Raw genomic sequence first — 60,948 nt, forward strand, 5'->3', positions numbered from 1 at the left:
ACTAGTGTATCAAACATTTTTTGCATAATCTCCCAAATATATGAAACAACATTATACAAGAACAAGTGGTGCGTTATTTGTGTTGTTGAGCATACAATTTCTATTAGATACGATATTTATAAATTCAATAAGTAAAAGATGGTTTTTATGCGGAAATAAGAAAATAATCTGATAGATATTGGCTTAAAATGGTTTTACGGAAGACTAACAGAAAAATAAATAATAAAGTTATACTGTTTTTATTTGATACGAATAACAAGATAACCTTTATTTAGTTCATGACCGATGTTTGATACCATTTATTGATAAGGAATGCATCTTGAAACTTCTTTATTAAAGGTTGGTTGTTGTTGTAAAATATTAAAAAGGAGATGTGGTATGATTGACAATAAGACAACTATCTACCAATCTGAAAGTTCAAATCGAGTGGATGGAAGCAATTGTAGGCAACCGTACGATCTTCAATAATGAGAAAAACCCATACCGTATGGTCAGCTATTCAAGACACCGATTGACAAATTATGAAACAATTCAAATGACAAAAACTTAAGATCATTTTCAAAATAAAACGATTTACAAAAAACAAATAAGACAGATATCAACAGTTAAACGACAACCACTGAACTACTGAACTACTGACTCCTGACTTGGGGCAGGCACATAAAGAATGTGGCGGGGTTAAACACGTTTCCAATCGCTCGTCCCCCTAACCTGGGACAGTGATGTAATAGTACAACTTAAGAACAAACAATGAAAGAAAACTGTTGAAAAAGTGTTAACACATCAGATGTTAACAAACGCCACTTTAAGCAGTGTTGGCTATATCGTGGCTGTCAGGCTATTTTATGGAAGAAGCCAGCATTTCCAGAGAGAAACACCGACCTTCTGTAGGCAAACTGATAACACTAGTAAATAGCAATATTTTTAAACGCACCTAGCTGTCTGGTACATGCTTCTTACTAAAAACACCAGTGTGCATAGGGAAGTGATAAAGTAAGTGAAATACATAGACTCTCTGTAAACTTAAATATTATCCTTAGAATATAAGTTCCCAAGGGACAATATATTAAGTAAAAACTATCCCTACAGATGAAATATTAGTAAATAATGGATATTTTTTACCTTTAAAAGTTGTCCCACTCTAAAAAAGATTATCCGCTACGAAGGATAAAATCAATGTAGATATAATATCCTACGAATAAAAGTGAGTAGTAAAATAATTTCCCATGGGATAATATTACCAAGAAATTTATCATTTCTAGGGATAACATTTCTACAAAATTATATCCATTTGGGATAATATTTCAGTAAAATTATATCCGATGGGATACAATGTCATGTAAATACTATCCTACTGCATCTTGATCAATGAAGCGTTTTAACAAATGGCACATTGCTTTAAAGAAACAATTAAATTGATAATAGATAATCATTTGTGTCAAGATGGATGGAGAGGAGTATAACGTTTTGTACAAATATCTGCTGAATAAAGAATACCCCAAAAACAGCTCTTTAAATGAGAAACAAGCATAACGAAAACAGGCCCAAAGCTTCTTAATTAAAAAAAAATAAGCTGTACTACAGAATTAATGAAGGTAAGTTTTATATTAATATTTGTATAATCATCAATAATTAACAGTGTTTGTTTTGAAATATGTTTTGAATTAAATAAAAGAGATTTTAAACCCAAAAATAATCAAATATCGATCATGTAGATAAAAAAGAACTATCCCATAAATAATATCCACAGGTTATAATACATGTAGTATTCAGATATTCCCAAAATTTCCTACTAAGGACTGTTTTTAATTTTTTCGTAAAATGATCCGGGAGATAAAATGTCTTTGAATATTTTATCCTCTAGGATAGAAAATTGCAACATTTTATATCCCACAACACTAAAATAATATCCATCATTGTGGATATTTTTTTAGTGTTGGGGATATAATTTGTGGCAATTTTCTATCCTAGAGGATAAAATATTCAAAGACATTTTATCTCCCGGATCATTTTACAGGGGGGATCAAATTAATTGTTACATCTCGACCACCAAGGGACATGACTTTATTACACTCGGAGGTTGAGAGCTTGATATGTAATAATTGTTGAGTCACATATCTAATGCTGATGACTATTGTGAGTCGATTTGTAGATGTCTCGGTGTTTTACATTTTTTATCGTCTAATTACTGCGTGTCACATAAAATATTTGTTTTTATTAATATCTTTACAAATATGATAACACTTATCAAAAGAAATCTAACGCCTACTTTTCTTTCAAATAAATCTGTTTGCTAAATTGGTCTGCTAATTCAATTTTTGAAACTCAACAGTCATCATTCCAAAAATATCTAAAATACTATATAAGAAAATTCAAGTAATCAATAGAAAACATATCTTAAATGTCAGATATACGGCTCAATGATAGATTTTAAGGATAATTTAATACTTTCCTATATGACGAAGATTTGTTTGTGTTTCGGTCCTCTATGCTCTTCAACTTTGTACTTGATTGGCTTTTACGTGTTTTGATCTGAGCGTCACTGATAAGTCTTATGTAGACGAAACGCGCGTCTGGCGTATTAAATTATAATCCTGGTACCTTTGATAACTATTTCTTTGCAATAATAATAAACCTCAGTTCAATATACATGCAGCTACATCTATGTACCAATTGCGAAGTTTGACGTGTTTGTGAGCGCTCGACCCTAACATGGGACAGTGGTATAGCAATACCATATAAGAACGAACTATAAAAAAACATCATCAGCTAATTTAATTTTTGAAACTCAACAGTCATCATCCAAAAATATCTATAATACTATATCGGGAAAATTCAGGTACTTAAACAGTTAAAGGAAAACATATCTGAAATGTAAAATTCACGGTTCAATAATAGAGTTTCAGGATGATTTAAGACTTTTTAATATGACATGCATGATGAAGATTTGTCTGTGTTTCTTTGCATAAGTGCTTTTGATGACATATTAAAATTTTGAATTTTAAATTTTTTCCGATGCCTTTATATGCCCCACAGAGTACATTGTACCTCAACCTTGGAATTTAAATTATTATAGAAAATATTTAGCAAAATACCAATCTTTTGATATTATACACCAAACGCGCGTTTCGCCAACGAAAGACTATTAAGTAACGCTCGATTTAAAAATGTTAAATGGTCAAAGACGAAGTTGAAGAGTATTGACGGTCAAACGTTCAGAAAGGTTTTGTCAAATACTGCTAATGTTATCTATTTCTTGGTAGAAAATTGTATTTTGAACAATCTAACTTAGTATATCCCTTTCGATATACATGTACCTAGCATTAAAAAATCAAATCACAAAAGTACTGAACTCCGAGGAAAATTCAAAACGGAAAGTCCCTAATCAAATGGCAAAATCAAATTATAAAACACATGAAATGAATGGACAACAACTGTCATATTCCTGACTTTGTACAGGCATTTAACAATGTAGAAAATGGTGGATTGAACCAGGTTTTATAGCGCTAAATATCGCACTTGTATGATAGTCGCATCAAATTCCATTAAATTTAAAACGACGTGTAAACAAAACAGACATGATAGGTAAAATAGTCACAATATGGTTACAGCAGACATCATTGTGTCACAATCTCAAAACAAACAAATATTTAACAAAAAAGCACAAAAAGCGTCTATCAAATTAAAAAACCACATTCAATGCTTCGCGTGTAAGACGTCAGAAAATATAAACGTCACATAGGAAGAAATATAAAATAATTTTCCTTGATAACAAACATTTTGATTAATTTTAAGAATGCAATTAATAAGAATAAATGTCCCGCGCAATACTCAATTACATAATATATTGCTGAAGATAAGAAAAATGAACGTGTAAAGGTCCTTGGTGTACCATCATAAGTAATAAACTAACTACAGCCCTCAACATTCACGTTCAGAGGTCTTCAGTGCAACATCATAAGTTATAAGCTGACTGCAGCCGTCAACGTTAAAGTGCAAAGGTCCTTGGTTACACCTACATTGTTATGTCAAAAACTAAAACTAAATACAGCCGTCATCATTGGAACCGACGATCACATGATTTCTTATCAACAGGTTAAGTACTTTGAATTATGTTTCGATAACTTCAAACTTTCTATGACCATCTTGTATTGATTTACTTTAATTGTTCATATGCTTAAACTGTATATCATAGATTTCCGTTATTAATACTGTTTGTAAACTGATTTTTAAGCACGTTCTTTTTTACAATTATACCTGGAAATAACAAAATGAATTGTTTCTGTTAACACCAAGACTAAATACAGCCGTCAACATTAGAATATGAAACCGCTTGATTTCTTATCATCAGATTAAGAACTTTGAATTTGCTATGGTATCTTCAAGGAATCTTGGCATTTTTAATACTGATTAACTTTTCTGTTTACTGTATTATAACTACCTATTAAATATTTCCGTCATAATAAAGCATTAAGTGCTTTTATAGACCGATTTTTTTTTCAAATTTAATTGCTAATATACCATGTATACCTAAGAGAAATAGTAAAAACTGTTGCTTTCAGAACAACGATTTAATACAGACACCAATATTGGAATATGGAATGTCATGACTTTTTATCAACACTTTTTAAAGATTTGACATTTCTTTTGGTATTTTTTAGTATTCTGTGATCATGTTCTATTGATAAACTATTACTTTTTCCTGTGTTGTTGTTGTCTATCATAGATTTCCTTCATAATACAATATCAAGTGCTCTACAGACATATTTTTATTCAACGTTCTGCTGGGTGTACACCTTTTTTATCGATTGTTGTTGGTTTTAAATGCCACTTTCAGCTTTTTTGGCTATATCGTGCGGTCAGGTTGTTTTATAAACGAATTCAGAATTTCCATAGACAAGCAACGACCTTCGTCAGGAAAACTGACAATCTTAGTAAATATCATTCGAACGCATCAGCCACGTGCAAACAAACAAAAAACATCATTGGTTATACGGTAGTGATAAAGTAAATTAAATATCTAGTACTTCGGCCAGCATGGGACCTTCATGTTCAATAGTTATTGAGTCACATATATAATGTTGATGACTGCGGGTTGATTTGTAGATGACTCGGTGTTTTACATTTTGAATTGACTGGTTGCTGTCAGATATATGAAATTTTCTTTTATTGATATCTTTACAAATATGATTACACTTATCAAAAGAAATAAAACGCCGACTATTTCATCCACATAATTCAGTTTGCTAAATTGGTCTGCTAATTCAATTTTTAAAACTCAACAGTCATCATGTCAAGAATATCTATGATACTTTATCAGAAAATTCAAGTAATCAAAAGAAAACTATCTGAAATGTCAGATTTACGGTTTATTGATAGATTTTCAGGATAATTAAATAAATTTAAATCATGATGAAGATTTGTCTGTGTTTCTTTGCAAAGGGGTTTTTAATGAAATATTGAAATTCTAAGTTTAATCTGTTTCTTCCGAAGTCTCTGTGCCACAAAGAGTACACATACCTCAACCTTGTAATTAAATTCATTATATCAAATACTCAGCAAAGATACTAGTCTTATGATAGTGTACAAGTACACGCGTTTCTTCTGCGATATACTTATCAGTAACGCTCAATTAACAAAACGTGAAAAGCCTAGATGAAGTACGAAGTCGGAAAGCATTGTGTATCAAAATTTCAGAAAGGGTTTGTCAAATACAGCTAAGGTAATCTATTCCTTTTCATACAATTCAAATTAATAAACCTCTGTTCAAAATATCCGCAGCTACATCTATGTAATACATAATTTATACTTTTAACAAATATTGTGATTAGTTGTACGCATGCGATTACGAAGAATGAATGTCCCTCGGTAATCAATTACTCTGATAAATACATTGCAAAAGATAAGAAAAAAAGAATGGATAAACGTGTAAAGGTCTTTTGCGTAACACCATAAGTTATAAACTAACTACAGCCATCAACCTTAACGTTCAAAGGTCATCGGTGTAACATCATAAGTTATAAACTGACTACAGCCGTCAACATTAACGTGCAAAGGTCCTTGTTTCAACATGTAACACCATACATTTTTACGTCAAAAACTTAAACTAAATACAGCCGTCAGCGTTAGAATCTAAGATCTCATGATTTGTTATCAACAGGTTAAGTACTTTGAATTATCTCTAAGTAACTTCAAACATTCTATTATCATCTTGTTTTGATTAACTTTTTTGTTTATGTGTTTCTATCATGGGTTTCTGTTCTTCATGTTTTATTTGTAAACTGATTTTTAAGCACGTTCTCTTTTTAATATATCTGGGAGTTACATGTTGCATTGTTAACTTTATTTTCACCAAATTTCTTATTTCTATTTTAAAAATGTAATGCAACTATAAATAATTATACTTTGCACAAAGTTCCCCCTTGGCATATGTACAATATGGCCCATCTCTGTTATGCATTATCTTTTCTGTTTTGATACTATTGCAGTTTGAAAAGTTCATTATTCACAGCCCACAGAAGAACCAAGACTTAATATAGCCGTCAATATTATAATGTAAGACCTCGTGATTGTGTATCCGGAGTTTAAGGACTTTGAATTTGCCTTTGATATCTTTTAGTATTCAGTGATCATGTTGTCTTGATTAACTCTTACTTTTTCGTGAGTTTTTGTTGTCTATCATATATTTTCGTCATAAAAAAATATTAAGCGCCTTTATAGACTTATTTTTATTTAATGTTCTACTGTGTGTATACCCCTGATTAACTACTAAAGGAACGTTCTTCTGACTTTTTTTATCGGCTGTTGTTGGAAAACGCCACTTTCGGCAGTTTTGGCTACATCGAGACGTTATTTTTTTGTGGAAGAATCCATCATTTACAGAAAGAAACACCGATCTACATCAGGAAAATAATCCTAGTAATTAAAAATGTAATCGAACACACCTTTCACGTACATTTGTTCAAACTGAAAACATAAATGTTGATAGGGTAGTGATACGGTAAGTTGAATACCATCGGCTACCCAGGGATATTCACATTTATCGACCCGGAGATTAAGTGATGATATATGGTTTAAATAATGGTTTAGCCTGCCACATGTCATAATGTCGATGACTGTTGGTTGATTTGTAGATGTCTCGGTGTTCAAAATTTTGAATCGACTGGTTGCTGTCAGATATAATGATTTTTTTTTTATTAATATCTTTACAAATATGATTACAGTTATCAACAGAAATAAAACGCCGACTATTTCATCCAAATAATTCGGTTTGCTAAATTGGTCTGCTAATTCAATTTTTAAAACTCAACAGTCATCATGTCAAGAATATCTATGATACTTTATCAGAAAATTCAAGTAATCAAAAGAAAACTATCTGAAATGTCAGATTTACGGTTCATTGATAGATTTTCAGGATAATTAAATAAATTTAAATCATGATGAAGATTTGTCTGTGTTTCTTTGCAAAGGGGTTTGTAATGAAACATTGAAATTCTAAGTTTAATCTGTTTCTTCCGAAGTCTCTGTGCCAAAAAGAGTACACGTACCTCAACCTTGTAATTTAATTCGTTATATCAAATACTCAGTAAAGATACTAGTCTTATGATAGTGTATACGAACGCGCGTTTCTTCTGCGATATACTTATCAGTAACGCTCGATTAACAAAACGTGAAAAGCCTAGATGAAGTACGAAGTTGGAAAGCATTGTGTATTAAAATTTCAGAAAGGGTTTGTCAAATACAGCTAAGGTAATCTATTCCTTTTCAAACAATTCAAATTAATAAACGTCTGTTCAAAATATTCGCAGCTACATCTATGTAATACATAATTTATACTTTTTAACAAATATTATGATTAGTTGTACTTATGCGATTACGAAGAATGAAAGTCCCTCGGTAATCAGTTACTCTGATAAATATATTGCAAAAGATAAGAAAAAAATGGATTAACGTGTAAAGGTCTTTTGCGTAACACCATAAGTTATAAACTAACTATAGCCATCAACCTTAACGTTCAAAGGTCCTTGTTGCAACATATAACACCATACATTTTTACGTCAAAAACTTAAACTAAATACAGCCGTCAACGTTAGAATCTAAGACCTCATGATTTGTTATCAACAGGTTAAGTACTTTGAATTATCTCTAAGTAACTTCAAACATTCTATTATCATCTTGTTTTGATTAACTTTTTTGTTTATGTGTTTCTATCATGGGTTTCTGTTCTTCATGTTTTATTTGTAAACTGATTTTTAAGCACGTTCTCTTTTTAATATATCTGGGAGTTACATGTTGCATTGTTAATTTTATTTTCACCAAATTCTTTTTTTCTATTTTAAAAATGTAATGCAACTATAAATAATTATGCTTTGAAATAAGTTCCCCCTTGGGATATGTACAATATGGCCCATCTCTGTTATGCATTTTCTTTTCTGTTTTGATACTATTGCAGTTTGAAAAGTTCATAATTCACAGCCCACAGAAGAACCAAGACTTAATATAGCCGTCAATATTATAATGTAAGACCTCGTGATTGTGTATCCGGAGTTTAAGAATTTAATTTGCCTTTTATATCTTTAAGTATTCAGTGATCATGTTGTCTTGATTAACTCTTACTTTTTCGTGAGTTTTTTTTTGTCTATCATATATTTTCGTCATAAAAAAATATTAAGCGCCTTTATAGATTTATTTTTATTTAATGTTCTACTGTGTGTATACCTCTGATTAACTACTAAAGGAACGTTCTTCTGACTTTTTTTTTATCGGCTGTTGTTGGAAAACGCCACTTTTGGCAGTTTTGGCTACATCGAGACGTTATTTTTTTGTGGAAGAATCCATCATTTACAGAAAGAAACACCGATCTACTTCAGGAAAACAATCATAGTAATTAAAAATGTAATCGAACACACCTTTCACGTACATTGGTTCAAACTGAAAACATCAATGTTGAAGGGTAGTGGTATGGTAAGTTGAATACCCTCGGCTACCCAGGGTCTTCACATTTATCGACCCGGAGATTAAGTGCTGATATATGGTTTAAATAATGGTTTAGCCTGCCACATGTCATAATGTCGATGACTGTTGGTTGATTTGTAGATGTCTCGGTGTTTAAAATTTTGAATCGACTGGTTACTGTCAGATAAAATGATTTTTTTTTAATAATATCTTTACAAATATGATGACACTCAAACGCCTTCTACAATATTTCTTTCAAATAAATCTGCTTTGTAAATTGGTCTGCGTATTCAATTTTTGAAACTCAACCGTCATCATTCGGTATATATATTCATATATAATACTGTATCAGAAAATACAGGTAATCAAATGAAAACATATTTGAAATGTCAGATTTACGGTTCTTTGATTGATTTTCAGGATAATTTAATTCTTTCTAGTATGATAAAGGTGTGTCTATGTTTCGTTGCGAAAGTGCTTTTACTGAAATATTAAAATTCTAAATTTCGAATTTTTCCGATGTCTTCATGCCTCAGAGTACCTTAACCTTGGAATTAAAATCATGATATAAATAAAACTGTGCAAAGATACCAGTTTTATGATAGTGCGTTTAATTTCGTTTACGAAAGTTTCATCATTAACGCTCGATTCAAAAAATGGTAAACGGTCAAAGTAAGTACAAAATTGACGAGCATTGAGGGTCAAAAGTTCAGAAAGGTTTTGTAAAATACAGCTATGGTATTTTTTTTTGTGGTAGAAAATCGTGTTTCAAAAAGTTCAAATTAATATACCCCTTTTCAAAATAAATGTAGCTACATCTGATTACCAAAACTGTCTTTTCTATTTATAAAAAATATCTTTAGTTTTATACAAACGATAAATTCATAAGACATGATTCCCTCGGTTATCAACTTAATATTTTGCAAAATATAAGAATATTATATATATTGACGTGTAAAGATCCTTGGTGTAACATGATAAGTTTAGATTGGAGTCGTTCATACCTGTCATAACCTTAGAGTTGATACAGCAGTTCGACTACTTACGACCGTTATCTGGGTCTCAAGGAACTTCTACAGTTTTAGTTAAGATTGTTTTAATGAGTGTAAATTTGTAAATAATAATTAGGTCCATAATAATGTTTCATATTGGTTTACAGATATGCTACTTTTGTAATCAATGTAAACACTAGGACGATTTCAATTTGATATATTTATGCGCGAGCCGAAAGTTGACATGGACATACAAAAAAAATGTTGGTTGTATATAAAAAGGATTAAACACATATTGGTTATTACTGTTAGAACTAGGTCACTGACTCATTTACTTTATCTTAAAGTTCTTCTGACTTTTATTTTATCAACCGACTTAAAACAACAATGACCTTTAGAAAAAAAATACAAATATAATTTTCCTTATAGGCGATCTCGAAATGTATAGACGACAGATCTATGATAGATTATCAATTTTTCTAAGAACTATTTTCTCTTTCGGCGATTTATATATAAACAGTTAAGTATATAAATAAACTCATCATGCAATGTAGATACAGCCTACCGTGCAAGGGCTGTAAAGCCAGTCAAGGTCGTTGAACACTTTCATCAAGTAGATATAAGGATAGCATTTGTATACGCAAGTCGCGTATGATTTATTATATAGCCACCTGTCTATTGATGAAATGGTTAATCTCTGACAAACAAGGTGTCTTTCGGGTTTTTGTGTCGATTAGTTGCTGTCTCATGGATGTAACAAATTGAATGTCCTTTTCAAAATTAAAACAATTGCGTTATATAAATATTACAATGACATTAAGCAATACTTATTTATTCTATAATCTATTATTTTATGACTATTTTGTATTACACTTTTAAAAAAGTAAAATCACAAAAATACTGAACTCAGAGGAAAATCAAATCGGAAAGTCTTTAATCATGGCAAATTCAAATGACAACACACATCACAAACGAATAAACAACAACCGTCATATTCCTGACTTGGTACAGGCATTTTCAAATGGAGAAAATGGTGGATGAAACCTGGTTTTATAGCGTTAAGCCTTTCACTTTGTACGACAGTGTCATAAAATTCCTATATATTTACAATGATGCGTAAACTAAACAGACATAATAAATAAAATAGTCAAAATATGGATACAGCAGTCATCATCGTGTTACAATTTTAAAAGAAACAATTGAACAGAACACAAAACCATCTTTAAAATTAAAAACACATTCATTGCTGTGTCTGACATATGGGTACAGCATCATCATCGTGTAACAATTTTAGTAAAAACGCGCAGCTGGCGTACTAAATTATAATCCTGGAACCTTTGATAACTATTTTATATAATTTGTGTAGGCTCAATCTGTTTTGAATCAGTTTTGTGTACGACCTATGTTTTAAAGGTTATGAAGTTTTAAATTTTTATTGGAGTTATTGTCTCCTTTCTATCCCCCCTTTATTGTTCTTTTTTTTTTCCCGTGCTTTAGAAGATATGGAAATATATTCTACCAATACTGTTTATAAAATTGTAAAATTTCTTGAGTCGTAATAAAAAACCTTGACCAATTAGTCTCGGCAAGTATAGTTATATGTATATCTGTTTTCTGCAAAATATGTTTCCGACATTACAAACCATTTGCTTTCTTATTACTGCAAATGGGTTTGTATTAGAAAAATATAAGAACTTATCATTCAAATACATCTTGCTCTTGATTTTTTCAAATTGATTTTCGTGATCACAAGCATTGAATTTCATTTTGATTAAGATGTTTTTCGTGACAAGCAACACTGAATTTGATTGTGCTTTTTAGTTTGTGATGTTGTTTGTAGAGTCAAATATTTACATAACTGCCTTTTTCGCTGTTTTTTTTAAATTGATAGATTTTTTTTTCGTGATCACAAAATTTCGTTTCGATTAAGATTTTTTTCCCTCATGACCGGTAACAATCAATTTGATTGAATCTTTTTTTGTTGTGATGTTCAATTGAAAATTCAAATTTTACAATACCTGACAACTTCATATAAATCATCTCTTGGCATGATATAGTGTTTTAACTTAAAGAACAAAGGTTGATATGAATACATGTATCTAAATGTAGTTTCAACTCTTTTTTATGCCATAGAAAGTTAATGAATCCATAACCATACATTTTTTCTTGTTATGTTTTCTTCTTTCTCCGATTGATATTCTTTTTCAAAGTTACGGTTGGTACAAGTAGATTGAGTTTTGCTGATTTCTATGTATAATTTAATGAATTAAAAAGACCATTGTCGTTTTTTCTTTAGCGCAACAAATTTTTTCTTTGAATTCAAAAAGACCTATAGCTTTTAATTTCTGTGTCATTTGGTCTTTTGTGGAGAGTAGTCTCATTGGCAATAATACCACATCTTCTTTTTTTTTTATATCAACATAGATCTTTATAAATATCTGCTTAATGTAGTCGCGTCATACCACATCTCATTCGGCGCAATAAATACTACATACTACACACGTTTATAAAGACTTACAGAGTAATATTGTTTTGTTTATTAAAATGAGGAGATGAGGCCCGATTACCAATGAGATCACTTTTCCTTGTTGGTAGTTATGATACTATAGAGAACTGTAGTTTTTCGTTGTTTTTTATTCTCATAGCAAATAGTACAAATCATCTTTTTTTTCGTTGGAACATTTTCTTGTTTTGCACTTATATATTTAGACATCTTTCGTACGCATGTTATCTTCTGCATAACCTTACATTACCTAACAAAACGAATTACTGAACTGGATATAGTACATTATATCTATATGAAGAAAACACTGACGCATTACTCTTTTTTTTCCAAATTTGTGTTTAATACACTACTAAAAATAACTTTAAAGCTGCACGCTAGTTTCATGCTTTATCTACACTTGACTGGCATTAGAGAATAACGTATGTAATTAACACTTTTCTAACATAAATGCAATACATATATAATATGTATTCAATAATGATTCTTTTTATTTTGATCCAGAATTTATCAGCAAGAATATGAGGCGAGCTCGCGTAATAAAATATCTTAATTCTTTTTATCGGCAGTTTGTGTCTCAAATGACTTTTTTTGTTTTTAATGTTTTGTTAAGAATATTAAGTAACATGAAATTATAGTAAATATAATTGTTTTTACGCGTTTTACAATGCGATAGTTGTTCAGATGTATAAATGAAATTACGTGCATGCCATTGGTCAATTTACGCTACTAGGCATGAACAATAGACGTCATTATCTAACATTTCCGAGCAAAGTAGTCTTTAAACTCACTGCTCTCTTAAAAAAAAAATGTAAATGCTTATAAAAATAAGGTGTGTATGAGTTAACAAGGAAAAAAGTGGTGGTCTTTTTATATTTTATTTTATTTTATCAATTTTTTATGGGGTCGGATTTTATTTTTTAACGAGCACCAACACATTAAAAAAGTTTCATGGTAGTGGCAATATTTTACAGTTTGTCCGTTGTATTGTATAACTTTTACGATTATTTTCATACAAAAATTGACAAAACATGTTACCTCTTTTAGTTTAGACAAAAGTTTTAAAACTTAGAAACGTCATGGATTAAATTCTATTGAAAAGATAAAAAAAGAAGATGTGGTATGATTGACCAAATGACACAGAAATTAACAACTATGAATCACTGTACCGCCTTCAACAATGAGCAAAGCCCATATCGCAAACTCAGCTGTAAAAGACCCCGAAATGACAAATGTAAAACAATTCAAACGGGAAAATTAACGGTGTAATTTATGTACAAGATGAATTACAGGCTCCTGATCTGGTTTAGACACCCAAACATGTGAAATAGTTATATGGCCTCTTACATTTTTCAATCCAATTATCACATTTCTATACTTTAACAATACAGTTAGTGTGAACATTTGATATAAGTCACGATGGATGACCCGAACCGAGGTTGATCAAATTATCATTGTTACCGATTTTCATTCAGTTATGTTGTTCAAAGAAAGATAAGTGCGTTCAATCATCTTCTTATTTTCATATGAATCGGAGTTCCTTCAGACACTTGTCAAAAACAAGAAGATCAAAGAAGCCAGGTTATTTAATTTCACTTTCAGATATATTGATGATGTTCTTTCCATTAACAATCCGAACTTTTCTGATTGGATTCCATTCCACCAGAACTAGAAATTAAAGAGACCACAGACACGGCTTCCTCTGCCTCATTTTTAGGCTTATACCTCGAATTTGACATACACAGTCATCTCAGTACCAGAATCTATGACAAACGAGACGATTTTAATTTTGAAATTATCAATTTCCCCCACCTTAGTAGTAATATACCAACTTCACCTGCATATGGAATATACATTTCCCATCTTATTAGGTATTCAAGAGCTTGCAGCTCCTATTCAGACTTTGTAAAACGTCACCAGTGTCTGAGCAGAAAATTGATGAGCCAGGGGTATGTCAAAGAACGTCTCGTCCTTTTTCTAAAAAAGTTCATCGGAAGATACCCAGAACTTGTTGATAAATATTCCGTATCAACTTCACAAATAATACAAGATGGTCTTGAAGTATAGATTTTGCGTACTGACGTTTGTTATCATCTTAATTACGTATTATAGTATTCTTTTATATGTCTTTTTTAGATATTCATTTGAAGTGACTCTGTGGTTGCGTAAAACCACATACTTTGAACGGCAAAATTATTTCATTTATTGATATTACTTTTACTTAAGGATCTTGACATACTATGAATGACTAAACTATTTTATTCAATAAGACTACTTTTTCTGTTTTTTTATGATATACATTTGACGTGAAACTGTACTTATGTATCCCGTCATACTTTGAACCACACCATTATTTTATTTATTATTATTACTTTTACAGTTAAATCTGGTTTTTGTTATATCTACTTTACGTGAGTCTGCATTTATGTATACCGTCATACGACAAAATTATTTTTATGTCTACCTGTACGAATTTCAAACGCGCAATTTTACACCAGTAATGAATACCTTCTATCATTTATGGGTAGACTTTACATAGATAAATTCAGCCGTATTTGACGTGAAACTGTACTTATGTGTCCCGTCATACTTTGAACCACACCATTATTTTATTAATATTTTTACTGTAAGTCTGTTTTTTGTTATATCTACTTTACGTGAGTCTGCATTTATGTATGCCGTCATATGACAAAATTATTTTTAGGTCTACCTGTGCGAATTTCAAACGCGCAAATTTACATCAGTAATGAAAACCTTCTTTCATTTATGGGTAGACTTTACATAGATAAATTCAGCCGTATAAGAAAAGCAAAATGAGAATGTTAAATTTGATGTATGCCTACTTTGTTACATTTGTTGTTTATGTAGTGATATTAAGATGATAACACAATATTGACTGTTGTACCCCTATTTTTGACATTTTTACTCTTTGAGTATGTTTGTTTTGTTCATGCATCGTTGACAATGTAATGGAATTTGATGCGACTGTCATACAAGTGAGAGGTTTAGCTAGCTATAAAACCAGGTTCAATCCACCATTTTCTACATTAGAAAATGCCTGTACCAAGTCAGGAATATGACAGTTGTTATCCATTCGTTTGATGTGTTTGGACTTTTGATTTTGCCTTTTGATTTTTGATTTTCCTTTTTGAATTTTCCTCGGAGTTCAGTATTTTTGTGTTTTTACTTTTTATCATATCAAATGGGAGTTAAGCTTTTAGACAGAGAGCTTGTTGTGTAACGTTCAGTACAAAAAGAGGGACGAAAGATACCAAAGGGACAGTCAAACTCATAAATCTAAAACAAACTGACAACGCCATGGCTAAAAATGAAAAAGACAAACAGAAAAACAATAGTATACATGACACAACATAGAAAACTAAAGAATAAACAACACGAACCCCACCAAAAACTAGGGGTGATCTCAGGTGCTCCGGAAGGGTAAGCAGATCCTGCTCCACAAATATCACATATAATGGTAACAAGAATATTATATCTGCTTTGTACGTGTTGTACATTCATAGTCGGATCTTTAATGTACATGTACTATTTCACAAGATACTATTCCGCAATTGCACAATTGTGTAACGTTGGTTACAAAAAAAAAATGATATCCTCTCTTTTGGCATTCTGAAAAGTCTCAGTTTTTGTCTGGTCTTTAGTTTCAATAAAAAAAATAATTTACCACCACATTTATTTTTAAAATTCTAGTAGTAACAGGTTAATTGTCTAGTCAATAGAGTGAATAGCTTCCAACAAACTGCACCACAAATTTCTTTCTCCGGAAACATGTATGTAACTTTATCACTTTTGGAAAGGTTGTTTTTTAATCAAAATTTATCGGGAAAATACGATCATGGCATTTTATTGGTTTCAATTGCTATCCTTAAACAATTGGTTTTATTTTTAAATAAACACCGTTCTAACCTTCACATTGAAGATCACTTACTAAAACGCATATCCTAATTTTTTTAATATTGCATTTGATGCAAGGTATTAGTCAGACATGTAATCATAATGACCGATCCATGTTTTTTTTCTACATGCAAAAATTAAAAATTTGTATCGTAATTGTTTTTTGTCGATGTGGTTCATAAGTGATTTTGTTTTCTCGTTTTTTATATAGGTTATACCGTTCGTTTTCTCATTTGAATGGCTTTACACTAGTCATTTCAGAGGACCCTTTATAGCTTGCTGTTGCTGTTCGATGTGAGTCAAGGCTCCGTGTTGAAGACCGTACTTTGATCTATAATAGTTTAATTTTACAAATTGTGACTGAATGGAAAGTTGTCTGATTGGCACTCATACGTATACAACAGCTGCTTATATACAGCGAATGTAATTCACAAAACACTTACCTCAGATCTATATTTTGAGTTTTTAATATCATCGTCAGTAAAATAGCCAACATTCTTAATACCAGCATTTTGAAGTCTGTCTAGGTAAAGGAAGCAATTTTCTATGTACACAAAAATCATATCATGTGTACTAAATGGGGTCAGCTGAAGGACGACTCCGGGTGCGGAATTTCTAGCTGCATTGAAGACCTATTGGTGACCTTCTGCTGTTGTCTGTTCTATGGTCGGGTTGTTGTCTCTTTGATACATTCCCCATTTCCATTCTCAATTTTATTTAAAATTATCTTTGATTGATACAGATGTTCTAAGTTAGTAGTTGAAATTAAACTTCCATATGGTCAGTATTCCGAAAATACATATGTTTTATTGCTGAAGTTTTTCGTTTTTCATGTTACATTCTTTTTACATTTCAATGGTATATTGCAATGTTCATAATTTTCATATTGTACTATATTTGACCTGTACAACCTAGAGTTGGGTGTGTTAAAAGTTATTTGTTATTGCAACAGCTCTCTTACTTTATATGATATTGTATTCCCGCGCAATTAATTTGTTCTTATACAAAAAATCACCCTACCCAAATGAAAACACTTTTGTTTACCTACGTTCATGTTTAAAGTCCAATTAACTGTAGCATTTTTGGAGGTTCTTTTATTTCAAACATTTTTCATTATTTTTCACTTGATTTTTTTAATTGTTATTAGTATTTGAATATATGCTCGTCATTAGCGCCATTTATTTTCAATACCTAGACGATCTACAAGAAAATGAAATGACGGGCATGTTCTATTGATGCTTAATAGGGATAATTGCATATTTTTTTTACGTTTTGATATGATAGTAGTAATCTTAATTGCAAACGACGTCCTAAGACATTACTACACCGTGCATGTGTCAAGATCAAGACCTGACCCTCAACCAACTTGGGACCCCAGACGGCTTTTACCAACAGCTAAGCTATTGTAATTCCACGATCTGCATCTTGGTTATGGTATTCTAAGGCATGTAGGAGGTTCCAATGTTTAAAAGACTATTTTTGTAAGACATTGACATTGTGTCCTATTCTGTTGCAGGACACCCTTGGACTAGGTAAAGTACGACCGCCTTAAAGATAAAGAATTATAATCAATAATTGCAATTTAGAGAAAAAATACTTTTTTAATGTTTTCCAAAAATTGCCGATAAGTTTGATTTTACTTTTGTTGGTTTCCCTTGCTTGACCGAGTACTAGAATGTTCTACACTAGAGTATGTAACCTTTCAAAAAATTATATAATCTGGATTCAAAAGAAGGTATGAAAATCGTCTGTTTTATATATGGATAAAGAATCATATCGTGTCACGATCTTACTGACTTGTTTTCATCTTGTGGTTCAATCAACCGACTTAACACTACAACGATCTTTAGAAGTTAATACAAAGATAATGTTTATCCTTAGAGGAGAAATGTGTATACGACAGATCTATGATAGATGATTATTAATTTTTCTAAGAAGAATTTTCTCTCTCGGCGTTTTATAAATACACAGTCATGTATATAAATAAACTTACGTTATTTAAGGAATGACTGTAATATTTTTTCTGTCTATGAAGAAATAACATAAAAATTTGGTGCACACTGAATAACGCGCGTAGCGGGTTATTTAACAGTGTGCACCACATTTTTTATGTTTAATTCTAAATTCCATTTTAAACCGTAGAAAACCATGAAAAAACGTTGATAACGTCACGGTCACATGACTAAATTATGTCTATTGGCTGATAACAAAATAACGTCAGCCAATCAGAAGACATGTTACATCTAAAATTAAATCATAATGTAAATATCAGGATTAATTATTGTACACTAGTCGCGCGTATCTTAACCGCCTGTCTATTGTTAAAATAGTTGACCTTTGACATACAAGATGTCTTTCTGTTTTTTTGGGTCGATAAGTTGCTGTCTCATTAACGTTTACCCCATTTGTTCTTTTGGAATAAAACAAATGCGATATATATTGGATATACGTTTATTTAAATAATATTAAGCAATTTATTCTATAATCTGTTATTGTATGACTATTTTGTATTTGTTTTGAAATAACACTATTTGGTGGGATACGTGTTGCTCAATCAGTTTTGTGTAAAACCTGAGTGTGTTTTTAGGTTATGGTGTTGTTAGTCTCTGTTGGAGATTATTGTCTCCCCTTTCTTCCCTTTATTGTTCGTTTTAGGTGTCAGAACACCAACTAAATATCCCTATCTATTCCACCAAATTTTGCAATTTTCACTGCTTTCTAGATAGTTTACCTTAAGTTTAACTGCATAGAAACCAGGTCTATCCTGATTTGTACATGTATTAGCTCTCTACATGCCAAATTTCAACATACCCTGAAAGCCTTCTAAGAAAAAAAAATTATCTTCAAAAAGAGGTACTCCAAAAATAACCCCTGATTTCTGGAAATCTTAAATTAGTACACTAGGGAGCGCATTTATCCTCAATTTTTAATGCAAACTCATAGACAAGTACATTTTGGCTCAAAATGGTTTACATATATTTCTCTTTCACCAAAAGTTTCATTCTGCAAATTTGTTGGTTAGTTTAAGTAAGCAATGACATCAAAACCACTATAGTGTGTCAGAGTAGGGCTACTTTTACATACGTTCTAAATTGGAGGGAGTAATTGGTGGTCTGACAACTTTCCCCTGTTGTAAAAGAATACAATACTGACTACAAAAATTATCAAAAATGATAGTTCGAAAGATTAAAGGTATTGGAGTACGATACCTGTTGGAAATACTGCTAAACAAAGTTTTTTTAAAGATCGACCACTCCTCTTTTGAATTAGTTTGGATGGGTTGAGCATGTTCCTTTTTTAACTGTTTAATTCTAAACTTTGCGAAAATAAACCAACATATATTGTTTCTGAGGGGAAGTTAAATGAAAAAATATTTTTCTTTCGCCTAAACCTACAAAGAAAATAAATTTAATATATACTGAGGTGTTTGTCATTAAAAACTTGTTTTAGAATTAGTCGGACAAAAAACTATTGTTCAAAGAAAAGAAAATTATCGGTGATATAATCATAATAATTAAACAAGTTTTGTTGTGAAGACCCATTTGTGGCATAGGGCTGTATCTCGCTATTTGGTCGTGTTGTAGTCTCTTTGATAGTACATTCCCCGTATCCATTCTCACTTTTGTTAGTATTATAGGTTATAACTGCTTTGTTCAAAATATTTTGGTCATTGCAAAAAATCTGCTTTAAAGTTTCCTATTTTAGTAAACACTAAAAAAAAATATAATTTCAATTCCTCTTCTTTCTGATTTTCTTAATTGATTCATGTTTTTCCCCGTGATCACAAGCATTTGTTTTAATTTATATTTTTGTTTTCTTCGTAATAGGCAACAATCAATTTATTGTCCGTTTTGTTTGTGATGTTCATTTGTAGAATCAAATGTTTACATACCTGACAAGTTCATCTTATTCATTTTTCTGACATGATATAAATGTTTTAACCTTATGAAAAATTAGTTCGAATAGATATTTGTTACTAAATGCAATTTCAACTCCTTTGGATGCCATATAATATTAATGAACTATCACCATTAGTTTAATTCTCGTTACTTTTAAGATTTGAATTGATGCATTTTTTAAAAAAGCGGTCGCTACAAGTACGTAGATAGGGTGTTACTGTTGGTAATTTGTATGAATAGTTAAATAGGTGCACTACATCAAATTTGTTTTTTTTAGGTTTTTTTTGGTGCAAACGGATATGTCTCGGAATTCATTATATTTACTGCAGATCTGATAAATACTTGGAACATATATATATGCTCCGTGTTGAAGACCGTACCTTTCTGTGTCTCTTGTGGAGAGTTGTCTTATTGGCTATCATACCACAACTTTTATTTTTATATTTGACCTATAATGGTTTACTTTTATAAATTGTGACTTGGATGGAGATTTGTTTCATTGGCGTTCATACCGCATCTTCTTATATCTATAGACTCAAAGAAAGTGTCTTGTTTTTTATGAAAATGTTGAGATTTGGTAACTTCAGTCACACCAATTTGTTCTCAAAACATGCAAAACCGTCCTTGGAAATACGCAAGACGGGTTGTGGTCTAGCTAGAACGTAACATTTTGACCATTTGCACAGAGTTTAAGTCAAATTTAGCTACATTTTCTATAAGTTAGCGAGAACGATTTTGTTGTGACGGAACATAACTTAATTGCCAATAAGAGAATACAGAGACCTGTAGTTGTTAACTGTGTCCTTTGGTATATGTTTTCTCATTCAAAAAAGTACAAATCTGCTTACCTTATTTTCATTTTTATTATTGAAACAAGGTTTTTGACATGCAAGTATAAATAAATTATTTAGTCATCATTCGTACATGTGTTATCTTATGCATAAAACATATTTTACTAAATAAGACATATTACTGAACTGGATATAGTACATGATATCTATATAAAGAAATAACTGATCCATTACTCTTTTTTTCAAAATATCTATTTAATTCACTTCTTTAACAACTTCTTAAATCTATAAATGTAAACCTACATGATAGTTTTACACTTTATCTACACTTGGTGGGCATTAGAGAGTGACGTATGTTATTGACACTTGGCGGGAATTAGAGAGTGACGTATGTTATTGACACTTTATCTACACTTGGCGGGAATTAGAGAGTGACGTATGTTATTGACACTTGGCGGGAATTAGAGAGTGACGTATGTTATTGACACTTTATCTACACTTGGCGGGAATTAGAGAGTGACGTATGTTATTGACACTTGGCGGGAATTAGAGAGTGACGTATGTTATTGACACTTTATCTACACTTGGCGGGAATTAGAGAGTGACGTATGTTATTGACACTTTATCTACACTTGGCGGGAATTAGAGAGTGACGTATGTTATTGACACTTTATCTACACTTGGCGGGAATTAGAGAGTGACGTATGTTATTGACACTTGGCGGGCATAAGAGAGTGACGTATGTTATTGACACTTGTCTAACACAAATGCCATACATAAAGATATTCAATAATGACATATTTTTATTTTGATGCTGGCTTCATCATCAAGAATATGAAGCTAGCATGCAAACAACTCCCTCTATTGGCAATTTGTGTTCCAACAATTATATGTTTACTCCCTGATTTTGATTGTTATTGTCTTTTGTTAAAAATATGAAATAACATAAAAATAGTAAATAAAATTGATTTGAAGCAAACACAATTACGATAGTTGTTCTATTGAATGAATGAAAGATTGACATGACGTTCAACACAGATGTCATTGTCCATTATTTTCGAGTATTCACTGTTCTATCCAAAAAAAAATTGTATGCTTATATGTTATAGGTAAATAGATGGTCAAATACATATCGTAACTCTGTTAAAGTAGCTAATCTAATAGGAGGATAACTTGATACAAAACCAATAGCTAAGATGGGAGTCATAAGCTTTGTCTAGCAGCTAATCTTGAGGATGGAAACAGTAACAAAATATATGCCTGACCCTTTTGGTAAGTTATTTGTCGCAGGGCTTTCTACTCAGTCACGGAAAGAAAACGTATGCTACAGAAACAGAGACAAAGTTGGCTGAAAGTGAATTAGCTATCCACAGTAGTTCATACAACCAATTAATTCTAAGTCGCCATATAGCCTGTCGTAGTGAGCAAAACCCATTCTGTATATTCAGCCATAAAAGGTCCAGACAACCACTGACAACAGAAAAATGTAAAATATCTTTGTTTGGATTGTACGGGAAGGTGGTTTAGATATTTTTTCTTATGAGCTTTATTTCCTTTTATTTAATTTTGATGCTCAGTTTAATTATTCAAATGTATTACTTAATCTTTCTTTTATAAAAAGAACGTGTACACAATTTAACAAAAATGATTACTTGATGAGACAATTTTGTTTTGTCTGCTTAGAAAGTCTCATAATTGGAAACATCAACCACCGTGTTAAATATTGCCTGTCATTTAGATTCTAAGATTAACACGATTAAACTTGTTTTTGTCAAACTGTTTTAAGAAAATATTTTCAGAACATTCGAGTGCTTTAGTAACACGATTAGTGTAAATATCTGTTGTTGTTCACAATAACAATCAAACCTAAGCTTAACAACTAAGTAACGTTTTTATCCAATAGCATCGCTACAGATATTTAAATTCATTCTGAACAAAGCAATGTAACTCTGTTTGGTCGTGAGAATATTCAATAAGGTGAATATAAACAAAGTTATACTTTATTGAGACGGAGGACTCATTGTTTAACCTTCAGTGGAAGTATTTCATGCTTTTTAGAATGTTGAGGACGATAGAGTTTAGATAAAGATAAGATTTCACCAAAAAATAGTTCTCATGAAGACATATAACCCTATCATATTTATTTTTATGTCTTCGAGCTGATCAGTATTTGCTCTTACCCTTAAACACGCTAAATGTTTAGTCTTTTGTTTGACCAGGACAGGTATCGATTCACAAAATTTAGAGTTCGAGAAGAAAGCCCTTCAAAGAGACCATTCGTTGCAGTTACAATGTAGGTCATATCGAAAGGTAGACACGATGCTACATGTAGAAAATATGCAAAAACAATACAAATGATCTTTTATTATTATAATGTATAATAATTGACATAACCATTATTGGTAAAACGTGTACTTAATCTATCAGTTTGTTATAATGTTAATACACATTTTCTGATTGATTAATTGTTGTGCACTTAATCAGGAACATATATATATGTTACATATACCATTCCCAAACTTAATGTTAAAAATTTATACAGAATTTAGCTTCCAACTTAACAAAATCCAAATATTTTACCTTAAGTTAAATAACACGTGTAACTCTGGTTTGCTTCAGTAATAACTGTGCCACAAGTGGAGCAGGATCTGCTTACCCTTTAGGAGCACCTGCGATCACCCCTAGTTTTTGGTGGGGTTCGTGTTGATTATTCTTTAGTTTTCTATGTTGTGTCATGTGTACTATTGTTTGTCTGTTTGTCTTTTTCATTTTTAGCCATGGCGTTGTCAGTTTATTTTCGATTTATACTGCACTCGTTCTATTTGAGCAGTCGAAATGCGTTGACTGTATATTTCTATGTCATATACAGTCACTGACCCGATATCACTTTTCCTCATGAATATCTAAATATAAGTTGCCGAAATAATATTTATTGATTCATACGACCTCGTCAACCTGTTCTTGTTTCCAATGCATACAACGATGCGTGGAACGACTCAGCCTTGTTTCTTTTGCAATTATCTGAAAAACATATTTCATTTGTTAATATTTTTTGTTTGCAACCTATAAATCATTATGTTTTATGCTTATGGCTGGTATTTAAGTCCATACTCAAACAATTTCGTTCACCATCGAGTGTGGGTTTCAACAGGTAAATTTACATTTCATTTTGTTGTATATTTCTCCGAGAGCATGATATGAGGCCTTTTTGAAGGGGATTTCCCCCATATTTAAATCAAATAAATAACCTTAACGCATTAAACAACAATTGAAAATGTTTTTTTTTTTATTGCAGTATAAAGACAATAATAGTGCATTGACTTGACATATCAACGATATAATGATTCGGCCCGAAACGGGGAAATAGCTCGGCACAGCCTCGCATTTCCCCGTTTATTAGCCTCATCCTTATATCGTTGATATGTCAAGTCAATGCACTATTATAGTCTATTTATGAGTTTGACTGTCCCTCTGGTATCTTTTGTCCCTCTTTCACTATAAAAACGAACGAAAAGGATTTCCCCTCATTTGGCATTACAAAACGTATGATCCAAAGGTTAACGCTCAGCCTTTATTTTGCCTTCAATTTCAATAACAATATTTGACTTGATCTTACCACATGTTTATTATACTTTAATTTAGCTTAATAAACATAAATATGTATTATAAAATTGAGAAAGGAAATGGGGAATGTGTTAAAGCGATAACAACCCGACCATAGAGCAGACAACAGCCACCAATGGGTCTTCAATATAGCGAGAAACTCCCGCACCCGTAGGCTTCCTTCAGCTGGCCCCCTAAAAATATGTATACTATTTCAGTGATAATGGACGTCATACTAAACTCCGAATTATACAAAAAACTGAAATTAAAAATCATACAAGACTAACAAAGGTCAGATGCTCCTGACTTGGGACAGGCGCAAAATTGCGGCGGGGTTAAACATGTTTATGAGATCTCAACCCTCCCCTATACATCTATCCAATGTAGAAAAGTAAACGCATTACAATACGCACATTAAAATTCATTTCAAGAGAAGTCCGAGTCCGATGTCAGAAGATTTAACGTAGGAAAATAAACAAAATGAAAGCATAAATAACAACTGACTACTAGCAGTATCGTAACTATATCCCTTCTTAATAAGTCTGTTTAAAGCTTTTGAGGTGAATACTGACATTTTTGTGTTTTGTAAAGAATGTTACCATTGGTTTGATTGGATTTGAAATACCTGAACGTATAAGATGTTTGCATGTTGAGTTATATTTACGAATTATCTTATATCGATGATAAAATCTAGTAAATGTTTTGACTAGTTTGTGATATCGAAAACCCTGGTGTAATAATTTTATAGTAATACATAATTTCTCTCGCTAAAATCTAATACGTTGTTACATACACGAGCAAATCGTACACATTGAGATATATAAACACCATAAGATGGTGACAAGAGAACGTCACCATCTAAAAATTGATAATTAAATAAAGGCAACAGTAGTATACCGCTGTTCAAACTCATAAATCCGTGGACAAAAACACAATCGGGGTAACAAACTAAAACTGAGGGAAACGCATTAGTTTGTTTAGTTAACAATTCGCAACCTATTAAAAATAAAAGGGGCTGCACTATATTGATTTGCTACTTTAAATCATAACAAGCAACGAAAAGGATTTCTCCTCGTTTGGCTTTACAAAATTTCCATAGATTTCACGACCGGCCTTTATTTTGTATCCATTTTCAAAGAATTTATCTGACTTGGTTTCTATCACATGTTCATACTTTAATCTAGTTTAAACCAACATATATGTAAATTTCTTTTTTAGTTCGACAAACTATATGAAAATGCATGACGACATAATTTCTCACTAGTAGAAACAGGTTAATTGTCTAGGCAATACAGTGTATAACTTGCAACAAATTGCAACAACAAAAAATCTCCGGAAATATGTTTGTAACTTTATCACCATCGACGAACAATATACTAAACGTATAGAAAAAAAGTGATGCAATGAATCAAAATTTATCAGTCAAATACGGTCATGGCATTTAATAGGTTTCAATTGCCCTCCATACACGATTAATTTTAAATAAACGCTGTTCTAACCTTCACATTGAAGATCACTTACTAAAACGCATATCCTTATTTTCTTAAATATTGCGTTTAAAACAAGGCATGAGTCAGACATGTCATTTTAATGACCGATCCATGTTTCATTTTTACAACAAAAAACATGTTAATCACTAAACACTTACTTCAGATCTATATATTCAATTTTGAATATTATTAACCAACTAAGTACATTATTGCCAAACATGACTGTTTATTATAAACCCTAACTGGGCTTGATACAGACAAACTGGGCATTAAATACAGGGTCATTACAGAAAAACCCAGCCATTACAGGAAAACAGGGTCATTACAGAAACTGTAAACATTAACATTTTTCAGGAAAAAGAAAATTAATCCTCACAGGAACTAGATGACATTATCAAACCAAAAATGTTCAAATATTGTTAATGTTTTATTAAATTTAATTATGTTTTGAAAATAATACAATACAAGACTTTTTTTTATATTTTATTTAATTTGGCAGCAACACAGCAACTTGAAGTTGGCATCAACACATACACTTTTGTTCAGTTGGTTAATAAATGTATTATAATATTATAATGGCCATGTTATATGTCCTCGGTCAGTAATAATGGCATCGGATGTCTGTAATGGACCTCGGCGTTTCCTCGTGCCATTACAGACTTCCTCGACCATTATTACAGACCATGGACATATAACAGGGCCATTATAAAAACACCCATTCATTAATACTAGAGTATTGTCCGTGTCATCAAAAGATAGTGAATACAATTTATATCAAATTTGAAATCTTCAAAATTAAAACCACATTTTAGGTAAAAGTAAAATATAACAACGAGAATCGAAGAAAAATACAACTCTGAGAAAAAATTCAGATAGAAAAGTCCCTAATCAAATGGCAAAATCAAAAGATCAAATACATCAAACGAAAGAATAATAACTATTATATTCCTGACGCGGTACATGCATTTTCTAATGTAGAAAATGGTGGATAAAACCTTGTCGCTACATCGAATGGACCCCGATATATGACTTGAGTTCCATACGAAAGGTTAATAATTTTGAAGAGTACGGTAATATGTTGACCTTCAAACATCATAACATCCGGGATACAAAGTCGATCTCGCGGAAACCTGCCCAAATCCAGGGCAGAAAGAAGATAGCAGGCTCCAATGTTTATACGATTTGAAATTGAGATTGATCTATATCTCAATTTCGATGAATCTCCTGATTAAGCATCCTGACTACCGGTATTTGCGGACAGTTTGTCTCTTTTAAAATAATTTTTAAAAAAATGTTAAAAAAGAATATTTTATTTTTTTAAAGCTAAATTTTTCAAATTCTTAAACAATTTATCCTTTACCTGACCTGTTGATTATTTATATCAAATCTTTGTTGGGTTATTTTCATTTCAGTTTTTCATTTGTAAAAATTTAATTATGACGGTAAAATTTCTTGCTTTCCTCTAAATTACCTTTTGTCAAGTCACGTATCATAAAATCCAATATAGAGAACACATATTTGGCTGTCTATATATCGTCGAAAAATCATTTGATAAACAGACCCATCTTTGAAATCCGAGCAATACAATATTTCTTTTCTCTCGACAGTTGATTTTCAATAATTCATAAGCTCGGCAAGTCTTGCCTCTTTTTTTAAATTTAGCTGTCTCGAGTAGAGAAATCCCACTTGATATACGTAGTTGTAGAACCTCTATATAAGTTTATAGATCAAGGAAATGTGAGGTATTTCGAATCAACAAGGTAACAACTCAACACGAAACAACAAAACCAGGTGAACATAATTGCCGCAAATCAGACAGGTGTGCCTGTACAACATTTCAGGTGCTTAATTGACCAAGTCTAACAAAAAGCTACAAATGATAGTTTAATTTTGAAATGTTGACTGATGTGTCATGATCTGGATACGGTTATTGCGTGGGCAGAGTTTAACTGATTACTTTTTTAAAATTAGGTCAATGAGAAATCTAAGGCATGATCTATGCATATGCCACGATATTGTCATTGAGCAATTAAACATGACAGCTCTTCTTTAGAACTACAAACAGGAGGGTTTGGGTGGTGTTTACAGAATATAAAATTATTGGTGGAAAGTGCAGAATAACGGTGCAAAAAAAAGGAAAAAAACAAATTATTTGTTGTTAAAATATAAAGAATATAGCATGATGGGCATAACAAAGTAAAATAGAGTGATTCCCATCAAGACCATCATAGTTATGTATGTTCTTCATGGTACACCAATAATGCATGATTTAAGTAATCCTTTCTTGAATTCAAATAAATAAGACTCCTAAGATAAACACACTAATATCAAAAATCCGGATACTTCCTTGTACCATATTCTATACAAGTTTGTTTTCCAATCGTTGTTTTTGTTGTTGATTTTGTTGTTTAACCGACAGACAGACTTTCTTTGTTGTGATGTGACACTATAGTTTTAGATAAGGGTGAGGGTTTGGTACCATTAAAACGTTCAAGCCCGCTGCAATTGTTTGCACTTGTCATAAGTCAGGAATCTGATGTTCAGTAGTTGTCGTTTGTTGATGTGGTTTATAATGGTTTTTCGTTTTTTGTTTTTTTATATAGACTAGACCTTTGGTTTTACCGTTTGAATGGTTTTACACTAGTAATATTTTGGGGCCCTTTATATCTTGCTATTTGGTGTGTGCCAATGCTCCGTTTTGAAGACCATACATTGAGCTATAATGGTTAACTTTTACAAATTTTGACTTGGATGGAGGATTGTCTCATTTGGCACTCATATCACATCTTTCTATATCAATTAAAGGCATATCTGTTCATTCAATTAGCTAGGATAAAATGTACCCTGTTTATCACATATACAACACCAATAACTTTACTATTAAAATGATTCATTTCACATTCTTACACTAACATTGTCTCTGACATTCGGTAAAAATGCCTGTCCCAAGTCAGGAGCCTCTGGCCTGTGTTAGTCTTGTATTATTTTTAATTTTAGTTTCTTGTGTACAATTTGGAGTTTAGTATGGCGTTCATTATCATTGAACTAGTATATATATTTGTTTAGGGAATGACGCCTCCGTGTTCGGGAATTTCTCGCTGCATTGAAGACCTGTTGGTGACCTTCTGCTGTTGTCTGTTCTATGGTCGGGTTGTTGTCCCTTTGACACATTCCCCATTTCCATTCACAACTGTAGACATAGGTTTTCCACCCAAACGGGGGCTACCAAGTATAATGGTTGATATGTCAGAAGGAAGAAAACCTTGATGATCTATGCCATGTATATCGATGCCTTAAAATCACCAATATTTTTTTGACTCGCCGAGGTTTGCTGAATGCTATAATCGGTACGTGCCGTCGACTTCAAATTGATAAACTATATACTAGATATCGGATTGTAGAACTACAATATGTCATTTCACCAGCTTATCATATATGATATTTTTCATTATTGTTATGTTTGTGTTCTTATTATCTCTTGATAATCATGCACTACAGACAATTAAAATTGTAAAAATTAAAGAACCTGAGTGAGCGGGCTCACATTCCCAACGTCCCGATATTGTCACTGGAGAAATACAATAACTGTAAGAAAAAACGATTAAATCGCAATTTCCTGTCGATATGCACATCTACATTGCATGTTCTTATTCTCTAAAAAGGTTTTATAAAATTCTGTTGTGTGGTTTCAGAGAAATTGCAATAACAAACTGTTGCAGAAGTTTATTGAAGCAAATAAGTTCAAAAGGGCGAAACTCCTAGCAAAAAAATTGAATCCTTATTTCATGTCGATATGCATATCTACATAGCATGCATAGTATGTCCTTATTATCTAAAAAGGTTTCATGAAATATTGTTGTGTGGTTTCGGGGGAGTTGCGATGAGAAACTGTTGCAGTAGTATATTGAAGCAAATAAGTTCAAAGAGGCGTAACTCCTAGAAAAAAATGAATCGTGAATTCCTGTCGATATGCACATCTACATAGTATGTCCTTATTATCTAAAAAGGTTTCATGAAATTCTGTTGTGTGGTTTGAGAGGAGTTGCGATGACAAGAAACAGGACTGACGGACGGACGGACGGACGGGTCATAAACATTATACCCTCCGAAACTTCGTTGCGTGGGGTATAATTATTCTATTATAAATTAACCATATCATTAGAGACACTATTTTAATTTGAAAATTATTAGAAAGCTTTTAAAAAGGGACGAAAGATACCAGAGAGACAGTCAAACTCATAAATCGAAAATAAACTGAAACGTCATGGCTAAAAATGAAAAAGACAAATAGACAAACAATATTACATATGACACAACATAGAAAACGAAGGAATAAACAACACGAACCCCACCAAAATCTATGGGTGATATCAGGTACTCCGGAAGGGTAAGCAGATCCTGCTCAACTTGTGGCACCCGTCGTGTTGCTTATGAGATAACAAATCTGGTAAACAGTTTAATTCGGTAGGTCACATTTATGAAGGGGAAGGGGATTGTAGTTACGACGTATGGAACATATCCGATATCATTTGTGAAACGGTTATTTCATAACGGACAACCAACTCGTGATGGCATCCGTAAATTTACGAAGAGATGATTTCAACCTCACCTTTTGAAAATCTTGAATTAATAGCTTCCTTGTGAGCAACAACCCCATCAAGAAAATCATGATAGGAAATGCAAGCACGGGAATATCACATCAATTGGGATATATATACACCGTATGCAGGTGCTGCTGGAATGTTGCTACTAAGAAATGGACAGTTCACAATTAGAAAGCTTAAATCATCTCTTTTGTCGGAAAGTTTTATTTTCAATCGACCCTCATTGTCAATTTCTAGATGTAAGTCAAGATAGTCTGATCTCAAGTCCTGAGACTGTATTTAAGTGGCTGTCGTTGGTAACTGTGATACATTTGGTGATTCCGAGGTCATTTTATAGTCTTCTATATATTTAGGACTCAAGTTTATGGTGATTTCCAAATCTATGGCAGATTCCTAAATAAAGGCAACAGTAGTAAACCGCTGTTCGAAATGGCAAATACCGCTATAGCAAATATGACGTTACAAACGCCAAACAAATCAAGTCTATGACCGACTTTTGTTTTCTCTAAATCTATAGCTGATTTGGGAATAACGTAATTTCTGAATAAAAGGATAAAATATAACTTCACAATAAAATAACGCCATATAAGACGTCGCCGACTTCCACAAAGTTGTTGGCTCTCCAAACTGTTTTTAGAATACTCAGGAAAACACTTTCTGCTTTCCCGGTAGAACAATTTGCCGATGGTTTAAAGGAAGATGTGATCTTTTATTCATAGGAGGCACACTTATTACCGACCGAATCCAGTGATCAAGAAAGGCACAGCTGTTTTTAGTAGGGGATATTTTGGGAATGAAAGTAAAGTAAATATTTTAGCGTCTACGGCTGATAGTGACAAAGCATTCAAAGTGAGAAAATGAAATTACAGAATACCACAACGACTTAAATCGTCACTAGTTAAAATAGATTGTTTAACGCTGAAATACATATCATGTGAAAAGTCAAATTGATTAATATATTTTTATAAAAAAACTGCATTTTTGTTTGTTAAGGGATTTCCATTGTTTTAGTTGTTAATATCAATGGATTAAACAGGTACAGATTAGGAAATGCTGAGTCTTCTGGGGAGATCATTTAAATCCTTATTTCTGTAATATGGGATTTCACTTTTACACATTGTTATGATTAACATCACGATTTGGTTGACCATTATGGAATTTTTATTTCACAATGTTGATAGACATGCTCTCGTAGCCAAACATTTTAAGTCATTTATGACAAGTCAGTGATTGTATATGTACTTGTCTGCCTTGTTCTTCATTTGTACCAAATCTGGAAACAACAAAAATCACAAATAGATTTTGAAATTACAAAACTTGCTATAGATTAGAATTTTAAATAATCTGACATAGATTAGGATTTTTAAAAATCTGCCATAGATGTGGGATGGAACGATGTCATATTTACCATAGATTTGGAATCTGCCATAGATCTGGAACCCATTATAGATTTGAGTCCTACATATAGATATGAGAAGATGTAGTATGAGTTCCATCGAGAAAACTCTCCATCCAAGTTGTTTTGTGAGGTTCAAGTTGCCCAGTCCGTGTTTTTCTTTGTTGTGTATTGTAAATGTTTGTTTGTCTTAAAATCATTTTCTTTTTTTTTCTTTTACCATATCATTGTCAGTTTATTTTCGACATATGAGTTTTAATATCCCTTTTGTATACTGTGCCTCCCTTTTTTTAGACACATGATTGTCAAATGAAATAAAACGTTGGCATGGTCGGAACATTTTTAATATACTAAAAAAACATTTTTAAAGTTTAAAGTTTTATTTTATACGTATAAAACATTTTTTTCAACCTAATATTGTGTTTAATGAAACACAAATAAGTATAATACTTGTACTTTTAAAACTTAAACAATATAATACCCTTCCTATCAAAAGTCTGCATCATTTGTAAATAATATGCTTCATAAATATAAAAATTGCCTGCGTCATTATGATAAATTTCATCATTGAATCGTATGAATCCGTCTTATATCACGCTTTCACCGAAGGAACAGTGATGTAATTTTGACAACGTGATAACCAAACAAACCAGAATGTTATTTTGACACCGTGATCAGAGTTGAATAACAAAATGGTGAACATAAAAATCTATCGCACATGTTTTGAAAAAGCCTTTACGTAGCATACATGTATGTGGTATATTTTAGAAACTTCAATAACATAAAATTACTAGTCATTTCATAATGTTAAAAACAAAAACAATAGAAAAATTCCTCAAAAATCGCATTTTTTTTGTATTAAATTTACATTATTTGAATCGATTTTTATCCTAGCTTCATATTTTACAGTTATGATCATACATTGTTATTTTTACAGGTATCAAGACTATCATATTTAGAATGGTATTTTTTCAGATTAAATCCAAAAGCACTGATGCAGATGTATGCAATTTTAGACTTCATTACAATAAAAGAACTAATACTCTAATCCGTTTTAATCTATGTAGTATGTCTTTAAAACACTATCGTTATTTATTTGCCAAATTTTCTATACATCTTTAGTCTTCATTTATCCAGCTGTACGTGCTTGTTGTTGTTGTCCCTGTTGTTGTCCTTGTTGTTGCTGTTGTTGGGACAATAATCTGATTACTTCCTGTTGAATTCCCGTGTTGAATGGGTCGTTGTACAGCTGACACAAAATTCCTCGCTCTCCTATAAAAACAAATATTAAAAAGATAAATTATAGTCGTACTGAATTACAGGAAATTGTTTCAGCAACACAATTTTATTATTTACCCTTCCTGCCTTCGGAAAATCATTAGGAAGTCTTGAACCCGTCGTTTTTAACTCACTATATACATGTATCAGGATCTATACATTTTAATAATTGCACGTGTACGCTAAATATATGATGCTACCACATCTGAAGCTTGGAACTAAGAAACAACATACCTTTTTTATCAATTTGACATAATTGAAATGAATTAATGCAGCAGTCAACATCGATTATGAATTTTGTAACTCGATAAAGATACGATATGTTATCTTTTTAATATACAATAATAGTATGTGCAGGATTCACTTTCATATAATATTTCTATCCCATAATGTTTTTGGTACAAATGGCTATGTGTTAATAGAACGAAAAAAACAAAGAATATGGGATATACATCAATTTTTCTATTTTCGGGTTTTTTTAACTGTTTTTTTCCTTTTAAAATGAATTGGATTTACAAGTCAGTAACATGTGCTGCTTTGTTTTAATATATTAATTCATTTCATTCATATAGAACATAATTACCTTGGAATCCGACTCCTGTTACATTCGGTGATCTTACATCAACCCAATATTCATTGTATTGTTTAACAACTGTGGCGCTACAAACAAATAATTTTGAAGATTAAAATAATTTCATATACTTCTTTGTAGAAACTATCAATGTTTACATGTTAAATAATTTACAAAATAGTTTGGTCTATCCTTAGATGATTTGACCTTTACGTTCGATTTCTTAACCAAAAATCATCCGATTTCTTAACCAAAAATCATCACACGGTGGGTATGGTTGTCCTGCGAGAGAACGTACTGTGCTGGTGATTTGGTCCTGACGGGTGCTGGTGGGTCCTGATTCTGTGCTGGTGGGTTTGTTTACATTGTATCAAAACGGCAATAAAACGACTGTTTTGTTGCTTAATTTTTCTCTGATGTGTCATAAGTACCATGCAAAGTATATTACAACAATATTATATTGCAAAAGTCGTGCAAGTTCGTTAAACGGAATTGTCCTGACGCTGTGCTGGTGATAAGAAAAACGGTCCTGGTTCTGTGCTCCTATGTCCTGGTTCTGTGCTTTTATATTCTAGTTAAAAGTGGCATATATATATTAAAGATCATTGATGCTGTACTGTTATTGACTTATTAGCTGTTGTCTGCTTTCTTGAAATTGACATTGTTGTGAATGTGTTTACTGTTATTATGAGAGAAAAAATACCCTTCTTTTTTATTTTTTTTTTAAACTAACTGTAATCTTATTTATTGGCCTGTTAATGGAACCCTTCTTGCCCCCTTTTAAGATAAGAAAATATGTTTACGATTTTCGGGATTACGATCATTTTGCAAGATCACCAAAATACGTTGTGATTTATACAATACTTATATAAAGTAGATGATGTGGTATGTTTGTTGTCAATGGACAAATTTCCATAAGAAACCAAAGGAAGTATGTGTTAACAACCATACGCCATCGTACGACCTTCAACAATAACCCATAAAATAAAAATGTAAAAGGTTTTGCATAAAAATGGAGAGCAAAAATATAGAACAAAGGACTTTCTGAGCGTTTGAATCATGTCTTTAGCAGCTTAAAACACATTTGTTTGTGAACAATTGAGTGCTGACTATAAGAATGACAATAGTATTGCGGGTTTGTTTGTTTGGTGTGGTTTGGGGGGGGGGAGGGATGGGATAAGTTAGAGCGAGGTTACAGTGAAAGCTTGGAATAGTTTCCCGTAAGATTTAAAAGTTGTATTGTAAAAGAAAAATGTATCTTATAGCTATTAAGAATCACTTGCTGTAAGATTTTTCCAACAATTTTTTTTTTGTCTAAACGGTTATCAGGTATTTTTTTTTCGAAAGTTCGATAGAACACTAAAAAAAAATCACTATTTTATGAAAGGGCAGGCTGAATATGTCAGAGAATTAAGACGAGATAACCTAGAGAACACTAATAAAATATAGATTTCTTAGCTTTTTTATTTCAAAATAAATATTTTTGATAAAGAATTACGGGGGAGAAAGTGAACAATGTGTCCTTCTTTTCTATATATAAATATTTTTCATGAATAAAAATAAAATGTGCCTTGATTATAATTGAAAATGATCAAATGGAAAAAATACCCAACTAAAATACACTTTTATTTTAATATTGGTAATATCACTAAGCTTTTAAGTTTTGTGTGGCAAACACACCATCTCTGTAGTAATGACTCCTTACTAAGATATTTCACTTCATTCATTTTTTTTCTGCATTTTTTTATATTGTGAATTCATAAAATTATTATATTAAAATGTAGCCTTAATTTATATTTAAAAAAAACTGAATCTAAAGCCAGATATATCAAACATTTTTGTTTCCATCTATCCGTTTTCAGGACTTTAACAATCAACAATAACACGCCTGGAAAGTAAAATGCGTACTCGGCTGTCTGTAATCGACCATTTTTAGACACCCCAGGCTCCTAAAAAAACAAGCCGGGGTGGGGGTTCAAAGATGCAAATTAAGTACTTATATCAATATTTTATCTTTTCGTGTACGGTTTATGACCACTCCTGTGGCCTGTCAATTCCGAAATGTGCAAACTGCAATAGTATCAAAACAGCACAGGCAATGAATAATAGAGATATAATTTTGTACATATATCAAGGGGAAACTTCTTGCAAAGCATTATTATTTATAGTTCATTATTGTATTTAGCAGAAAAAGAGAATTTAGTGAAAATAAAATCACTATTTTTGTAGAAAATTCACAGACCTTTGTACAGAGATTTTTGTTATGTTTAGCATGGGATCAACACAATGGTTCATTACCGAGTAAAAAAAATCAAAATGTCTATCTACACATTTCAGAAAATTCAGATCAGATAACGAAACTGGTTCCAGCAACATTTATAAGCAATTTAAGATTGTGACCCTCACAGTTTCCATTCACCACAAATATTCTCGTTACAACGAATCATTTTAAATACAAAAATACGTGTTGCATGCAGCCTTTTGTTTATCTATTAATATATGTATACGGATAAAGTTATGAAAGGCAGCAGGGTCATCAGGGTGAGGAGTCCATGTCATCTGAAATAAATGCTAAGCATAGATCTAGAAAGCGACATATAATCATGACATTAAAAAAAGTCTCTTCTTTTCGACTTTTTTCGAACAAATTGACACATAAGATGAATTATATAGTATTGTGGAATTTTTAACTTATTTTAGATACTATATATTGTTATCTGATATTGGACGAAAGATGTTGCCCTTTTATGTTATTATGTAATACAAGTTCAGATCATTTGAAAACACATATTAAACAGCCAAATGGATGCACAAGAGCTAAAATAGGAGTCATAGATCCTGTTGGCAACAATTATCTGGCTAATTTTATTGATTTTGTAACATTTGTTTCAAATATGACCAACTTCTTATCCAAAATCACCAGCACCGTATCAGGACCCACCAGCACAATGACAGGACCCACCAGCACAGTATCAGGACATGAATAAATTGAGAAAATGCTAAATTTTAATAAATTGCAATGTTTTTTCACAAAATTGTTTTGTCGTGTGGATTGCGGTATAGAAAGCGGACTCTATGAGCATTTTTGTTTTATTTTTTCAGTTCGAGATTTTCTGAAAATGAGCAATTTTGTGTTACGCTTACTGAAACAGTTTAGAGGGTCATTTTTTTAATGGTTTATATATGAACCCATAAGAAACGAAATTGAAAAATCTCAACTGTTTTCTTCCATTTTTTATGAGTGAAAACGTCAAAAATCATCATTTTCGTCTTTGTTTACATTTTTTCATTGATCACCAGCACCCGTCAGGACCGAATCACCAGCACAGTACGTTCTCTCGCAGGACAACCATACCCACCGTGCATCATGACTGTTCTCATTCAATGGGGTTTACAAAAATATGTCTTGAATAGTTACATAACAGCTTGACCATTATTCAATTGATCTGATCTGAATTAACTGCAAGCTGAATGTCTGAAACGCACTAACTTTTTTTTATCACAGTTAAAATGTTTGGAAATTTGACGAAAGTCTTAAACTACTAACATATTAACTGTTCAGTTTTTATTAAACATATTAATATCAAAATTAGTCATTTGGTTTAAGATATATGTATTGGTGACTCTGTTTGAATGGAATTTTAACATTAAATTTTCGAATACGTGTATTAAATTAAAAAATTGAAAAAGGAAATGGGGAATGTATCAACGCGACAACAACCCGACCATAAAACAGCCGATATAAAACAGTCTATAAAACCAGATTAACATATTAGAAAAGGAACTTTCAAATAAAAAACAAATTTATTTGTGATTATAATTATAATAAATTTATACATAAACATGCCAAAATTGTTGTTTTTATATTGAACATGAATGTCATTTGTATTTATACACACAGTTAAATGGTTTATAAATTTCTACATTGCCTCAAGTTTCTTGATTTAAAAGATCACGTTTTGAATAAACACTTTTATTAGTTCAAAAAGCCATTTATCAGATAGAACAAGCAATGCAATAATGACGTCGAACTTTCGAAAATTTTAAATTATAGAGTCCAAGATGTCAATCCAATGATTCTCAAGTTGCTACAAATAATTAGATATTGACAATATAAGGTCAATACTAAAACATATTTTTATACACTTATATCAATTAAGCCTTCTTCAAATAAATACAGTTGAACAACAAAATAAAATAATTTTGCGATTAAGCAATGCAAACGTAAAAATGAAATTAGTGATGAATCATCGATACTGCAGATATAGTAGATAAGTTTTGATTAGTTCGAGAAAAAAATAATTATATGAAAAAAGGACGAAACTTTTCTTAATACTTGCTTAAAAAGCATTAAGAAAGAGTTTAATTGCATGACATACGTTTAATTTGTTTTAGCTGAATCGTGTTATGACTACAGATCACTATTTTAAATGACTACACTAATTATCTAATACATCTTCGAGGACATTTCCGAGAAAACAAAGTATGATATATCTGACCAAAGTGTATATAGTTGTTATAAATGATTATATCTTTTAATTAAGAGTTATCTTCCTTTTACTAGGAACATTCCAATAAAGCATTGGTTTTCAAACTGTTTTGACTTGAGCGCCATTGATCAATCTAATTTAGGTGAAACGAGTTGGCGAAAAAAATCAAACACCTGGTTTCTTAAAAAAAATTACTAGTCCGAAAACTATGGTAAGTTTTGTGGCAATATTCAAAATAAAAGATTATTAATTATTTTTAGATTCTAATTTTGTGATTAAACGTTTTAACATCCATGTACGTTAAAATATCTAAATATTGATTGTGATAGCACATAGTTGTATAACACCATAACAAAATTTGGACTCAACTTCTGTAACTTAGAATCATTTTGTTGACATATTCACAATATCAGCTCATGTGTTATGACTAATATTAAAATCTGAATTACTTGGGCTACATTTCTTTCTGACCAACATTTTGTAAACGTTGTGTGGCGTTTGTTATTGTTTTCGAAAAGCTACGAAAGTAGAAACAAATACAACGTTTAATAAAGTCTTTACTGACCCTGTTTGAACTTTCAATTATGCATGCACATGTTGTTAGTGAACAATGTTTTTACAAACGTAGACAAAATATATCGTTTAATCAAGTTCAAGTTAGAAACAAATGTAGTGTTTGTACTAACAAACGACGAACGACAAGCTGTAGACGCATCTTTAGCGATTGCATAGTTTGTCAAGGTTTATGTAAACTTTGCAAACGTATGTTAGAAACAAATGATCAAAACATGGGCGCGCTTAGTCGTTTGCATCGTTTGTGTTAGAAAGAAATGCATGCACCCTAGAGAAGCGCTTTCGACGCTTGCAATTTTAAAGTGTTATTTTCATTTTTTTACTCAAAGCTAGCACTCGTAATGTTTATTCTTTCTTTTGTCTATAATGCATACTTACACAAATTGAACATTTCCTAAGTTGCAGCTTGCTGGTGGATACCAGTCAAATGAAACCACATTTTTATCTCTGTTGTTTGTGTGTGTAATTCCACCAACACCTCCTACTGCAGCTCGGCATCTCCTTGCTTGTGAATTGTCATCTAAAGGTCTAAATGTTCCATAAGCAGGCCTGTTGATGGCTTCCAATGGAAAACCATTTCTTGTTGCTTGTACGAAAAATCCACGGAAATAATCGTTAGGTGCTGCTCGAAGGGTTACTGAAAACACAAAAAAAAATAAAAGTTAGAATTAAATTTATATATGTAGGCCTTAATGAAAAACGTTATTTTTTTCTTCATATGTCGCTTTTATTCTCCATTTTTGTAACTAAAACCATATTTTTTCCATATTTTGTAAAAAAAATAAATTAAAAAAATGCATTATTGTTTATTTTTTCGTCCGCTCTGTATAAATCATTCTGTTAACCCTAACAAGATAATTATATAGTTTTAATTTCATCTTGCATATTGTTTCTAAGGTCTGAAACTTGTACCTCTCAAATGAGAGAAAGAATTATCAAATATTTTAATCCGACTAACCGTGTGCAGGGAGTTGTCAAGGCGTGATATAGACAATACAAATGATAGAAAAAGACACAACGTGCACTTGACTTTACTAATTGAAGATATTTTATAGCATCTACTCGAAACTTCCGTTTTATCTAACGTTTATGTCAGGAGTCGGCACGTATGTGTTCACATGAATTAGTATTGTTGTGGTCATGATGTTAACAAACCCTTGACTATTGTCTACCCTCGGAACAGATTATTTTATCTGTGTTTGGCAATAACTTTCGAAATGCTCTTCAACATTGTACTTTGGTTTCCTTTACAATTTTTGTTTATTTTATCGACACTATGATGGCGATTTCAAGCTCTAATTGCTTAATTGTTATATTTTTTCTATCTATTTTCAGTTTCAACAGGTAACATGCATGTTCAGCAATCCAATATCGAAGTGCAGGTTTTTAAGAATTCAAAAACCAATTTTTAAATTTACATTTTATATTTTATATACATATAAGTCTTGCAACATGGCATACTAGCGACTCTTTATTTCAATTGCAGACAGCCAGAACATCTGTCCCCATATCTTGGAGTCCACCAAAAGATCAGAAAACTGTTTTGTTATACATTCAAAGGGATATTGCAGTCACGAATAAGATATTATGTAACGTTTTAGACAGACATATATTAGCATAAAGTACGATGTATTCAATAACATCAAATAGATTGAAACTGCTCTTGTTTGTTGTTTTTTTTGTTTGTTTTTTTTGGCATCTCCAAAAGCAAGGATATCTTCCCCTTTCTAATGCATAAATTACAAACTAGTGACAACGAATTAAAAATTATAACATTGGTTAAAGGTGTCATACCACCAATTAAAAGTCCCTATCTGTTCAACCAAATTTTGCAATTTTCACAGCTTTCTAAATATTTTACCTTAAGTTTAACTTCATAGAAACTAGGTATATCCTGAATTGTACAGGTGTCACCTTTCTGCATGCCAATTTTCAACATACATTCAAAATCATATAAGAAAGCAGAGAGCTTCCGAAAGGAGGTACCACTAAAAATAACCCCTGGTTTTCTGAAAATCTTAAATTAGTATACTATGGAGCGCATTAATCCTCAATTTTTAATGCAAACTCATAGACAGGTAAATTTTGGCTCAAAATGGTCTTAATATATTTCTCTTTCAACAAAACTTTCATTTCTGCAAATTTGTTAGTTAGTTTAGGTGAACAATGACATCAAATGCACTTTTTTTTGTCCGAGTAGGCCTACTTTCACATACGTTCTAAATTTGAGGGAGTAATTGGTGGTATGACACCTAAAGAGACAAAAAAGTTGATTAGAAATCTTTTATTTTGCTTTATTCTTAATCCTTAGTCAATTTGTAGTTTAAAACAGCATTTCTGAGCATTATGCGACTTATAATAAAAATTTCACAGCTCAATTTAAACTGACTGTAATGTATGACTTTGATAGAAAATACTTGAAAATTTCATTTTGGGCTACAGGAACATAAACTTTCAATATCAAGATCATTGTTTGCTGATTTTTTCTTGTTTGTTCTACTTCTTTAAAGACTTCCAACAATTTTTGCAATGAATTTAGTAAAAAATCCAAGGTATTGAAGTGTCAAGGAATATTGACCCCCCTTTTTTTCATCTGGTGTCAGTAAAGTACTACAAATTGATCAAAAGTGCAGTCATGGTCATTTAACTGTGTTTATTTACATCAGTTAATAAAATTTAAGATATAAAAATTTCATTTGGAATAATAAATGGTGCTTTTGTGAGTTTCTGCAGTGCTTACATTAGGCTATGCTATCTGCCAAGTACATAGTATGACGCAATGCTATAAGGGGTAAAAATCAAACAATTTCATTAAATCTGCATGACAAAATTTGTTTGGGGGTAGTAAACAACTTATGTTTCAATGTTTAACACCACAGAATAACTTTCTGTGCATTTATAACATTATTTAGGACATTTTTTATATAAAAGCATATTGTCAGGATGGGAAAAGCTAAAAATAGGACAAACTCAAGATTAAGGCTCTAAATTTGCAATATGTGACATTTTACCCCCAAAAAGATTGAAATGTGGCTACTATTATCTCAAATGATCAGTTAAGACAAAAAAAAACATTTGTTTTCTGATTTTGATGTTTCACCGCATTTTGCTTAAAGGTGTCATACCACCAATTAAAAGTCCCTATCTGTTCAACCAAATTTTGCAATTTTCACAGCTTTCTAAATATTTTACCTTAAGTTTAACTTCATAGAAACTAGGTATATCCTGAATTGTACAGGTGTCACCTTTCTGCATGCCAATTTTCAACATACATTCAAAATCATATAAGAAAGCAGAGAGCTTCCGAAAGGAGGTACCACTAAAAATAACCCCTGGTTTTCTGAAAATCTTAAATTAGTATACTATGGAGCGCATTAATCCTCAATTTTTAATGCAAACTCATAGACAGGTAAATTTTGGCTCAAAATGGTCTTAATATATTTCTCTTTCAACAAAACTTTCATTTCTGCAAATTTGTTAGTTAGTTTAGGTGAACAATGACATCAAATGCACTTTTTTTTGTCCGAGTAGGCCTACTTTCACATACGTTCTAAATTTGAGGGAGTAATTGGTGGTATGACACCTAAATACCAAAGCTAAACATATCATATTTATTTCTCCCTGACATTTTACAATGTACGATATAGGTAATTAACATATGTTTTCTTTATATCTTATATCGAATACAGAACTGTCACAATATATGAACATAAACCATGAATATAAAGATGTTTGTTCACTTTATAGATACACACCTACATGCTCATAATTGTCAAATTAATTGCCAAAGAAAATAATTAAAAGTGATGTATACTCTTTCAATACACTAACAAATGTCCTCAGATAAATGTTTCATAACATATATATGGTAATATATGCTGCATGGATTATTACATTTTATGAAAGGGAACTGCAATAAATTGTCGTAACAGTATATATGCAATAAATGTACGATTGGCCATTACTGTATAACGAGTTAACCGAGGGTTATATGCCAATAAAACATGAATATATCTAGAACGTGTATATTTAGGCCTAATGACAAGAAATAATGTCTTCTGAATTGACGGTTCACGCGATATAAGATATAAAAAAAAATTCTTGAAAAGAAGATATGCCGAAAGGAAAATTTCGATCTTTCAAAATGACAGAACTTACTAATGTATTGGATACAATTTATCATATAAAATAAATGTTGCGGTTAGGTAATGTTCGTCATTTTAAAATATGACCAAGTAAACAACTGAAGAGTTATTAATATACAAATAGGTTATGTTTGAATGAAACAGATTGATGTTAGTAGTACTGGCTTAACAGAAAATTACAATATTCTGATCTGGAATGAAAACTAAATTTAATAAAAGGTAGCCATTACAACCATTTTTTGTTTGTTAAAGAATTGTTCTATGAAAACCGAACTCCTATATAGCTAGTTGATACACACATAACATGTACACAGTTTTACAATTATGTTTAACATATTTACGTCGGCAATAGATATACCAACATGACAAAAGGAATATTCAAACTGACAATTCGAAATATAACTGGCTTGACATAAAACGGAAAAGGGACAAATGACAACCAACTGTTCAGATGAGAAACCACAACATTAACTTAAAACCGAAGATAGTTAAAACAAACCCATTCAAAGTTTTTGGATATAAGAAGGGTATATATCAAAAGATGATATTAAAACTCATATCAAAGTCAACGAGAAACCGACAACATAGTGACGAAAAACGACGAAATGACAAACAAAATTACTTAAGCTTAAGACTTACCAATGCTAATTCTTTTAAATCATGCGCTCCTCAAATGATTAGAATAACTAAGGATGATGTTAATTAGTAAACATCTTGATTGAAAGAAATCGTGTGAACAAAAAAGAACAACAACATGAATATGTTATACTTTTTGAAAATGTGTGAAAAGATTACAAACTATTGTCAGAGATTACAAAAGACTGTCAACGATTATTTCCTTACCCTTTAATTTTGAAATATCTCAAAAACCAAATTAAATCACTATACCTCTGATTCTAGATCCTCGTGCACCACTATATTGGGCACCACTGGTTTCCAAAGAATACCCACTAGTTTCCATTGACAGTGGATAATAAATTCCAATGTGCGTTGCATTTATTCTAGTTTGATGAATAGGTGTTGGATCTCCACAAGAATTTTCAGGTGCACCATTTGGATATCCACTGACAAGTGTCAATGCATCATACAAAAAACTGAATGCAATTAAATTTGGCAAAGTGAATTTGGATTTCATATTTCAAGTGATATTCCGCAGTTGTTATTTGTTATGGACGCTTGGTCTTTCAGGTAAGTCAAAGGTAACCGTTTCTGTTTTGAAGGCTTGTCATCGGATTGTCTTATTTCAGCATGATTGATGTATTGGTTATTATTATTGCAATCACGTGATTTTACATTCCATTTTCCATGCATGGATACACATATAATATATATATATATAACATTAAATTTTGTCATAATCTGATTTATATTCAAAAATCGTCATATCAGTGGGCAAAACTATTTCCATTTCACTCTGGTATAGAATAGATTTGCTTATCTTTATTGCATAAATATTTGTGGGAAATTATTTTAAGTGCTTACATATAAGGGCTAGTTGTCATTCATCATCATGTGGCTTAACACGGAAGTGAGGATTGACCATCGGTAAACAACCGTTACCTCTAATTCGTCATGTGCTTAAAGTTAACCGTCTATAGATTAGATTATCATTAAACGCTTCCAATTTTGTTGCAACACAAACTCTTTTCGACAATTAATGTCTTTTGACCTCGTGATTCAAATGTAATCCATATAAATTTTTGAAATCAGTTCTTTGAAAACATCCAGCATTTAGTTGCTTTTTTCATAGAACTTATTTTATGTGGTACAGACGAAATTAGTGTTGAAAAAAAAATCCTTTTCAAAATATGCATATGTATATACGACATTCAAAACGATTCTTTGATTAATATTGCTGTATCATAAATTGTGCTTTTATCCAACTGGTTGATAAAGATATGAAAACTGTTACTTAAACATAATGTATTTATTGTAGATAAAAAAAATTCAAATTGTACCGTATGATATAAAATTGCTGTCACATTGAAATTTGGATATTGTAATTAGTTTGAGAGGATAACGTTGGGTTTTTATAACTTTTATTCAATCACATTGTTTATTTACACACTAAAATATGTTTACTTTAAGCCAAGATCGTTATGAAAAAAATAAGGGCAAAAGTAGTATACCGTTGTTCAAAAGTACTGTATCGATTCAGAAAAAACAAATCCGGGTGACAAACTAAAACCGAGGGGAAAACTTCAACTATCAGAGAAAAACAATGGCACAACGTTAACAGAAACACGGAAGTGCAACAAAAACCAAACGTCAACATACATAGACGCGGATTATTTAATAACAACTGCTATATTCCTGTCTTAAGGAAAAATGGTGAGTTGAACCTTGTTTTAAAACTAGCCAAACACTCCCGCTTTTGTGTCTATGTTAAAAATACCGCAATATTGACAACATTACGTTCCAACCACTAAACAATTCAAAAAAAAAAAAAAGAAACGATGAAGTCGTGAGATAAACCTCAAAAGTTTAATCAAACCTTTACTAGGAATCAGAGCTATGCATAACGATAATAAATTATCATTACTATTATTATTTTTATAACGTTTATTATAATTATTCAAATATCTTTGTAGTAAAACACATACAGAAGTTCTTAGTATAAAATTTTGTCAAGATTCCAACGATAATCACGGTTATTTCCCTTTCCATGTAACTACATGTGGTCAATTACAATGGTCTTATAAGATTACAAGGAAGTGATTATTTATATAGGTAACAACGGTTATCTATTGTTTCTGCGTTTTCACTACAAAAAACAAAAAAATGCGTTGAAAAAATTACAACACTATTATGTCTGAATAAAACCGCAAAACATATTTGGTGCCCCAGTTTTGGTTTTGAAAAAAATACTAACACATACAACAGTTAACATTGTTTTTGAAGAGGTTCGTAACTCTTTTTTTATGCCGTAAACTTTGTCTGACGTTTCTTCTGTACCTTAAAAAGTTCTATTCATTATTTTGGGCAATGATTTGGATATTGACTTTTCCCCTAAATTCAATATTTTTTTTTAAGTGCTATCTCGTGTTGTCGGGAGATTTATATTTTAGTATTCATAAGAAACTTAATTTTTAACACATATTATCAAAAGATGTCACCAAAAACTCATCAATTTCATGTTTAAAAAACCACATAAACCTGATGAATTACATGATGATTGGTATGAACAAACCACAATTATACGTTTCAACTCTTTTAAAAGTAAACATATTTACCACAAAAATAAATGTAATGTATGAAGAGGCAACGCGATCACTAGATTATGCTTATTAATTAAGTCAGTATTGGTTTTTCCAATTTAAAAAAATACACAATCGATTAAAACGATATTAATCTAGAAAAGCGCATTCTGGTACCTATTAACCTCATTTCAAAAATAAAGGCTAAAGATGATAAATGATACACAGATCCATCATTTTAAATAATAGTATTTAATATTTATCACTTGATATAATTCACCTCAATCTATAAACATTAAATTTAAACGAAAAAAACAAACTGAACTGTTAATAATTTTCAAAAAGATGTCATTTACAACAGCCGTCATCTGTCACATTCCAATAAATCGTCAGAATAAATTTTTTTGCACATAACTGTTCTATCACAGATATGGAGCTTTGCAACTAAATATTCTGAAAATTATCATCTTGAACTGTCTTATACCATATGGAGTTCATGAGCCGACGATCTTTCCACTAAATAAAGGAAAGGGTAGAATACCGGTGTTCAATCGTCATAAAAATTTTGGCACATAACTGTTCTATCACAGATATGGAGCTTTACAACTAGTTGCTCTAAAATTTTCATTTTGAACTGTCTTACACCATACACAGTTCATCATGAGCCGCCGATCTTTGCACCAAATAAAGGCAAGAGTAGTATACAACTGTTCAATCGTCATTAATCGGTTAAGTGAAAACAAAATATGGGTCAAACCAAAATCGAGAGAAACACATTAACTATAACAGGAAACCAATGGAACAACAGAAACAAGGAACTGCTACAAAAACAAACGCCAAAATACATAGAAACGGATTATTATTTTTATCCCAACTGGCAAATTTCTGACATGGTATAGGACATTTTATGAAAACAATTGTGTGTTGAACTTGGTTTAACGGCTATCCAAAATTTCCACTTATATTGCAATGTTAAAAAAAAACTGCGTTAAAGATTTACCAGAAAGAAATCGAGACTTACGGGCACAATCACAATTTGTTTGACCAATTCGAAGCGTCATGTTTTCACAGTTTCCAAAATCCATATACTAGAATTATGTTTATTTGTAATTGTGTCAATTGTTTCCTTTACATTAGTTGACTGTATGTGGATTCACATGACGGGTAGTGAATTCACAAAAAAAAGGGATGCATACCATGTCGACACACCTGTTCTCGTTTAATTTGGTTTCCCTCAATTTGTTTTTGAAACTTTACGTCGACAGAAAGCTTCTCCTCCTATGCATGCATTCACCGCCTTTGGAATTCACGCTAAGTCAGAAATTAATATAAATAATTGACCAGACGACTATTCTGGTATCTAAACGATTCAAATCTTGAAAACCTGTTGCAAGTAAATCGTAAATGTTATGCAGCGTCAATTTAAATAAGTCATTTTTCTTGATGGCTCTGTTGGAGTAGTATCTGTGTAGACAAAACACCTTATAAATGGATTTTGTATCTTGAATTGTAGGATTTAAATGGAGCGTTAGACTTCCACTACAAAAATACTGACTACTTGGCTGACATCCGCGTCGACGTTCAATCTGCTGACCAAGATAACCTCAGTGGTAGTAATATTAAGACAACTTTCATACAAGTGGGAGATTAAGGTATAAACAAAGGTTCTATCCCCGTTTTTTTCTCTATGGAAAATGTCTTTACAAATTCATGAATATGACAATTGTTTTTCGTTTGTTCCATTTGTTGAAACGTTTGATTGTGTCCCATTAAATGGACTTCCCCCTACAAGAACGTAACTTGGAGCTCGGGCGGTATTTGATTTTGTCACATTAAATGGACTTTCCCCTACAGGAACGTAACTTGGAGCTCGGTCGGTATTTGCTTTATACTTTAAATATACTATTTGAAAAATTGGGAACCTTTTATTTATCAACCAGGAACTGTTTAACAACAACAAAAATATTTTTAAAAAAATGTAAGGAACGCCTTTTGCGGTTAACCTCTAAAGTCAACATTTTTTCAACTGAGTATTAACAATGTCATTGTCGTTAAGCATGCCACTTTAAACAATTATGTTTGTTTCTGTATGACAAAATATTATTTAGGAAATTCAATCTAGTAAGGTTAACTCTAGTAGGTCACAACGAGAAGATTATAAATAAACGCTGAAAATACAAAAGGAATATCTATAAATCAAAATTTAACTGACAAGGCCATAGCGCAAAACGAAAAAACAACGCAAGAAAACAAAGACAACTAAAGACTGACCAACAATAACACAATCAAAAAATTTCAGATGCCCCGAAAGGGTTAGACGATCCTTCTTGGTAAAACAATTGGAATGTAAACAAAGCAGACTTTAACTATAGTAACTGAGACTTTTTTATACATCAAATCAAAATATTTTACAGTGCCACATGTTGCTGTTGAGAGACAACTTTAAACATGTGTTTGCAAACGTTACATACGTTTTGTTTGTTATGTGTTATTTTGAACTGTAGACCATCTGGTACTAGGACCTGCATTTTTTAAAGGAGTCTTTTACTTTTTCTATTGTTGAATACTGCCACAATTCTTGGGTTTATGTTAAAGTATTTTTAAAAGTGTGTTAGGCGTTTCACTGTCTTAGCTTTTACTCTATAAACTGCATTTTCGTTTTCAAACTGTATCGAACTCAATACATAGTTTGCATCGGAAACGCAGGATGTTGTTCAGACATTTAGAAATCCTAAATTCCGTAGAGAGTGCTTAATGAACCAATTTTATCGTAGGTTTGTTAAAATGTAATTTGATGGTGAATGTCCTTCCTATATTATATTTTTTTAAATAAATGTTTTTTCCCACTATCTATATATAGTATTTATAATTTTGAGCAAAGCAACATGTTATATAAGATTTCGTTTTATTTGTTTAAAACTGTTGCTTGGTGGGGTTTGGTTATCATGAGGACGTCTATCAGTTTGCACGTTCATATTTATGGAAATTTAGATCAAATTGCTAATGTGGTAAATTTTAGGATTATAAAAAAGGTACATGTTTATATACATGCATCCGTTTAAATTTACAACATCTCATGAATAGGTCATGTCATCAAAACTGTAGGACTTAATCAATATATGAAATTGAAAATGCTATACAAATGTGAATACAGCAAAGGTTCTTTTAGTAGCCTTTGAGATTGATTAAATGTCTCAATTTTGTATTTGTCCATGAAATTTAACAATAGTGCATGTAACTATAAGATGAGATACACAAAAGATTAGGATGATACATGCACGTCTTTATTCGTATTACAGAATATTAATGATGGTTTAAAAGGAGCAAGAAAACCCAAAGAAATAGTTTAAGAGAAAATTAAGAAAAACATAAATTAAAGAGAATAATAAAATGCCTATACAAAGTCAAGATTTAACTCATCCATCATAAGATCAATATTTTATATTTACGCCAGACGCATATTTCGTCTAAAAAAATCTCATCAGTGACGCTCTAATAAAAAATGTTTAAAAGGCCAAATAAAGTACATGTACAAAGTTGAAGAGCAATGAGGGCCAAAAATTCCTTATAAAGTTTTGCCAAATATAGCTAAGGTAATCTATTCCTGAGCTAGAAAAGCCTTAGTTTTTTAAAAATTAAAAGTTTTGTTAACAGTTAATTTATAATTATGAACATATCAATGATGACTCAATTCAACACAGAAGTGCTGAATACTGGGCTGGTGATATCCTCAGGGAAATAAATCTCTCACCAGCAATGGCATCGACCCAGTGGTGGCAAATAAACTCATCAAATATACCAGGATCAAAATTTAATATTTACGCCAGACGCGCGTTTCGTCAAATATGACAGTTGTTATCCATTCTTTTACCGAAGATTGGTGGTTCTTTTCGAGCTCCACTGATAATAATTGAATATAATTACTATACAATAAAAGAAAAGATAAAATGACTTCAGGAAGTGCGATTCCCGGAAATTGATAAATAACAAAGGCTTCCGGGTTTGCCTCTTTTCATTAGAACATAGAACCATTTATAAAACCATCAACATTTCCATTGTAGAGGGGCCACGACGATTCTGTTTGATGTACGTTAAGTTCGGTCTATTTACATAATTAACTTAGATGAAAGAGAAAAAGAATTTATGATAGATTATTAGCAGACAAAAAAGCATGATTTATAATTATAATTATTTTTACTAAACTTATTCTTCCTGTCAGACGGCTAATTTACTACATAGAACCTAATTTATAAGGTGGTACATACATTTTTAATACTAAAGGAAGATGACTCTGTAAAATCACGTTCTATGTGAAGGAAATATTGGGTTTCTCAATGATCAAAATTAGTGTTCGTCAAAATGTTATATTTCCAATGAAATTTTTTCAGATAAAGTGTGTGTTCAACTTTTCTGAAATATATATTTTTGTCAAAGGGTCAATGTTAATATTTTGTCAAAATGTCATGGTGTTTGCATTGGTACTCTTGCATATTTAATATTTTGTTTAATGTTGCATGACATGGTATTCAGAAGCCAAAATACAAGTGTATGTATACATTTTTTTACATAGATTTACTTATAGCAAACAATTGACTTTTTTGAAATATCTTATGTCTAAGACTTCTCTATTTAACGAATTCACAGAGTTTGACCAAATCATTCAAAAATTAACTTTAAGATTTGATATTTTAAGTCACAATTCAGTGGTATAAATTGAGAGACATAAGCCCGAAAGCTACTTCTGTGGAATTTCTCCAGGTTTCTATGTACAGACATGATCATATCTTGTGCATGTATATGAGGTAGCAGTACCGTGACTGGTGAAACTTGAGATCGGTACTAACCCGAATAATACTCTGTTATTTAGCACAATATTCTCTATTTTGTTAACCCCGTCTAGATCCTTATTCGGGTGACATTTGAGATCGGTACATTTGTTTGTACTAACCCGAATAATACTCTGTTATTTTACACATTATTTTTTATTTTGTAAACCCCACCATGAACCTCCTTCAGGGGGAAAATGTCACCAATAAATAACAAATGTTAGGAACAATAAAATACGACTTTATGTTGACAATTATATCATTTTACTTGTAGATTCGCCGGACTCTCATTACTTAAGACGGAGAATAAAGACTTTTAGTACAATGTATACCTAATATTACACAACTGCAAAAAAGAGTGGTAGTGGAAACCATGGGAGATACTCAGACGCATAAGTCGGAGAAAACAGACATGACAGAAAATGCTACTAATATAATTTCTTTTCACATTTGAAAATCAATTAAGAATACAATACAGCACTTCAGAATATTTTCAATGTATGATAAGAACACTATTCGTATCGCGATATCTGAAATTAAACTAGATATAAACCCATGGAATCGTATTATTGCTGCATCTAAAGCTCAAGAAACGACATTTAACAGTGACAATTTAAATAAAAAGTCTGCAGGGTCTTGTTTACCATTTGTATTACTTGTAATCGTCTTCCTGGCGTGTGTTTCGTATACAAAAGACACATTAAAGATACTCGTTTCAAAAAAGTTTAAAAAAGCCAAATATAGTACGAAGTTGAAGAACATTTGGATTATAAATTCCGAGATGTTTTACTAAATTCAGCTACGGAAATCTGTTCCTTGGGTAGAAACTCATTATTGATTTGATAAAAATTTTTGTTAACATTTAGTTTATAATTAAGACCAGCGAATGCTAACTTTTAAAACAATGATCTAAGATAAAAGAAAACTTTCACTTTTGTAAATAATGTTTCTTATACAATTATTAAACCATATAATGAAATCACGCGAAATCACGAGGTAACTAAGAATACATTACCTCTGATATAGTCCTGTTTTGGCTTCATTTTTGGTAGAGTTAAATTTTTGTATTCCAGTTTACTAACTGTTAATGTGTAATTCATTTCAGAATTGTTCATTGGAAGATACTGTCCCATGTGTGTTTCATTTAAAACTTTCGTATGGAAAGTTGCGGACGACAGACAAGTGTTAATTGGTGCTCCATTCCAAAAACAATATACAGTTGTTAAACAGACGATCACAAGAATTTCAGTAACTTTTGCCAATTTTTTCAGCATCGTGGACATTTTTCAAGGAAGATTGTTAGAAATGGACGAACACTTGGAACCTGTTATACGGTGTCACGTGATATTATGCCAAATTGACATGAGCGACACATCAATTAGTAAGAAATGTCATTCTCTTGTCAATGAGACATGTTGATTAAATGTCAATTACAAGCAATTGCACTATATATAACAAAGTAAGTTTGAGGAAATACAATGGACGGATTCTTGTCATTGAATTGAAATAATATGTTTTTTCCTAGGGACACCTATAATATATATATACATATATATATCTAAATCATTTAATGCTATTTACAAGCATGCTGTACATAATCAAAGTACTTCCGGTACTTCGTGGCGTGAGAACGGTGCTGGAAAGTCGGTCCTCGTTCCCACTGCCAATGCATGAGGGTCTGAACCTCCAATTCCTTATTCTTTCAGCCATTTTCTCTATTCTTTTACCTTATGGCCATTATTTTCTATTCTTTTTTCTTTATCTATTTTTTACTTTTTTGCCCATAAATTTGCATGTATCGGGGGGATTAATTCAAGCAACGAGAAATACAAATTGCTTAAACATTTAATCTGATGAAAATAACCCTTTGACACCCCTTTACATTTATTATTTAAACATTGGATTTAACTAGTTTAAACCTGTGTGAATGCAACCTAATTAGCTGACGAACTGATTTATGGAAATTGTACTTGCTTATTATGTAAAAAACTAATGATATATTGAACCGAAAACGTTTACGTGTCTTCAACATAAGGCAGTGTGGGAGTGTTAACGGACATTTATAGTTTTTTTTTCCATTCTTTGCATATATTGTGATGCATATATGTTAAAAAAAAAAAGTAACTAAAATATAGGTCACAGAGGTTATTCTTAAGCTACAGGTTGTAAAAATATACACAGAGAAAAGGCGTCAGTGTGTGAATAAAAGATAAATTGAATGATTGAAATAAGATGCTTTTTGAACATCAAAAGAAAAATGAATTCGGTTTCCCTATCCCTCTACTATAACAGAAAAAAAACAGAAAAAAAACACTGATGATGATGGAAGTTTAAACGACCTTGGCTGGCTAAACGTACAGCCCTTGCACTGTCGATTCCTTTATCAATTTTATATTTTTAGAGTTACTTCCCCTGAATACAAAAAAAATAAGATTGAAGAGAATTCGTTATTAAACATTTTGTAACAGGTGTTTGTCTTCAATATCTAATAAATCAAAAGTAATTACATAAGTATGAATATTCAATAACAATCACTTGGAGTAAAATAACGATATTTAGTAATATACAGAACAAAATAAAGACATTTTACAAGATTTCATACCTGCCCCCGGCTAACAAAGACAAGCCTTCAATAATAAAAAACCTCAAATTTGATAATTTTGTAATCATAAATGTCAAAGGATATTAATTATACATCACGATTGACAAGCTAATTCACAGGGAGTTTTCTTTTCAGTGACGCCATGACAATAAATGGTACAACTAGTCATATTCGTGGTTTACGTAAAAACAAAAAGGCGATATTGACTACAATGTATTTTTTTTTCTGTATAAGCGATCATATAAGAAAAAAAAAAACAAGCAGCATGTTTTTTTTAAATTTAAATATTTTAATTGATTTACATTACATGTGTTAAATGTATATGTAAAGGGCGTCGCAGTTTATCTTTAAATAAGTCTTGTCTCATAAATTTTTGGTGAACGCATGCATATTTCTGGTATACAACTGTCACTCATCATTGTTTATGCGTAAATATGGGGTCATATTTCACTACTATTCTTTATTGCATGCCAACAATAAATTGTGCATTATAATACATCTAAGTAAATTATGATCTATTCTTATATGTAACGTTTTCTCTATTTTTAGGAAAAATTAAGGTCCATTTAAAAAAAAAATTCAAAATCTACCATTGTTTCAACCAATGCTCCATCCCGAAACTACTCTTCAAATCGGAATTTCCAGTCTTGATTTATGTAAATAAATGATGTGAACATGTATACTGTACATGAACTGCATGCACTGCTTGATACTTTAGTCTGAGAGAACGTGATTATATAAGTATTTCTTAGTTGCAATTGGTTTTTTTTAACTAGCTTTCAGTACAGGAAACTGCAAGTACTCTTATGGAGATGTTTTGTGTCGATTGTTTTATACTATGCTGATTTTGTGCCTGGCATTCATCTCTTGAGTTTAGCTAATTGCAACTGATTTTTTACATTTTGTTCTTATAGTGTGTTGTTGCGCTACTGTCCCAAATTTGACGGAGGGTTGAGCACCCACAAACATGCTTAACCCCACTACATCTGTATGTGCTAAGTCAGGAGTCTGTTTCACAAAAAAAAAATTACGACTAACATTTATCGTAAGCCATGAACAATTCAATATATTTCAGATCAATCTATGTCGTAAGTTTGTGAAACCGACTCCTTCAGTCAAGGTGTTGTCTTAAGTTTCCGTCAGTGATATTCATGAATTTATGAATTGTTATAAATTATGCTGTAAGTTCTCCAGTTTTAAAAGATTCACGCTTTTCATAGCCGACAATACAGTTTGAGGTTTTTTCATTGTTGAAGGTCGTGCAGTAGCCTATAACTGATTAAATTCATTTCATTTGAACTCTGGTTGATTGTTGTCTTATTGAAAGTCATACCACATCTCTTAATTTTCTAATATATATGCGTGTTTCAAGATAAACAAACAAACACAAATGTCTTTGTTTACATCATCAAGATAACATTGTTCTGATTGTAAATAACTAAATAACATGTTTCAGAACATATGTATGTACTACGTACACGTTTAATATCCATGTATAAATCTTATTTCCTTGTGCATGACGAAGCTTGTCAATCTAATTGGTTTTCTTAATGACTTTAAATTGAAAAAACTCAATCTTTCCTAATTTTGTCATCGCTTTAAGCATGTTCTGAATAAGGAAAAAAAATACGACATGCCGAAATCAAATAGTTCATCTTGTGACAACTTTTCAGTCATAAAACATGTCAGTCATACATATACTAGTCAACTAAAAAACAATACAAGGCAATGAATTATCAATATATAACACAAAAAAACATTGTATAAACTACAACAAGGTAAACACTTGGCAATTGGTAAATGTATCATGTTTACAAAGTTTGTTTTCCCACCAAAACATATAAATTAAGATCAAAATCTCTACATTCTTTATTAGTTTGTAATTTGATTTATTTCCAATATAATTTTTCACCGATTTTAGAAAGAAATTATGTATTTTTTTAACGTACAATTTGAAACACATAAAACATGGTCGGATCAGATATTTGATTCTCTAATTTTTCGTTATTTCCCTTAAAAACAAGATAAAGCGGCATTTGTGACTTTGGCTAATTTTCTGATTCATATGCGTCTGGCGTAAAAAAAAAAAAAACCTGGCAAATTTGAAGAGTTTTATTATACATTCGCCGTCCAAAGAAAAGATTGTATTTGAATAATTTAACAGGTTTTTATATTATTTTATCCTAAATTTGAGTTGAAAGTTGTGTATCATGTTCCTTGCTGTTGTCGACTAGTATGTAGTTGTCTTAGTGCTATGCCAAAACTCTGTGAAAAGCTTTCAAGAAATACGGAGATAACAAAAGAAGACAACCACAACACACCACACAAATATAAAGCAGGCCTTTAAATTGAAGTTACACTGAATTTCAACACACCACTGAATGTTCGCGTGTTGCATAAAACATTAATTAGCTTCTGTGTACTTGCGTGTCGTATTCAGTCTATGTGTTAATGGATCACGGGATTTAATTTCTTCTCAGGACCAAAAAATACAACATTTACTGATCTATTGTCAGATCGAAACCAGACACCATAAACTTGTCCTAACAGTTGTAGACGGAAACTTAAAGTCTTTCACTTAGATTTTTATCCTACTTGAAAAATTTTGCGGCGAAAATCGGATGACTAGACATGTGCGCATGCTTTCCGGAAGTGACATTTACTTTCTCTGATGTCTATTTCATTTCCAAGGGGTTATTCTTCACAGCCGCAATGTTGAAACAGACAATGAATTTCTTTTGAACAAAATTTTGCTGATCTTTCATTATTTCCCTATTTCATTAACACACTGATCCAAGATGTATAACACACCAATCTTACACCCTTTACACATCAAAAACACGAATAAGTCATACTAAATACATAATTTTACAGAAAATCGTGATGGTCTAAGTTACTAAAATACTTGTTAATACAAGCAGTTAAATTTGTTTGATGGTTAAATACAAAAAATTATTAAAATACGTAGGCCTACTCTTACTATCATTTGAATATACAAGTACAAAAAGGTACGTTAAAGAACAAAAAGTGCTGTTCTGGATAAGTTTACAAAATAGAGAATAATCGGCAAACACTCGTGAATAAATAGGGGACATGCAGACCAATTGGTAGCCTTTTGTTGCTTTCTGCTTTTTAGTCGGGTTGTTGTCTCTCTGACACAATTTCGAAGATATTAACAAGGGTTAAGTAATAATAAAAAGGGTATAATTGGGGGATAAATCTTAAAAATAATGAAAATTGGATAAATAAAATAAAGAATACAGAAAAATGGCATTCAGATTAAAGAATACAAAAATAAAGACACTCATTCAGACCCTCAATAAACCTTTTAAATTGTTAAATTGCAATCCATTTTCTGTCTATCTCTTTTTAGACATGGCAAAGTTAGTCCATGCTTTCCTACAAAAAAACTAGAATAATACTTTGATAAAAAAAAAATGCAGAAACAAGGATCCTGTTCAAGGAGCGATTTGGGGGAAAACTTTACCCTATAATAAATTGTATCTAACCTCGTCTGAAAGCAGAATTGAAAGTTGAAATAATGTACTTTAACTAATAATTATATATTGCGGATTTTGAAGTGTAAATTTGCGAGGCATTATAAATGAAGCCATAAAAAATAGTAAATTAAGTTAAATGGTGAATCTGCAAAAAAATGGTGAAAGTTTCTTAGAAATAATTTACAAAATAGAAGATTGTTATAATACAGTACGTGTATATTGTGTCTATCCTTTTTTTTACGAAAATATTATTTTAAGAGAGGCTTGTGCTATATACTTATTTTAGCCGAAGCGTTCCTGAAATTGGCTGCTATGACATCAATTCAATGAAATCACAATAATCCCCAAGACTACCTTTTTTTCTCAAGTTCTACATGTAGTTACTATGAGCAGATTAAATGAGAAAGTAAACCAATAATACTATCACCCAATTATTTTATTTTCAGTAAGTTTACCAGCCTAGTTAAGCCAAAAATTTGACCTTTTGCCTTTAATTGGCATGTCATCAATGGTTAAGTATAGGAGAGCTCGGTAAAAATTATGTACTATCTACTTTAATATGCAGAATCTGTTTTGCTAAGGAAAACCAGGAAAAGAGTTGTAATCTAAACTATTGGTGAAATGCCAATTAAAAGCAAAAGTGTGAACAGACTAATACATAGATATTTACGAACTGAAACAACAACCTTCCCAAAAGACCTGTCTGACATTATTTTATCAGTCAACACGACTTTCTAAAATATTTTGGTATGAAATCCTACCTTAATACTAACATATGCAATTTCTTATTAGTTTTAAACCTCACTACGCGCCCGCTTAAACTAATATAAACATACTTTAAAAAAACATTTTCCTTTTTAAGTCGATATCTTTTAAAAACGTCATCACATTCAAATGACTTTGCTGATTGATTAATTGATTGATCGATTATTTAACATCTGAATTTATCGATTGATCAATTGATTGGTCGTGTAAATTAACATATTTTTTTTGTGGTACAGGACTATTTCCGGTTCGTATAGTTTTATTACATTTAAAGTCATTCGTGAGACATGATAGATAAAAACGATGTTTAATAACCAAACACTGTTACTAAAATACAAGCAGACATTAGTGTGTCATATTGAAAACAAACTGTCAACGTAAAACTTAAAAATTCAAAGAAATGAAAAGGTTTAAAAAGTAAATTACGAGGAAAACTATATGGTTCTTATAAGATTGAACACTTTGAACTTAAAACTTCCCCGGGCAAAGTTTACCTAGTTAATTTTGACTTATCTTTCAGGTTTCTTTGATGTAGCTGCTCACGTTTTGATGAAGTGTATTTGTACATCCTATCATTTTTTTGGGTTTGAGCGTTTGTGGTGAGTATATTGCAACAAAAGTACTTTTGAGACACCAAGCACCAAATTTATAAAGTGCAATAGTAATTTATTGTTAGGAAATAAATATAAAATGGTATATATAGAATAAGAATACCCATATGTATACAGTGTTCCAAATTACAAAATTCATTTGTACAAGACCAGCCTAAGACGGGTTAAATTCGAGTCTCTTTCGAGCCTAAGACGGGTTAAATTCGAGTCTCTTCGAGCCTAAGACGGGTTAAATTCGAGTCTCTTTCGAAGCCTAAGACGGGTTAAATTCAAGTCTCTTTCGAGCACTAATAAAATGGAGTTTTAAAGTGCATAATGTAAATTTAAAAAAATTGTTCTGTAGTTAGAATCGTGCTGAAAGTGCATGAAAGTACATGCCACTGGACATTAAACAACCAACAATCAATTAATCATTGGTCAGAAGCTATACATATAGACATTGGCGAAAAAATATTTAAAAGACGTTTATGATCTGAGGTTGATTTGATTTTTTGTGTTTTAACGCCGATTTAAGCACCGCATTTAGGCTATTTCGGGGCGGTCAGTTTTTATTGGTGGAGGAAGCCGCAGTGCCTGGAGAAAACCACCGATCTTCGATAGGAAAACTGACTATCCTAGTCAATTAAGATTGGAGTCGAGTGCACCCGCACGAGCGGGGTTCGAACTCACAACCTCAGTTTGACTGGCTAGTGATTACAGCAGTAACTACTTAGACCTCTCGGTCACCGAGACCCCTTAATTATGATCTGAGAATAACAACACTTGTATTCTCTCCATAATTATAAAACAATGTTATAAGTTGCTTTGGTGTTTTGCTTCAGGTTTTCCATAAAGTTGTACATGTTTATGACGTTATGAATGTTACCGAAGAAGCCATATAGTTGCAAAGATTACTGAAAAGGCGTAGGCAATGATATCATGCATTTCTAAACATTTTCCTAACAAGGTGTTGAGAAAATTTTTTTTTAACGAGTTACCATGGCAAAATATAATGACATAGTATGATGTATGTTTGGTAAAATGTCTTCATTGACCTTGTTTTAATCATCTTTTAAATAATGTCAAGTCACTGCGCACCTAAGAAACCACTGTATATTTGTAATATTGTGTGAAATTTTGTAAATACATGTAGCTATTATACTAAAGCTTCTCTGAAATAAGATGGCTGTTTCTTAGTTCCGCATGCTGTTTCAAGAATGGAAATATGAATTGAAATCTACGTACATTTTACAGTTACCTTCATTTTCACAATTTTTTTTGACGATCTTGTCAATAAGCAATAGACTATTTTCGTATTCCTGCTTTTGACTCTTGAGTTTGTATTATTTTGCAGGTAGATTGAATACTTAACTTACTCTGTGGTAAAATAATCTGAAACTCGGTCAAGTAAGAGCGACTAAATCGAGTTAAACCAAGCTTTTGTTCAATAGATGCAATCTAGGAAAACATTTAACATATTTCGATGATTTTATCGTTTACAAGAAACGTAAAACAAGGTTTTTTTTTCTTCAATAATCCACGATTGTAAAATTTATTTTATTTCTGTTACTTGCTCTTACTTTGACGAGTACCAGAATGTCCTTCCACGGAGTTGGTAACCTGCCGAAAAATTGTCTACTCCGGCGTCAAAATTCATGAAATGAAAACATACCATAGCTTATCGTCAGCATGGATATCTAAAACACATGTATGAATGTTTTCACATTTTATTTCTGCGAGTCAAACTTATCAGATTTTACTCAAACTATGAGCTTTTGTAATGTTTAAGCGTTAACGACTACGATGTCTCTTGTCGAGACTTGTTTTCATAATTATATTTAAAGATAGTCAGTAAGAGAATATAATTTCTATATTTTCAGGTTCTAATAAAGGTGATTTGGATTAACTTAGTGAATCAAATAAACATGTGGAATATGTTTTTACTTAAAATGATATCATGCATACAGTATCAAAGGTACCAGACTTATAATTTGATACGCCAGACGTGTTTTTCGTCTACACAAGACTCATCAGTGACGCTCAGATCAAAATACACAAATACATGAAAATACAATTAAACTTACCTCGAAGTGATTGTGGGTTGAACTGTCCTGTCTCAATTCGATAACCATGAGGAGCAGGATTTCTTGGCCGTGCATTGTGACCAGGCCTTAATATAACATTTCTACCGTCCAAACGGTCATATTGACAAAAAGCGGCAGGAGCACCACTGCCGTAAGTATTTACGTCACTTACAAACAAA

At 31.5% G+C, this 60,948-nt stretch overlaps 1 protein-coding gene across 1 annotated transcript; it reads right to left on the reverse strand.

Annotated features, from left to right (window-relative positions):
* Positions 1-32,509: 32,509 nt before the first annotated feature.
* On the reverse strand, positions 32,510-52,607 carry LOC143057413 (ferric-chelate reductase 1-like). The gene is made up of 4 exons (XM_076230718.1): positions 52,244-52,607; positions 39,439-39,697; positions 34,010-34,086; positions 32,510-33,420 (listed from the first exon to the last, which is right to left on the reverse strand). Exons 1-4 carry the CDS (start codon positions 52,509-52,511, stop codon positions 33,278-33,280), a joined length of 747 nt encoding a protein of 248 aa, XP_076086833.1. The 5' UTR covers positions 52,512-52,607; the 3' UTR covers positions 32,510-33,277.
* Positions 52,608-60,948: the final 8,341 nt, after the last annotated feature.

The sequence above is a fragment of the Mytilus galloprovincialis genome, chromosome 13 (genome assembly GCF_965363235.1).
Source record: "Mytilus galloprovincialis chromosome 13, xbMytGall1.hap1.1, whole genome shotgun sequence".
Taxonomy (NCBI): domain Eukaryota; kingdom Metazoa; phylum Mollusca; class Bivalvia; order Mytilida; family Mytilidae; genus Mytilus; species Mytilus galloprovincialis.

Bases quoted from the DNA above. Each gene is read 5' to 3' on its own strand.
- LOC143057413 (XM_076230718.1), bottom strand. From the start codon at position 52,511: ATGTCCACGATGCTGAAAAAATTGGCAAAAGTTACTGAAATTCTTGTG. The intron at 39,698-52,243 runs GTAATGTATTCT...TTGTGTTTTCAG, and splicing joins AAAACAGGACTATATCAGAG to TAACCCTTCGAGCAGCACCT. The intron at 33,421-34,009 runs GTAATTATGTTC...TTGTTTTTATAG, and splicing joins AACAGGAGTCGGATTCCAAG to GAGAGCGAGGAATTTTGTGT.